The sequence below is a fragment of the Styela clava genome, chromosome 14 (genome assembly GCF_964204865.1).
Source record: "Styela clava chromosome 14, kaStyClav1.hap1.2, whole genome shotgun sequence".
Classification (NCBI taxonomy): Eukaryota; Metazoa; Chordata; class Ascidiacea; order Stolidobranchia; family Styelidae; genus Styela; species Styela clava.
The window spans coordinates 9,435,832-9,500,004 of record NC_135263.1 but is presented as its reverse complement, the minus strand read 5'-3'; the positions used below and the strand labels follow the sequence as shown (position 1 = coordinate 9,500,004).

General features: G+C 35.0%; 7 protein-coding genes across 9 annotated transcripts in view; 2 read left to right on the top strand and 5 right to left on the bottom strand.

Moving 5' to 3' along the window:
- Positions 1 to 6,333: 6,333 nt before the first annotated feature.
- Positions 6,334 to 17,087, top strand: LOC120340952 (calpain-B-like). Its single transcript, XM_039409354.2, has 21 exons — positions 6,334 to 6,552; positions 6,657 to 6,843; positions 7,277 to 7,346; positions 7,849 to 7,979; positions 8,229 to 8,353; positions 8,633 to 8,801; positions 9,328 to 9,417; positions 9,721 to 9,800; positions 9,898 to 9,975; positions 10,400 to 10,557; positions 11,309 to 11,469; positions 12,047 to 12,237; positions 12,629 to 12,683; positions 13,168 to 13,227; positions 13,413 to 13,470; positions 13,556 to 13,608; positions 13,891 to 13,959; positions 15,458 to 15,536; positions 15,735 to 15,854; positions 16,144 to 16,217; positions 16,654 to 17,087. Exons 1-21 carry the CDS (start codon positions 6,539 to 6,541, stop codon positions 16,678 to 16,680), a joined length of 2,049 nt encoding a protein of 682 aa, XP_039265288.2. The 5' UTR covers positions 6,334 to 6,538; the 3' UTR covers positions 16,681 to 17,087.
- Positions 17,088 to 17,117: 30 nt separating this feature from the next.
- Positions 17,118 to 20,371, bottom strand: LOC120340953 (transmembrane protein 135-like). The gene has a single exon (XM_039409355.2). The coding sequence runs from the start codon at positions 19,900 to 19,902 to the stop codon at positions 18,286 to 18,288; it is 1,617 nt and encodes a 538-aa protein (XP_039265289.2). The 5' UTR covers positions 19,903 to 20,371; the 3' UTR covers positions 17,118 to 18,285.
- Positions 20,372 to 21,414: 1,043 nt separating this feature from the next.
- LOC120341493 (growth hormone secretagogue receptor type 1-like) lies at positions 21,415 to 31,012 on the bottom strand. 2 transcript variants are annotated; one of them, XM_039410008.2, is made up of 10 exons: positions 30,756 to 31,012; positions 28,799 to 28,931; positions 28,165 to 28,287; positions 26,447 to 26,576; positions 25,588 to 25,716; positions 25,016 to 25,143; positions 23,926 to 24,056; positions 23,754 to 23,846; positions 23,311 to 23,452; positions 21,415 to 22,783 (listed from the first exon to the last, which is right to left on the bottom strand). In XM_039410008.2, exons 2-10 carry the CDS (start codon positions 28,900 to 28,902, stop codon positions 22,639 to 22,641), a joined length of 1,125 nt encoding a protein of 374 aa, XP_039265942.1. In that variant the 5' UTR covers positions 28,903 to 28,931; positions 30,756 to 31,012; the 3' UTR covers positions 21,415 to 22,638. The 2 variants fall into 2 exon arrangements, with proteins under 2 accessions (XP_039265942.1, XP_077976407.1); XM_078120281.1 differs by lacking the exon at positions 30,756 to 31,012 and having other exon boundaries at positions 28,799 to 29,599.
- Positions 31,013 to 35,449: 4,437 nt separating this feature from the next.
- On the bottom strand, positions 35,450 to 37,371 carry LOC120341634 (uncharacterized). Its single transcript, XM_039410176.2, has 4 exons — positions 37,095 to 37,371; positions 36,749 to 36,838; positions 36,148 to 36,374; positions 35,450 to 35,816 (listed from the first exon to the last, which is right to left on the bottom strand). Exons 1-4 carry the CDS (start codon positions 37,366 to 37,368, stop codon positions 35,628 to 35,630), a joined length of 780 nt encoding a protein of 259 aa, XP_039266110.2. The 5' UTR covers positions 37,369 to 37,371; the 3' UTR covers positions 35,450 to 35,627.
- A 4,026-nt stretch (positions 37,372 to 41,397) lies between these two features.
- On the top strand, positions 41,398 to 45,504 carry LOC120340923 (stearoyl-CoA desaturase 5-like). Of its 2 annotated transcripts, none has more exons than XM_039409324.2 (6): positions 41,398 to 41,864; positions 42,787 to 42,915; positions 43,353 to 43,483; positions 44,022 to 44,101; positions 44,690 to 44,919; positions 45,187 to 45,504. In XM_039409324.2, exons 1-6 carry the CDS (start codon positions 41,807 to 41,809, stop codon positions 45,369 to 45,371), a joined length of 813 nt encoding a protein of 270 aa, XP_039265258.2. In that variant the 5' UTR covers positions 41,398 to 41,806; the 3' UTR covers positions 45,372 to 45,504. The 2 variants fall into 2 exon arrangements, with proteins under 2 accessions (XP_039265258.2, XP_039265257.2); XM_039409323.2 differs by having other exon boundaries at positions 41,400 to 41,864; positions 44,022 to 44,227.
- A 1,305-nt stretch (positions 45,505 to 46,809) lies between these two features.
- Positions 46,810 to 48,614, bottom strand: LOC120340924 (uncharacterized). The gene is made up of 4 exons (XM_039409325.2): positions 48,012 to 48,614; positions 47,825 to 47,914; positions 47,486 to 47,712; positions 46,810 to 47,226 (listed from the first exon to the last, which is right to left on the bottom strand). Exons 1-4 carry the CDS (start codon positions 48,301 to 48,303, stop codon positions 47,038 to 47,040), a joined length of 798 nt encoding a protein of 265 aa, XP_039265259.2. The 5' UTR covers positions 48,304 to 48,614; the 3' UTR covers positions 46,810 to 47,037.
- Positions 48,615 to 61,732: 13,118 nt separating this feature from the next.
- The window catches only part of LOC120340922 (uncharacterized), a 3,455-nt gene continuing 1,014 nt past the window's right edge, over positions 61,733 to 64,173 (bottom strand). Inside the window, exons 1-3 of the mRNA XM_039409322.2 lie at positions 64,032 to 64,173; positions 63,812 to 63,919; positions 61,733 to 63,434 (exon numbers count right to left, since the gene is read on the bottom strand). The exon at positions 64,032 to 64,173 is cut by the window's right edge and continues 1,014 nt beyond it. Coding sequence (XP_039265256.2) covers positions 62,812 to 63,434; positions 63,812 to 63,919; positions 64,032 to 64,173 — 873 coding nt within the window. The 3' untranslated portion in view covers positions 61,733 to 62,811. The remainder of the gene's footprint in view (positions 63,435 to 63,811; positions 63,920 to 64,031) is intronic.

Below are 64,173 nucleotides of genomic sequence, written 5' to 3'. Positions count from 1 at the left end.
TATCTGTAATGTATTAATGACGATTCGACTTACCCCAGCACTTGCAATCTTCTTGCACCCCAGCACTTGCAATCTTCTTGCACCCCAGCACTTGCAATCTTATTCGAACTCTTGGCAAACATTTATAACTATGATTACGCCGTGTTATCGGCATAATATCCCTACCGGGATATATTTAAAATCTGTTTAAATAACTATCAATTCCATAACGCTGCGATATCGGTTCGGTATCCTGTCATCGCACTGTACTGCATTCCTGCTGCCGTTCCCATAGTTACTCGCACATATGTGCTTCGTCGTTTTTGGTTTTGCTTTTCTGTGTCTCGAGCGTCTCTTGGATTCAGGTCGTCTCGATTTTTCACTTCTTTATATTCTTTTTTTCATTGTTTTATGCTTCATTTATTAGACTTTAGCTCAGGTGTCGCCGCTCGATAACCAATTTTGGTTTTCGCGACTCCTTTCACCTCGAATTATCCGTTTTTGCTTCCTTTTACATTCCGTATGCATTCAGTGTATTTCATGTGTGGTGAAAAAATAAACTACTGATTACTGATTACTGCAAGTGTATTATAATATTAATATAATGTATTACGTTTCTGCAAATGTCATACGTGGCAGAGTATCGTGGCTTGTTAGACAATTAAGTCTCACTATTTTTTATATTTATATGACTTCAAATTCGCACTTGCATGTTGATTCAAGAAAATACGCACTATAAATTTTAAATGAGGTACATGCTTTACTTGAAATGTGAACCTGTTTGCCTGAATGACTGGGGCTTTTGTGGTGTGCTATGAATATGCTTTTGTGCCAAACTTCGCTAGTTATATAATATATATATATATATATATATATCTATTTGCTGCATTGAGGTTACATACTATTTTTTGCTGCATTTGGGCCACTCGTTTTCTGTGGCATATAGTGAGCTACTCACAGCGTTAATTTTGGTGGTTTTCAGTGGGAAATGTTTTGACAAAATTTCACGCAAGTAATACAGTTTGTTTAAAATATAGTCGAGTTGGTGCACAATCGTCGTCGCCCAATTCCGAGGGACTGCTTTTTTTAGCCTATTTGCGGAAATGAAGAACATTATTGGATATGGTCGACACCGCATGGAATAGATATAATCATTGTCCTTCATTAAAAACGTTCACAGCTACGGCTAAATGCTTTGCTTGCAAGGTAAATTAAACACCAGTTACAATCGTACCATGAAATAGCCAAAAACAGTGGTTTTGGATGTTTTAAGGTGTGCCTGAGGCTTGTCGCCTCGCCCTATTTACAGCGTGATATGTTGTTATTTTGGCGTCACGGTTGATCGCTCGCTGAACGATATTGTTGCGATTTGCCCACTCGTTCTGACTGCCTGTGTCTTCAATTCTCCATGCCCTCACACGAAAGTATAAAGAGTAATTGTGTATATACTGTATACTGTATATATATATATTGTGTATCTACGTAGGCCAAAGTGTAACCTGAAAATAGATTCAATGGCGATATTTGAAAGTTGTTCATAGTGGATTCTAGATAGCAGATGACAAAACTTCCATAATTTCATAAATTGGATTGTCTGAGATGTGACATATTGCTGAAATTTACGAAATCACGAGTTAAAATTCGAACACATATAAATCAGCGAATTTTAGGTCAAATTTGAAAAAATTTTCACTAGTCTATGCGGAAGTTTTGTTTTTATCTTTTCAGGGAGTGGTTTAAATTAATTATTTGTCATTTAACCCCAAACTTGAAAATTTGTTCTATTGTAGTTGTATTGAAAATTTTAATATATTTGGATAGATTTCAATAAAACAAAACTAAAAATAGTTTTATTATTAAAATTCATTTAATAGTTTTCGAGAAAATTGGGTTCAAAAAATTTTTTTTTTATTGTTTTTTTGGTTATAACTTTTGATATAATTAATAAAAAACAAAAATGTTAATACCGTTCAGTTGGTATTTTAGAGACGCATTCGGCGATATATTGTTCAATGATATTGGATGGCTAGAAAAATAATTCAAAATTATGAAATTTCCAAATAAATGCAGTTCGGAAACATATGATATCGTCATTACATATCGTCGTTACTAGGGTTTCATCGATTATTTTAATATTTCGCCTTCGATGTCGTTTTTTTTGTTTTATTCAAATATATTTGAATATAATAAGTGCATTGCATGTGCTTTTCATCAACTTTAGGCAAAAATATCGAAAATATCGCTCCTTTATGGCGATGTTGTCAAAAACGCAATTTTCGCCGTAATTGTCAAGTTTTCTGGCGATAATATGTTGTATTAACAATCAAAAGCATTTATATAAGCAAGTTTTAACTGTACCTAGTATTATGGTACTTCACATCATTAAATTAAACCATCACCTGAATAATTAACCATTTTTTAAATAAATATAGTCACCATTTCGGAAACGAGAAGAAGAATCGGCGATGTATGAAAACTCAAATTCCCGCAGAATTAAATCTAATTGCCCGGTCTAGTAAAGCAAAGAACGTTTCCCATTTAATTCAATGTTTTGTGTTGTGATGACCGTGCTTAATCATATAATTAAAACTGGAGAACAAAGGGAATGAAAGTGGAAAACGAAATAACCCGCCATCGGCATGAACGACCTAGACTTCCGATATAGAAAGTTTTTCTAATTCCTACATTTCCGCTAATCTAAGTAACAATTTGTATCCCATTTGTTAATTAGGAATACGGTTGCTAAAAGGATCACAGATGTTTCAAATATGCCACTGTTCGTTAAAAAAGATTTTAGGGCTAATTAGCTCTTTGTAATCTGAATTTCAACTGCGCAGTGTTCGATTTCCGATTTTCAGATAATGTATTTTTCCGAGTGAGATGCGTCCAAAATAGCCAACAATGTACAAGAGGTTACCATAACTCATTTGCTTATTTGATAGTCGGAAATTAGTGACACCAGTTAATGTAATTAGTATTATGTATTTCCGACAATGTGGAAAATTATAGTGACGTCATACGTTTTTTTTGAGTGAAATTAATTTTGGCGTCATAGCAGAGATGTTCATGTGATATGATGTCATAAATTAATATAAAAAATTTCGCAAAATACGAAAATTGCCGTTGTACGGAAGATCCGTATGTTATTCACGCAAGTATACTGGATAATAAGTTGAATATAAAAAAAAAAACTAAAAAACCGCGTCACCAGTAAACTTGAAGTCATAGTAGCTATTTCTATTTGTGCCAAGGGTGCAGGGACTTACCCAAATCTTACCCTCTTTGTAATTTTATGAAATCGCTCATCTGGGACTTCAAAGAGAGGGGCGTAGGAGTAATATTAAAACGTATCTGCGCATTTCTTGATATGTTCAATAAAGGTGATATGGCAATATTGTTAGCAACGCAATGCTGATCGTTGCTTTATATAGAAGTAAAATCGCCCAGCTTTACACGACCAATCCAGCTTTTCAACTGTTATAACGTCTCATTACCACCCCCCACCCCAAGATCAGTCTTTCAAAATCGGTAACAGCAAAATGACCTACGCTGACCATGCAGTTTATAGTGACTGTTTTGTACCATTGACCGACAAACAATTCAACTCAGCGTTGTATTTTAACATCTCCGGCTAAAATAAGCACGGTGATATACACCTGGTCACACATGATTGTTTCCAAAAAATTGTGTTCGAACAAAGTACATTTGCATGCGAAAAGTACATAGTAATCAAGAATATATATTACAATAACCGCTATATATCATGCATCAAACTTTTCTAATATTCCGTTGTCATCCATTCAATATCCAGAAACGTTATGGAGGTATTTAGAAGAATTTTTATAAAATAACCTATTTTTTTGCCAAAATAGGCATGGGTTTCAAAATCCGGTCAGTCCTATTTTAAGACATGAGAAACCCAATACACAGATTACAAAATTCGATTGGTGCGTGCGTCTCCAGCCGAAATTTTAATGAACTTATATTTATATTCATGGATTGTAATAGATAACCTTTTCTAGTGCACAATAGTTCTGGCTTATAAACAAATTTCTAGAGATGCAACCAATTTGTCTTTTTCCCCATATTTACTGTGTCTACCTTTTTCCAGATTGACCTTATACGCTTTTCTGACAATATTCACTTGTCTTATCCTCATTGAACCTTTTGTTCTTCAAATAACAGTTTTCCTTCCACATGTTTTTAAATGACTCAAAATTATCTTATATATATATACTATAAACTTTCTATTTTAATGTTCTCGAGTTTGCTTGGAAAGTTTTCCTTTTCCTGATCTTTGACAGACTTCCGTACACGTTCAATGATCTTCTGTCAGCTTCTTTTTTTTTCCCAAATCTGTGACTAGGAAAACAAAACATAAATTTATTTTACAAAATAATATAAAGTTTTCTCTTTTTAAAAAAAATATTGGACTAGACTACATTAACTGCGAAATCCTATTCTGTCGCACCATAATTAGTCATAATTATGTCTTCCATAATTAGGTAGCGAGGTGATAACATCATCTCAAACAATTTCTTTGCATACAATATCTCAGAGCCTTTGTTTTACATGATAACATGTCCCGCATCCTTATGTACAAACTGAATTGCCTTTGATTCAAAACGATAACTAAAACCAACTTCTCTCATCGCTCCTGACAGAGCAGACGCGGACCATATATGACGTCATATGTCTCGTCTGCAATTTGCACATTTTGTCAGAGTGAAATATACCATAGCAGTGTCGCAAGTCCCAGATAAGTTTCCGGTGAAGTATCGGAATACCATACGATAGCGAAACATTTTTCTTGTTAATCCTCCAATTCTGGCCAAAAGATAACCGGGTTAGAAACGAGAAAATCATGATTTATTTTTGTAGCCACAATTTAGCAAAAATAGCAAAACGGGATATAGCTAGGCCTAGAAACTGTCGGCAAAAACCAGAGTTTTTTTGCTTGAATTTCAAATCCAACATTATGTGGTGATAGTTGAGGGTAATGTTGAAAATGACGAGAAGTTTCAGACTTTTTGCTTGAGGAATTTATGTAGAAAATAAAGCCCAAACTATTTGGGCGACAACAAAATGTGGCCCGAAAATTCCCGTCGCCCAAATACAGCGAAAATAACTCCGGGTTGTCGACCAAATCGATAAAATAGAAATATATATATATGTATATATATTTGATTCAATGGAGCATATAAATGTACACATAGTTTCAGTCGCATACCTGGTTTTTGTCATATTTTTCATAGATTCGAACTATTCCAACGAAATGGCTTTAATCAAACTTCAAATATATTTAATATTTGTATCGAACAAAATATACTCAATTTGGCTTGGTATTCGATGGTTCTTTGACATGACTAACTCGTATCCAACACTAAAATAGTGCTGGGCTTTAAAACATATATATATATTGCAACTCAATTAGCTGCAAGGTATATATCCAAAATAAATACTAAGCAAAGGAAAGAAGAGAAAAGTTTCATGGTATTCGGCACAAGGCGTGTGATAATTTCATTTCCAAAAATGAATCAAAGTATTCATATCATGAATGAAAATAATAAGGAAACGATCCACATTTCGTGTCCAATAATCGTGTCTATGAATAGTCCAGGATATAAACAGGAAATAATGTCATCAAAGACGTATTTTAAATAAATACCTATATAAAAATCAGTGGTTTAATCGCAAGAGGTCTGTAATTTGCACGAACAAAAATGTTAAATATACCATAATATCATATAGCAGAGTTGCCTCTTCCTGTATGGCTTACACGATGAGTGTAATTTCAATTAAATCTCATTAAATCTATTTTAAAACATTTAGCTGCGTTATATGTAAAGACGCGCACATAAATGCACAGTACAAGCAAAAGAATTGCCGTTTGGTTGTGATCAGAAAAATTCGAGTTTGTGCGTTAGCCGGAAAATTTTGCAGTTAAGGTGTACTCTACAATTGTAATAACATTTCTGCAAATGCGATAACTTTATGTCGGCCCTGTACAATTTATTCGTATTTGAAATTACTACCGTACAATAAAAGTTACTAAATACAAAAGCAATTTCATTCATTTTCTAGATTTCATCAATTAAGTATAATTGCAAATTGCGTGCTGCAATTCTTACAAAACTTGATTAATTATCTTTTTTCATATAAAAATGTTAACTTTTAATTCATTCACTTATCCGTGCTAGTACAACGATTAATAACTTATTAGGTGACAGAATTACAACGGAAATCGGCAATTGATCTCACGTTTTAAAATACCTGTATATTAATCAATTAATGTATGTATTTATAGCGATATTGAATTCAAATTAGGTATATATATTTAGTAGCATGGATTGGGAGATAAAGTGGTGTTTACCTCGTTGTAGCTGACAGTATTTCGTATTGCACGCGAATTGAAACATTAAGATTCCATTAACGTATTTCAAGTGAATTTGGTCCCAATATTATTGAGATAGGTGTTTTATATTTACGTAAAATTACCTTATCTAATCTAATTATATAATTATTAGTATAAAATTAAGTTTGAATAAAAGGCTGGAGGATGAACGTTGTAAGGTATGTAAATACTTTTTTTTATGAATAAACCAATCTTTTTCTTCGACCTGGAAGATGGTGAAAATTTGAATCATACAATGTTCCTTCCTTTTCACAACATGCAGGTTTGAATCACGAAAGATGCACGTGAGCTCATTTTCTGTAACTACTAAAGACAAAACCTTCCAACAAATTCGAAATGAATGCATTGAGAAGAAAGTGCTCTTTGAGGATGATGAGTTCCCCGCCACAGACAGTTCCTTGGCTTCTGAAAAACAGTTACCGGGTGCAGTAGAATGGAAACGCCCAAAGGTAATTTTTGTGTTAATAATTACTTACTGCCCAATAATCTTCGGTTCAAATAAATGTTTTCATATTTGCGGTGTTTGTTCATTTTCGATGACTCCTCTCTTCATTATGTGATTCTAATACTTCACTGTAGGGTAAACATTCATGGTGATGTTATTCACATAAACTATATATGATATGTCCTAAGTAATACAATACAAAACTTTGGACAAGCTCATACTTTTTGTTTTCCTTCACATATTGTGTTACTTTGCACCAGGGTTATGGAATTACTTGTAACAATGACATTAATCATCCCTCATAATGCATCTTTGAAAAATAAGTACACGAGAAAGGGTATGTGGTTCGCTTTGAGCTTAGGCTACCGAGCAGACTGTGCTACTGCAATTAGTGCTGGTTACTGTCGAAGTAATATAAGATGCCTAATATTTTCCAGGACCTTTGTGACAATCCGAAGCTTTTCATTGGCGGTACGAGTAGACTCGACGTTAAGCAAGGATTTTTGGGTCAGTACTTAAACAGATATGACAGAAAAAAGTGTATATATCAAATTTTTTCACCCCGAAAGTATTTTTCATGAACCCCATTGTAGAAACTTGGTTTTCGCACTTTCCGATATCGGAAATACAAATTTTTTCGAAATTTTTACAAATCAACGAATAATTTGGAAATTATAACGCGTGACTTGTGTGCCTATCTGGCCTGTTGTCTTGATTTTCGCTACAGTTTTTTCTTTTCTATCATACAAAGTGATAAAGCATGTGACGTATATGCAATGCAACGATAGTATGTAATAAGTCGTCTGCAAGCAATTCAAGAAATTACATGGAAATATTTGCATAAAATATATAATTTATTATTTCAAATATTGCGTTGGTTGTAGTAGTTTTGCTGAAGCTACTTTACTTGAAGTACTTTAACCTTTTCCCCTTATCGAATTTTAATCCTGAAATAACTATCTTTTCAGTTTTTCCTATGCAACACAAATACAAAAAATTATTTTTACAGGAGATACTTGGCTTTCAGCGGCCCTTACAAGTCTTGCGACCAATTACGCGCTATTCAGACGAGTGATGCCTGGGGATCAGTCTTTTGCACAAAAAGAATATGCTGGGATATTTCATTTCCAATTTTGGCAGGTAAAATACACAGGAGTCCGCATTTGTGGTAGGATGCGTCTTTGGAGATGGACGACAGATTAGACGTTGAATTTCTTTCAAATAGAAACTACCCAAACACTCGATCTATATATTTTAAAATCGTGTCACGTTACGTTAGTTCTGAAAAATATGAATTTTGAATAAGTTCTAGAATTCATCTGAGTAATTATTTATCTCTATATATATGTCTAAATGACAAATCAAACAAAATTTTATTTATATTTCAAGTTCGGTAAATGGGTTGAAGTGCTGATAGATGATCGTTTGCCTGTGTTTCGTGGCAGATTGCTATCCACACAATCAACTGAAAAGAATGAATTCTGGCCCGCACTGCTAGAGAAAGCCTATGCAAAGTAAGTAAGAAGTAAACGATAAATTTTCATGTTCGCTTTCGAGTTCTGTCTGAACCTTGTTTTATCTGTATTAAACCAAATCTGAGAAATTTTCGATTCAGATGTGGATGATACATAATCTGTTGCATCAACCATGCACAACAGATTGATTATTGTAGAACAGAAATACCAAAGTCTAAGGACTCTCTGATACATCATTTTTTTTGAAGACAACCAGTTTTTAAATGACACTGTTTATTAGTACAAGCCAACACTGTTAATCGTTTTAATATTGTTAAGACTGTTCATGACATATGGAGCTCTTGAAAAAGGTACTGCTTCAGAAGCAATGGAAGATTTTACCGGTGGAATCACTCAAAAGATTGATTTAAGGAAATCCACTGATAATGTCATCAAGGATATGCAAATGAGTTTTCATAGGAACGCTTTGATGTGCTGTGCAGCAGAAGTATTGTTATATTTATACATATTCAAATGTTTTTTAGCTAGTGAAATACTTACAATAGTAATGCCCACACTTATACCAACAGACGTTCACTGAGCCATCCATTAATGTTATTGTGAATGATTTAATCGTACTACTTGATCAAGGTATATTTGAAACATAAAATGATATCAAACACTTGGTTTTTACTTCACTAGACACCAAAAAAAAAAATATCAATTTGAATCTCAATTTTTTGGTATTTTACTAAAAGCGGGCAACTAATAATTTGAAACAACATCAAACTTTTTAGACTCTATTAGTCACATTTTTTTCACTGTAATAAAATCTGGCAGAAGTCTAAAATAAATTTTGGTTATCGTCTCATTGTGGAAGGATTTTGAGCAACAACAGCGTCGAATTTGTTTGACTCATTCAGCAAAACTCCAAACGCTCATGGGGTTTGCAATTCAACAAAAATTGGACAAATCTAAATTAAATTTGCGTATCGGCACGTATACTTTAAACGTTACATATCAATATTTTGAAGCACTTCGGAGAAAACCAATCTGATACTAGGAATGGATTAAAAAGAGGTCACTACTTTGCTGTAACTGGTGAATTTCAAGTAAAAACGGCTGTATGTAATTTTACTCTTTTTTCCATTTTGTTAAATTTATTATAATCATGAATTTTTACTTCAAGTATGACACATGAGCGAGAAATATCGCGAGAAATATATATATATATATATTCTATGGTTTTTGAATGCAAAAAAGAATCGCAATAAAAATGTGAAATGTAAATACTTCATAAATTCGAACGTCTTTCATGATAATACGTGATGATAGATACTATAAAAGTCAATTCTATATTTCGAGTGCTATTTTAATGCCTCTGTTCATTTTTTTGGATGTAATTATCTTCATTTACCCGCTTGCAGAGAAATGCAACAGTGCAGCTTGTCAGAGTTCGTAATCCTGGAGGTAAAGAGGATAAATGGACAGGAGAATGGGCAGACGAGTATGTATGAGCTGAAAGCGCGCTTTCTAATCTTTTTCAACTTCTTCGTCATAATTTGACGACTTACTCGTCTCCTTACAGTGTTCTTTTATTACAGAGCAGCTAATTGGAGGCTTTTATCTGACTCTGCTAAAAGGGAAATGAAACTAGCATTTGATAGCGACGGAGAATTTTGGTGAGTTAGGAACAAGACATATCACAAATTTGAGCTACTGTATTTATGCTCACCCAACTTTTCACAAGCTTTCATTGAAAACTCCAATTAAAATGTTAGATGCTTGAAATAATCAAAAACCAGAAAATTTGCTATTTTTGTGTTTTGCGGTTGTATGTATTATATGTGAATTTACAAAATGTATTTGCATTGGCCTTACTAAAAACCAATAGAAATTACGTCCTAAAAATAACGAATTTCATTAGCGTGACTGATGAGAAAATAACATCTTATAAAAAAAGAGATTACCTCTATAACTCATGAAACAGTTTCTTATTATCACTGTTCTCCTCAGTGATGAAATATATCCATTTTAGCAAATATTGAGATGCTTCGTAATCTCAACCTTTGACAAAATACTTTAAGAATTTGTATATTTCTTAAGGATGTCTTTTGAAGAGTTCACTTCTAATTTCACCGTTCTTGAGATTTGCCGACTGGAACCGATTACAAACGATAACCCGAAAGGATATTGGAAGACTGAAAAAAAAGATGGACAGTGGATCAAGGGATTCTCAGCCGGTGGAAACAGTAACTTTCCAGGTGATTATTTTTTCTAGAATTTTAATTTTCTGCACCTCATGCATGATGTAGACAAACTATTATTGGAGTAATGAGATTTGTGCTCGAACCAAGTGAAAAAAATTCGTTTGACAGGTAACAGGGGTGAGCAAAAGTAACCTGGTCTCCAAAAAAATTTTGCAAACATGTAGTTTTTAAAAAGAAAAATTTTCGTGAATATACGCTTACTCAGATTTTCTTTATGGTTCAAGCCGTGAAACGACTACTACACATATATATAACGTTTCATTATTTCCTCTTCTTGTTGGCTTTGTTACGACTCAGATGTGTTGCGAAGTTAATAAATGAATGTTATCAATTGTTTAAGATCTTCCAAAGGTATAAATGAATGCTACAATCGCAAAATATTGAATTTGTAATATTTTGTAACCTTAATTGTGTTGAAGAATATTATTATATCTTCCTTGCTGGGCCTAGTAATGAAAATGTTATTGAATGTTGGTTGATAAAAACGTTTATCAACTGATCCAAAACTGGTGTTTATCATTCTACAGCGAACTATTTTAGTCGTTTTGGTTGATGACCGGCTTTTAGAAACCGATAAAAAGATACGTGATGTAGCTATAACAGCTTTGCGGATATATCTACTATTCAATATCATTTTTGAGTTGTTTTGCAGAACTGTCGCAATCGTGAATTTTACTACTCTTTATAGTGTTATAAATTTTATTTTTATTTTACTAGAATTGTATATTCAATATTTATTATTCAGACACGTTCCACACAAATCCCCAATATTTCCTATCATTGGATGTACCAGAAGACAGTGAAAAAGATACATGTGCTGTTGTGATATCGCTCGTGCAGAAAGACAGAAGATGGCAAAAAATACGTGGACTGGATAATATCGTTATCGGATTTGAAATCTACAAGGTTAGTTCTACTCTCCATCGATTATTTTTTATATATTGATTTGTTATCCGAATCCTTTAAATAAAGTGATCAGCTTTTAATCACGTTGCAACAATAATATGTTCGCATATTCTGTATTTTCAGTTGTAATCTTATTTTGTTTCGATATAATTTAATTTATCATACAGTAGGTCTTAAAAAAGAAATAACCTTGTTGAAAAATTTGGTGGTTGGAAAAGAGGTAGGGAAATTGATGATTGTTGGTGAGCTGTATGTGCCCATTAATGCTAAAATAGCGCATGAGAATACTTTTCCCCAAATTTGGGAGCTCCAGAAGTATGTGCACCAAGATGGCGCACATCCTGAACATAGTATGTGTACCAGGTTAGGGTTCAGGTTGTGCGCCATCTTGGTGCACATACTTCTGGAGCGCCCAAATTTGTACTCTTTTCCAAGTACAACGTCAATCTTCTTTAAATTTTATATTGAATAAAAATTAAGCATTCTTTTAATGTTTTATTCACTTTCATCAGATGCTTGTTGTATTTGTTATTTGAGTAATACGCACTGTCGGAAGATTTAAGATATTTTTTCACAGGCTAATGAAAAACTGGACAAAGAATTTTTTCTGAAAAACAAATCGAACGAAAAATCAGACTTCTTGAGTAGCAGATCAGTTACCAAAGAATTTTCACTTCCTCCAGGAGAATATGTTATTGTTCCTTCGACTCTTGATCCGGATGTTGAGGGAAAATTTTTGCTTCGTATTTTTACAGAAACACAGGCTCGGTAATTCTCCATTTTAATATATATGCATTTATAGGATAAAAAAAATCTAGTTTTGATTGAATATTTGTATAAATTTGTGGTTATAATGCAAAGCACAGCAAACAGAAACTTGTAAATTTTAACAGTTTTAGCTCTTAATCAATTTTTTTTCTCTTTTCCCTATGCCAATAATTCTGCTCATTCTGTTTTTACAAATGCGTCTTATCTTCTACCAGACCTTTTGAAATAAGTGGTACACTCTATAAAAAATAAATTTCCCACTTCAATCAATTTAAATCTGACTTAGTGGTATAATCGTATCGAGTCCACATGCTCTCATTCTTCTTAGTACCGGTATAATTTATCTGGTATGGGATTCAAAATGATGAAAATTATGTTCCGTTCCTTATAGGGTATCAGCTGATACATCTGAAACAAAGCCTATTGGAGGAACCATGGTTACCGAGGTTGGTTTACATTCTCATTCGTAGTGAATATAAAAAATGAACTAAATAAAAAAAAATATTTCGAGTGAACTAGAATAAAATACATTTAAATTACCAACTGCTTTTCCTAAATCGCAGAACGTTTTTTTTAATCTGGTAAAATATTTTATTTCATATATTATAAATATCAATTGTAACTATACTGTAACACAGTTCTTGTTGGATACGAATTAGATTTCTGAATTGGTATTGAGACAAAAGTGCGATTTTCTTTCTTATACTAAAATTAAAAATTTTCGAGTTAAAAATCTGTATTAATCAACCATTTCTGATATAGGCTTTAATATTTCTAATACGGGCATCATTTAAATTTTTTAATTTCGAAAAACGTGGATTTTATAACTACCATGCGGTGTTTTGATCTCATCAATTATGAAAAAGAATGTCAACAATGTACGGTATTTTTATTGATTATTATTTTATATAACATTAATTTTGTATTAAGGAGGAAAATTCGAGAGTCGATGAAAAATTCAGAAAACGTTTCGAGAGCTTGGCCGGAGGGGTAATATGAATGTATACATTTGGAATTGATGTTTGTCAGTTAATAGTCATTTACTCATTTGAAGAATCTAATTCGAAATGTAATGGCAATCTGCAATAAAAAGATTTTGAGTACTACCCAATTCGATTGCCTCTAGCCAAGTGGAAAATGACGTATCCCATTTATTACCTTGTTTTTATGTTCAGAATGGAGTAATTGATGCGTTTGAGCTGAAAGAAATTCTTACTACTACTCTGAAAGCAGGTATTTATTTTGAAAAGGCAGTGTGCCTAATAGGTTGATTATCACCTAATATATAAGTCTCGATAATGCTGATTTCTTTTTTCAGAAAACGTTATCGTAGATATCGGAGTTGTGAGAGCTTTGGTGGCAACATTTGACGTATCCTTTTAAAGCAAATATTTGCAGCAAAAATGCTTTAACCGTTTAGGACTGCTTTAATACTCACAGCTAATACTGCTTTATAATATGCGCAAATACTTAATTAATGAAATCTATGGATTATATGCATTATTTGCTACCATGAACATTTTTGTCTTTATTTAATAATTTATTTTGAATTTTATTGAATATGCAAATTCCCCTCTAATTCTGTGTAAGCGAATGCGAGGAAGTGATAACTAAAGTCAATACATATTTATTCCTTGACCGCCCATCAAACAGAAAGACGAGGACGTCAATTTGGACTTTGAAGAGTTTAAAAAATTATGGACGAACATTAGAAAGTGGATTGTAAGTATAGCAATCCAAATGAGCATTGTCCGATTGTACTTAGCTATATATATTTGATTGAGGCCATCGTGTAGTGCGGTGAAAAGTAAATTCTCAGTCCATCATCAACTGTTGATGTTTAGTAAAGTAATCATATAAAATATCTTTAAGTGAGGCAGGTTTTTAAATTAAATTCAAATTACTTTTAAATATATAATTCAGGGGTGGCCAACACGTGATCGCGCCGACAGGTCAATCGCCATGTCTCGAGTGGTTGATCGCGTCTAATGTTGAGAAAATTTAATGACATACCCTAAAAATTGCCTTGAACCATTTACATGCAGAGCTTATTGTGTGTTTTAAAACAAGAAACAGTACTGTTCATGCGCAAAATACAGTATACTATTTGAGTCTGGGCCAATCCGATAAAGCATATTATTACGTAACAAATGCAAGTTCCGTCGCTGCCAAAGTTTAGGAATGAATGAGCCGTATAGTAAATAGCGCGTGTCTTGACCGGGGTCGCCTTTTTAATGCCAAATTTACCATTTTTGGCTTTTTTTCAAACACGTTGGGCGTGACTTTTAAACCATGCATCTCGCTGAAGTGGAAATCGGCATGATAGCAACCGAAAATACAACTTTCAAGAAATTTATTTGACTCACTCACTAAATGAACTGATGGCTCTAAATCAGCATATTGCAAGCTGTATAAATCCACTATTGTGCCAAGGGCTTCAACTTTGACAAATCATTGGGCTTTTGTACTTGGTAATATTGTTGACTTTTTCTGGCTTTTTCATGTCTTGATTTGACTTTTTTTAATCGCTGAAATCTGGCAAGCCTGGTCTTGACTGGCGAACGATCCTACAATAACTTCTGCTGTGTGCGAAAGTAATTGTCGAAAGTCACACATTTTTTTAAATTCCAAGCGAGCGAAGAATCGGACTTGGAGGAAACTGTAAATTAGATACTGAAGTTTGATCAGTCATGTTACATTTTTGAAAATAGTTATATGTCGCTGTTTAGATGATACATGGATACTTATCAAGTTTTTTTTAGTAAATTTTTAACACTTACGACTAAGAAGTAGGCAGACCTCATATCTGAATTGTATTATTTGAATAAATCTTGAATGGATGATGCTTTTTGTGGCGATTTCATTAAGAATGCACCCACAGACCCGAGCCTATTGGCAGCGAAGGAATTTTTGTACGTGTGTGTGTCGTTATCTGCATATTCAGTACCTATTCGTTTTCGTGTATGACCCTATTACCAATCAGTCGATCGCGAGCTATTTTGAAGATTTTAGTCGAAAGCAGGTTGGCCACCCTTGAATTATAATTCAATTAACTATTTTATCACTTCCAATCTTTTCACGAACTAGAATTTTCAATCTATTTGAAATGAAAAATAAAATGACCTATACACTCGGCTTGTATCAAGCAGGAGCCGACGAGTAATATATATATATTGTTTTTAATCCAACTGATTATTGTTTTTATTGTTTGAAATTTTAGTACTTTTGTGAAAAGCGTGATCCAGACAAGAGTAACGACTTGGATGTCTACGAACTGAGAGATTTCGTGCGGGATGCAGGTGAATGAGACTATTTCCGAAAATTTATACTTAACGCTGTCCTATGTTGATGTATATGTGTAAAATGACTGCAAAACGATTATCTGTGTACGTGTAGCTTTCCGTACATCTTTTGTCGAGCTGAAACTAGACTTTTAAATTTTATTTGAATAACAGTTTACTCATGTAACAAATATACTTTTTATTTTGTTGAAACAGCTGGCATTTCCTTGTCGAACGGAACTTTGTCTTCAATCTACTTGGGATTTAGAAACAACAAAAATAAAATCTCCTTCTCTAACGCTCTAATGATTGCAAGTAGACTGACCAAAACAATGGGTAATGTGCACAAGACACATATTTTTATTTAATTGTAATCATAACTAGTTTACCATTTAGTGAGATGTATGTCGCTGTATATGTCCATAATTTTGAGAACCGCGTGATTTTTTATTTTCTAATTTTAGGGAACTTCTATACTTAATACACATAGTTGAGCGTCTGTTTTATGATCATTCCTATTTTGAAAACTTTAAAATATATAAGTGTTTTACTGGATATCAAAATAATTTTAACATATTTATTTCGGTAGTTATATATTATATGCATATTTTATTATTGGATTCAGAAAAGTTCAAAGAGCACACCGACGTAAATGGTCCCAGTGCGACTTACGGAAAAGCAGTTTTCACCTTGGACGACGTAATATATTTTTATTTTTTATATTTTGATACAAAATGCAATGCAATGTATTTATTATATCTGACGTCAGTGGGAATGATTTTTTTAACGTTTTTCAATTTGACTTAAAGTTGCTATTTGCAAAATACGCACGAGTATCAATATAAATATTTGATTGAAGTTGGAAATCAAAATAGGTTTCCAATTAGTCAAATACATACCACTCTTCTGACCAATAGTGTGGTGTCTGTATATATATTATATAGTTTGAATCGAAAACGCTAACATCCCTATTTCCCCCTGCTTAATCCTGTAGGGTGCTTTCTCGATAGTATGGATATTCCATTTTCGTGAACTACACTCTAATGTTATTACTTGTATAATAATATGAAGACTGACTCACTTAACCATACAATTGAAGAGTTTAATAATCTAATAACGGTACAATTGTTTACAGTTCCTATCGATTGTGATGCGTCTGTGAAAACGGATTCCACGAATAACTTGAATGTACATAACTCTTCATGGATGTCAAACTGCGTTCATCTTGTATATATAGATTAGAAGTTTATTCCGGATTGAATTTGGTTACCAGAAATCGAAATATGATACGGAATCTGACTGAATGGTGATGGCCTTCCTGACAATGTGACTTTTCCTCAGCCCAGATGTTTCAAAAAGACATGATACTTTTGCAAGATGTTATATATATATATATTTCCACTATGCTACTCAGAGTAACCCTTAAATCCCAGGCTCTTACCTTTTTTCTATATGCAGCCGACATTCTCATAATCACTTTCACCATCCATCATAATACATATTGGTACTCGATCATACTCATGAAGTACAAGTACGTATATATATAATAAAGTATATATCTTATCACTATCAACTGCTCATTCCGAAAGAAGGGTTTACATGCATATGAAATAGACATTGGGGTAAATTACTACTAAAAGTCTAAAGTTTCCAAAAATTTTGCTGTCAGTCAGGTTTTACTGCCACGTAATGTACCACCATACTTCTGTGCGTTTTCAGTTTCTTGCTCAAAGGTGAATTCATTTACTTTGGGTAAGTCTGCCATGTTAAGAAACATATCAGCACTAGAATGTGGTTGTTTGTACAGCGCAGACTCAGCACCCAGTGCCGTCTACAACTTAGTAATTGCACAAAGATGTGGCCATGCATGAACATCTAATTAACAGCAAATAGTACGAAGTTGTACATATAGAAATCTCATTTTCAAATTGAATATTTCGACATTATCAAAAATGGGGAAGTAAAAATGCGAGAACGAAAAATGATGATACCAAAACGATCCATATGTACATTTCGTGTCCAATAGGAGTTTATTATATATATGGGCCAAAGATTTCGGTTGGTTTACGATTGTGATGCTCCGGTTTTTACATGTTTGTGTGAGGCTGTGATGTCAAAAAGGTTAAAATACACAGTCAGATGACAAACACAAACAGGCCAAATTCCGTAGGAATTGACTGCTTTCTGGACTGGTAAATAAACAGTACGCTTTTACTAGAACATTGGTAAATTAATTGTCAATACGCGAAGAATTGTGCTAACCAATGTACTATTTTAGTGAGCTTAGAGATTAACTTATGTAAAATTTTAGTAAGTTTGGAAATATATCGCTGGGCTGAGCCTATTGTATCTTTTTGTGATCATGACGAAATGCGGCAAGAGTCCCAACTGACTTTTCAAACCAGTGTTAATAGAAATTCATAGTTTAGTGAGGTATCAGAAACACAAACAGAATACACGGTTTGAATTTTCATTCGTAATTACAATGAAATAGGTGCAATGCCACAAGCTGATTTTCAACATCTATTGTAATAGTTCAGTACATTCAGTTAAATCACTACAAAAGACAAACGAGATTTATTATAATTATTAAACCCAAATGCATAGTATTTGTAATTCGTAAATATTAACAATGCAAAAATATCATATAATTAATTGATTACAATATCGGATTCATAATTTTGTGTCCATTACGGATTGGGAAAAAAACAGGACAAAGCAAACGTCATAAATCAGAATATAAGTCACAAAATACAACTGAATAATGTCATCGCCATTTGCCAAACTGCGCCAAAACTCGTTTGACTTCTTCTGTTTTCACATATTTTGGGTCTAAATCCGGAACAAAGTCTGGATACATTCTTGAAGCTTCAGTACCAAATTTATCTAATAATTTTCTGAACATTAATGGAAATTTATAACCGCTCAACGCTTTTAAAAAACTCCAATAAGAAGGACGAATGTTGTGAGGCTCGAATACAGCAGCATGGAATAGTATTCCTAAGCTAAAGCTGTACACCACTATATCAAAATTGGGGATACGTGGGAACCAGTTTGCAGAGACAGCTTTCATACATAATATATCAAGTAATTTGGTAAAAACATACATTGCTATGCCGGTACTGGGATAAAACACAGAGCTGAATCCGGATATAAGGCCTGCAATACTTCCGAAAAGTTTAGGATTATCACTGGATGTCATCCATCTAAGAGAACAATTAACTACTCTGAAAAGGGCCACATACGCACAAAAAAATTTAGCTAAAGAAAGATCAGAAAATGCTTTTTTTAATAGTGATGTGTTTCTGGTAAGTATTGATTGTAGTATTGTCCGGTACTTAAGAAGTACATGAAACGCACAGCCAAGAGAAAAATACTTTAATGTCCCTTTAATTACATACACGGAACAACTGCTGTTGTGTTTACAGCAGGGCGTATTAGGACCAAGCCTATTAAGGTTCTTCAAGACAAAATCGTGCAGCTTTTTGGCACGAAGGAAAGATTGTGAAAGCTTGGTATTGTCAACTAAAGTATCAGATGACAACCTCCTCTCTCCTGGTAAAATAGTCATGGTTTCTTCCTTGCCCATTATCTTTTCAACAACAGATTGAATGACAGGTGGTAAATTCGATGATCTGAATAGGCGCATGTATACAAGATTTGTGAACGCGAATAGATAAACTTCACCCCCATTAATACGAGAAACAAACCCTCTTGATACAGACATTTTAAACAAAGTTTCAAGGGCGAGATTCAACGAGTAAATTGAAAGCATTCCTCTCCTCGAGCTTCTTTCTAAAATTATGCTTAAAAATGATGCCACTGCTCCAACGATAAAACCGGCAATGCCGTGATACTTTCCAACGATCTTACCATAACAGCAGAATACAATTATGAAGTAGGTTCCATTCATTGCTAGAAAAAAACTTGATCTCAAAGTTGATAAAAGAGCATTTTTCATCAATTTTCTTTTGTCTGTTGTCTTTTTTCGAAATTTCCACAAAGCACTAAGCGCATAGAATGGTGCATAGAGCTTTAGAGAATATGCGAAGGCTTTATGAAACGTGTCAAGATAGGTTAACAGACAAGAACTATTCCATGTATGACCCACTTCGTAACATGTATAGTGAACAGAGTCCAGTGGTCCAAGTATTTTATCACTTCCAATTTTGCTGATGACGGACATTTGCAACCATATGAATTCAGATAGCTTCGAGTGTCTAAAAAAGTTTCGCCCGATAAATCCAGACGCTAAGCTCTCTAAAATATTTATGCTATTCACTAGACTAGCTTTTTCTGCACACAAAATAACGGCATATTGGTCACTAATACTGTAATTTAAAAAGTTGTTAACCCCGCGAATTTTTGCGCACGTGAATTTCATTTTCTACATTATTACAAAAGAGATATTTTGTAATAATACTCACTGACGGTCGTAATGCATTATACGCTGGTTCACACTCACAGCTCACCACGTAAAATGAAAACCGAGACAGTAGCTTTTTGAGCAATGAGATTATTGATATACATGCATTTGGTACTTGGAAGTTCGCAAATGTAGGCTATTTCATTCTAACTGCATGTAGCGCGGGTTCCCCTTTTATGATTTCAATCTGCATGATAATCGCTGCGGCAAACGAATTTCTCAAGTAAACATGCTAATGTGCGGAATATGTATATAACCTCCCTCTTTGCCCTACTCTAACTCTTTTTATATTGTCGAAATATTATGTATTTGCCGTATCCTCAGTAGGCTATATCTATACTGCGCGTGGGTACCATCTCAGCTAACAGCTTACTATGTAGGCTAGCTTTTACACACTCGTTTAGTTTGTCAACCGACACGCACGACTTGTTTAAATACTAAGCACGGGTGGACTTTGTCTCAAACGCTTGCTAAAGACAAACCGTAATCAGAAATATGCCGATAGACAGTAGTTTGTTTTAGCCTCGCTTGAACTGCCTTGACAAACAACGACAATAGATAGACCTGCCTGTAGCATGTCACGTACACGCTATATACTTGAAGTACGCAACCTAGCTAAAAGTTAATTACAAATTCCACATGTTGGACGAGGTAAATTAATATAATTTTCATAAAAATGATCCTTTCTTGGTTGTGCAAAAATACCTCCGTTACCTCGGCTTTACCTCATCAATGGTTTGTAAAGTTTATCATAAATTCCGGATACTGACTAATGCTATAATAATACAGTATTTTCAATATAATTAAAAGCCAAGCATCTCGCAATCGTAGCTTAGCTGAAATGCATTAATCATTTCTAGGTAAATATTTAAAAAAAGTCGAAACATCTGGTAAAAGAAACTCAAATTAGATTGAAAGGGGCTTTTCCTGATATTTTTAGGCTGGTTTTGGTAAAATTTGAATAGTCGACTATCCTTTCAGTCGCTCGCTTCCCAGATTTCTTGGTAAATGCATTTGGAATTATATCTAACTAAAATGTGACAACATTGTACACGACACTAATGTATTGCAATTAGGATCAATTATTTACTTTATGTATAATTTTGAAAGAATGATACTATCATCTCGTCTTCGATTTAATCCTATATTTTCTAATGTTTTGCAATTAGTAAACCGATTTGTACAAATGATCCCTTACCCTATTATCACCCAGTAGAAGGATGTAGTTATAATAGTTATCCCATTGCCATCAACGTAGCGTTCGCCTCATTAAACAAGGCGGGTTTAAATATAATGATTTATTATTGCATACTGCCGTCTTTATGCTAAAACGAAAATTTAAAAATTAGTTTTTGACGGAAATTATTGAGGGGAAAGCTTACATATAATACTATAACTTATCAAACATTAGGAAATTTGTTGATGCGTTTTCAACCATTACTCGGGTCTACCCTTAAACAAAAAAACAAGTACAGTATATATATATGTAATATCTTTGACAATTATATTTTAAAATAAGAATACAACAAAGGTACAACATCAAGATACCAAAACTTGAACTCGTTGAAATTTTCCAGTTAGATTCACGTTAGTAATTCGTTGTTAGCTTACAGCAAGAATCTCATAGGAAAGCACATAGATGCATGAAGATATCGGACTCCCATTCCATGAACAACAAGTAAAAAATAGTAAATATCAATTAAAAACAAAAAGAAAGTTATAAATAGAGCCGTAGATAGGATTTGAACTAACTGTAACAAATGGAATCAAAATTTATGGCACGGATTTCTAATAAAATGCGCGGGCTAAATGTTTTTAAACATGTTTTCAGTTATCGAAAAAAACGGTAGTTTTACGAGGAATCAGCCGAATCTTTGTAATGCAATTAAGACTATTCAATAAATCAGTGACCGACGTTGGCAAAGTTACTGATGATTTAGCACGGCTTCTGAAATAGCACTGCTTCTTTTCACGAAGTGTGACCACAACAGAAAAAAAAATGTTCACAATAAAAGAGAACGTTTACGAAGTCTGACCACAACAGAGAAATAAATTGTGCAAAATAGGACACTGTACAATTGTCTAACTCCAAATGGACAAAATGAGCAGTCTAATTGACTATTGTCCAGCGTAATAAAACTTTTTTAAATAGTAATTCGAACCTACAAAAAAGAATTCACGACAAAAGTCGCGTGTAAGTTAATGATTGTATATTATACTCTTGTCACATTAAAAAATCCGAGCTAATGTACCGATCTAAAACATTCCATGCCAGAATTTATGTGCTCTGTAGATCAGTAAGTGACTACAGTACAGATAGTACGAGTTTGAAACTAATATTGGTGCTATTGATGACATTTTGTGCTCGTTTTCCAACTTTGGTCACAAATTATAATTACGGCAGTTATTTTAGTAATTATGCAACTCATAGTGTAGTTGAAATTATATAAAAATTATGCAAATAGACAAAGTTTTTTTCGACAACAAAATGTGCAAATCACAATATTTACATGTAACTTATTAACCCTAGCTGACTAGAATGTTTTTGTAACAGCAGTTGACATGAAAGCAGTTGACAGTTGAAAATATAAATAAAAACATTGTACGATTTCAAATTGCAGCAACAATTGTAAAACCATTCCAGTCCTTTCGACTAAATGAGAAAACGAAACTGAAAATTCCCTCATTCGTTCGTTATGTTGACGAAGAAATTCGTTTCGAAGTTGTTCCCGTGTCGCTTGATTGGTGTTTTTTGGTTGTGTCTAGCGGGCCAATTTTGGAGGAAGAAATTGTTTCAAACTTCTGAAGAATATACTTCTTCGTTGCACTCCGTAGCTCGCTGTAATAGTTGATATTCTTGCGTTAACGATTTTTATGGATAGGACTCTTTTGGTGCATATTTTTGGATACATTAGAAAAAGTTTATAGAAATAATCACTTCTAAGTTTTAGAACACTATCCATTTTTTTTGCTTTGTTGTCAAAAATTTTATTGTTGCGCCGTACTCGTCAAAATGGAGCAATGCTCAGATGTATTGACACGACGATCAAACGACTAACCGCAGTGGAAATCTTATACCTGATCATTTAAATATTTCAAGCGAGAATTACAACCCACTATCATAGCAAAGACGCAATATGCACAAAATAGCGAAATTCGTGGTGAATAACGAGCCCCATAGCACCCAGACAAGATCTTAACAAATTAAACTGATAGCCTTCTAGAGACTTCTTCCATCTTTAAGTGATGAAAATTTGATATCGATTGCTTCATTAGCACTTTTTTCACAGCAAAAATAAAACAATAGGTAGGTACAATTTGGCTCTAACAAAAAGGATCAAATTAATTTATATATATATATTATACCTGGATGAAAAATTGTAAAAAATCGGGTTTAGACATTCAGATAATCGCAACAGACAATGCGATATTAGGCTGTAAATCAATTCTGTTCGAGCTGAGATCGGCTTTCCTCTCTGAATTGATGATATTGCAGTCACGCGATAAGCTATATATTTTAATAAATTAAAAAAAAAGTATAACCCATGTGAAAGCTGATGAATATATAAAATTAAATTATATTGATTGAGTCAAGTTGACAATTAGAATGTATTTGTTCAGGTACTACTACTATTTGCCTAAAAATGACAGTTCCTATTTTTCCTACTCTGTTAATAATCTATGGTGTTTACAAATATTCATATGCAATATAAATGAAATGTCCCAGTTTTGAAAGCAATTCGATAAAAACTGTACAAAACTTTACATTACACATGTTACCTGCCACTTGCACATTACTAAAAACTTACATGCATCAGCTGAATACCCGATCAGAAACGAGATGACAATGAGTGCCAGTTGCAGTAATGCAAATCTTTCTTTTTTGCTTCCTACTCGTCCGCCTAGAAATACCATTCATTAAAGATGTGACAGAAATTAGTGGAAAAAGGAAACGAGAAAGAGAGAGAATCTTAGGCTTACCTATTTCTTTATCACGTCTTCTCTGCAGCAAAACAATTGCTACCGCTAAACATGTCAGCAAAATTAAGACCATTGGCGCGTAGATGAAAATTGGAAACGCGATCATGGCGTATTGGAACATGGTTGGTGCCCTGGAATAAAAAAATTGTGATTTTATTTGATACGTCAAAACTAAACCTAATAATTTCGAAGTGATGGGCGTCTAAATTTCGACCAGCGTATTTCCCGTCGACAATTTATTCTTGTGCAATAAGCAAAGCAATCTACTACTAATCCCCAATAATTGCTGCCTTATCGCCGGTAGGAAAATACAAATTTTCTTGAAATTTTCAAAATTACCAGATATCGCAGTTACGATCGTATATTCAAATGAGCTTTGATATGAAAATAAACCATTTATATGGTGCATCATCACCTGTCAGACATTTTAAATACATTCTTCTCGTGCTAAAGGTGGTCATAAATGGAAGAGGATGTCTTAAAATAATGAAATTTAATACTTTTTACCACACCTTTTAAAGTAAGAAACAGCCCAACCACTAATAAAATGTTTCGATAACATTCGAGATTTATTTACGAAGACTTTAATCGTAAGTTGGTTGCTTATATTGAAAAGCGTGAAATTTTTGAACTGATCGAAAGAATAGAACGGATGATAATGAATGTCATATGAAAAAGTGGAATGCAATGACCTGTCACGATAGCGTACAAGTAAGTATGCTTTGGTCGTTTTGGTTTTTCTGATAAAACGAGTGTTGATATTTGCCAAGAGTCAGACATAACATTCTTATATTCTTTTAAAAAATGGCTGGCTTCTAATAAAACATTGAGTCGCAAATATGTCAAATAATAGGGTGAATTTGGAAAAGAGCTGACCGAAAGGAATATGAAATTAGGCATGCTACTTTGATATGTGAGAGCAAACATATACTTTAGAATGGAATTGAAACTATTTGTCGCTGAATTTAAAAAAGAACATCCAACAGAATCTATGATAATACAAAAATTGCACTTTAGAGAGGGTATTCATTTTTCAAAAAGTGGTTTTATGCGATCAACTTGTATGTACATATAAGTTTAACGGGCTCACCAAGCTCGTGTCATTCCACATTTGAATCGCGGAGGAATAGTATCAGGAAGGTATTGAACATCGGGCCACAACATGTAGACCAGAAAGCCAACGAAAAATGTCTCGAACCAGATGATAACAATGCTAATCTGTGAAATTAATAAAAAATTGAGGAATCAAATAAGCAAATAAATAGTACCCAATGGAGGATAGCACAACAGCGAACCTCAAGCATTTTGATTAATTATTCTCTCTGTTTAGTCTGAATTCTACGATTGGCATAAATTAATACAAGTTATTAACTGATCTCGTATAAACCATACGAAAGAAGTTATTACTTATCGATTTTAATCGGTAAGTATGTTGATAGGTATTTGTCTGTCTGTTAGATGCACGCGAAATCTTCGGTCTCCGACCGATATTCTCGTTTTCGAATTATCCTGAATTCCACGGGACCAAATTTCCCCCCAAAGTTTTGATGTATTATTTTAATCCATGGAAACACTTTTTATGGAACATGGGAACCCAGTACCAGTGCGCAACTTCCGTGCCCATATATTTGCTATATTGCTATATCGTTTTGTATATCTCACCGTCGAACCATTTACAGTTATTCTGTTGAATTTATGAGGAAACTTGATGCAGTAAAGTCGAAGAAAACTGAAGATTAAAATATGTTGAATCGTTGAAATTGATGTCCAATAGTCAATGCTTAATCCAAGCTATAAAAGAGTCAAATTACTGTTAAATTGGAAAAAGTTTAGTTCGCTTCTGATAAAAGTATATTACACGAAAGTGTTAGCTCTATAACCACACTAATGATTATGGCAAAATATTATTTAAGGGATGAACCGGGGCTATATATATTTCATATATAACGAAAAAACGAAAATGGTAAATATGGACAATGCAGAAATTAAATTGGACAAAACACTCTACAAAGCTGAGTCAGAGTGTATACAGAGATGCTACATCAGGGAACGGCACGAAATAAACATTTCGAAGTAACATCTCTCGACTGAGGATAGCGAAGTATTTAATTTTTGGGGTTCAAAAATTGTCTTCAGTTCATAACATTTGCAACTTATAGTAAACATGTACATGGCTCGTTTCTCCATCCAAATAGCGATAAAGAATTTCGATAGTGTAACGACGTCATTGAAGTAAAATGTGATAAGCTAAAGTAAAATGAACTATAGTTTCTCACTTTCAAATGACGTCATAATTTGCACCTCATTATTATGTATAGCTATTTGTTATGTTCTAAATATTGTATCACCCAATTCAATACATCTGAAAAAATACCGCGTTAACTAATTGCATACCCGACATGGACTGGTGACCGGACGAGAGGCCGTGTAATGTCAGCCACATCATTAAGCCGTCTCATCGACTTTCTTCTCCCACGGGTTAAATAGGAAAATCCTATCATATCAACGAGATTAATCTTACCTTGCAAAAAAATACGGGGAGTCGATAATCGTCAAATGCTTTCAAAGCTCTGTAGACAATCAAGGGACTGTTGACTGCTGATAAAAAATCAGAAACGCACAAACTCATAATGAATACGTTAAAAGCCGTCCTGCAAACAAAAAAAATTGAAATAAAAAGCAAGTTTATATTACCTCAAATTCAATTTAGAATTCCATTGGAAGAAATTTACTTCCTTCCGCATTATTGAATACAACATTTTGTTTCAAATGATCATTTATTGAGCTGACAGATAAACGAAACGTCACTATGATTCGAAACGAGGTGATGATTATAAATATTTATGATTGTTTACGTCACAATATAAATGAAATCCGTGGCGACGTGGTTATATGTCTTTTAAATATTTATTTTGCATCCTGGCAGTTCGATCACTCGTCTCATTCACTGTGTCAATAAGTTACGTAAAGCGACGATTTTTGTTATGGATTGGAATACGCATGATGTGTGAGGCAATTTGGACTAATTTATTTTAATTGGCGATATGTTATTTAAGCTGAGTAATTGTAATTGGCTAGTTTGAAATTACTTGAATTAAAGTACTTTCTAATTATTATCGAAACTATTAAAATATTTTGATCGATCGACAATTATATCAACATACCAAAATAAAAGTAAACTGAAAATAATTTGGAACTGAATGCAAAACATAAATAATTTGTACTCAAGTTACAATTTTATTGTGCTGATTTAATTTTCCCTCGTACTGTTTACTATATATTATTTCTCCAAATCATCAGTCGACTATTGCCCCTAATTTTCAAGAATTTATATGCGCCAAGTGGCCCCAAATTGTGGTACAATTTCTTATGACGCTGGAATTTTGTTTCCCAATCCTTGACGTTGACGAATATAGGGGATTGCTTCAGTACTCTGTTAAATACAGCCCCATTCACGATCTATGCCTAGCTTTCAGTTTTGATTTATGAAAAAGGATCTATCGCTTGGTGCACGTAAATTATCGATTGTTACAAGTATGTCCTATGTAGGCAAAACTTAACATCAGGTAGGTGCCGTAAACTTAGTTACGTAAAGAACGGGATATATTTTCGGACCTCCTGAATTATGCGCACCAAGATGGTTAAGGTGATGGTTCAGGTTATGCGACATCTTTGTGCTCATATTCCAGGAGTACCATTTTTTCTTATGAGGTTCTGTCATGCCGGAAGTATCTTCAAAATGTAAATATCATTTCAGTCAAACGATAGTAAAATAAAGATTTTCATTTTGAATTGGTGTAAAACGGATATATTTCTTGGTAACATATTAAAAAATAATTCTATCACTGTAAAATTTTGTATAACCACAATATGTATATAAAAATGGGTTGGTGGATTTTACAAAAAAAAAAACTGATGCACCAACCACCGGTTTTATCATAAATCTTATTTTCAAAGTTCAATATAAAGATATGTCAAAAACTGTTATACATGTACTATCAGAACATATAATCTGATCCAATTTACGTACGAAGACTATATGTTTCAAGTCAACTCTTTGGGCAGATCCGTACAGATTACCACCTCCGTAGACACAGGTATGTGCTGATGGCCAAGTAAGTAAAATTATGGTTGTTTTTCGTTTCATTCAAATGTACTAACATTTGCAATAGTTTTACAAAATTCGAATACAAAGATTAGGTATTTTACCGGTAAAATCAGTATTTATTTTCCACTTACTTTTTACTGTTTGATATAACTATAAATGTAACAGCATTCGCAAGCATTCCAAATATCATAAAAACACCAAACAGTATTAAAATCGGAACGAGTTGCGCCATTGAAAAGACTTGATCCATCAATCTGAATATATATATAAATAAAAAGTTTACGATCATTTCCTGACAGGAAATATAGCAGAAATATGGAAGGAATTTCATTATTACCCAAAATAAAATTCCTCAATATTAACTAGTAGTTCCAAAACTTTTTTGTTAAGTTCCACCATTTTCTTATTTGAGAACTCTTTCTCCCCCCTCACTATTCAATAAAACTACTTTATTTAGTCAATCTGTAATAAATTCTACTTGGAGATAAAATATGTTTATTTAGTGTGCGAATCATGTTACTTTAATTAACAATTTAAACAAAAAAGCTTTAATCTTTATACGGCATCGCTATGACTATAATATCTGAACAAGATTTTGAAAACTCATAAAGCATGGAATCAAGAATAGTTAATGTTACACGAAATCTCTGTTGATCGTAAATAACAAAAATTTGATACCCAGCCCAGTTCGACGCAAATGAAATTGTTTGTAATGTATAAGTTGTTGTAACTAACTTCGAATCTATAAAATAAAAATGTACTTACGAAATGTAACGAGGTGAACTTGATGTCATCTCCATAGTAGTCATATTGATAAAATGAGTTGATTCGTTAATTAGAATTAACTCTTCGATTTCCATGCCCGACATAATGATAATTATTGTCTCTTTCCCTAGGTCTACGAAAACAATTTTCTTAGCTAATAGGTGGAATAATTATGAAATATGTTCAGCATAAATCACAACGCGAGACCTGTGACGTTCAATGTTGCCGCAAGGTGTGGTGTGATTCTCTGATAGACACGCTCCCAGATTTAAAACGCGAAATATCGTCAACTCTGCCAAACAGTTCTTTGTTCTTATCAATATTCTGCATCAACAGAATAAACAAACACACATGCGATAATTATTAAAAAACGATGTTACTCCGACAGGCAATACGATTTCTCGGTCGTCATTTATGAACTTCTAATTTGTTCGGCGATATATCGTCATTAAAATGTAGATCATAAAATAATTATATATTCAAAAATTGAAAATTACCGGTTATAAATAGTGTATTATCAAATTGAATATTATCTGATTGACCAAGTTTAAATCATTCATATATTGGCTAGATGAATTTAGGATTCATGCGTAGTAATGCAATTTAGGTTTGGCTACTGTGTGTGCTTGTACAACAGTATAACATGGAGGTGAATGCTAACGTTTTGAATCGCAAGTCTAAATATATTCAAATAGCGATGACAAAGAATTTGCTTGTTTGGCATAATATTACGAAGCATTTGAATTAACCGATATTTTGTTACCAGCATCTATCTTACGATACCAAATTGAGATTATATCTTCAAATCGTTGTTTCATTGTAATATAGCTCGAGCGCAATTTCTGCTTGTAATTTAAATTCAAAGAATTGAGCCTACAGATTTAAAGCGTGCAACTAACTAATTTAGATTGAGAACTTATGCGAAAAAACTGGTAGGAATTTCATCTAGGCTATTCTGAAATTATACTTTTGTATTGAATCATACTACTATTACGTTAGGACTATTTTGAAGAGATACTGTTTTATGCGTTTTTACCCTATTTGTTTGTTTTTGTAGTTTGAGTTTTTGCAAAAATCTATAGTTTCCGTCTACAAAATTATACAGTGGCGTCGAAAAATTAATTATTTTCTCATCAGTAGCACATTATTGAATTCGTTCCAGGCTATGATTACGTGCTACCTTTGAATTATATAACAACGAATTTAAGAAATCAATCATTTTTTTTAAAAACAGAGTTTCACTTGAACTTGAATAAATAAGAGAGAATTGACAGATAATTTGGAAAAGTTCAAAACCGATCAAATAAATCAACATGGATCCCACGTAGGCTATAGATAAATTTGGGTTTCTGCGACAGGAGTGTTGAAGACGTTGGCAATTTTGATAATTTGTTTTAGCCATGAAAGCCAAAATGTTAAAATCGGTGAATCTTTATTGTTAAATTGTGTATATTTGTTTACCATCTTTTTTATTCCACCTTCTTTGCATGTACCAATGTTTTTGTCTTGAATGTTTCTTACTTCTGTTCGAACAAAACTCAAAAGAGACAGAAACGTGGCATGCGGTTAATCTTTTCTATCTAATGTTTTATATATTTCTCTTATTGCTGTTGAAAACCTATTGTTTTGAAGCAAAGTTTTGGGCTCAAACTAAAAACTAATTTTTCGAACCGAACCCGCAAAAGAGTCATTTAAGAATCTGAGAAAGATTAAAAATCAAATCTATCAAAATTATAGCGACAATCTAATTGCTTTCAAGTGCAACTTTTTTTTTGCTGTAAACAAAAGCACATTTGCGTATTCTGAGTTCAACTTCGACTAGCATAAAATCCAGTACATAACCTAGTGTATATTAGAACGGCCCACATGTATAGTCTGTACAGATTTTTTCGTCTGATTGCACTTTTACTGAAATTATGGTAAACCACATCACAAAGATTTTCTAAGTTAAATTAACCTGAATTGCCAGGCTGCGCGAACGTTACAGCAATACCGGCTTATGACCAAAGGCTTCGCCAAAACACAACTTACGTCTGCATAACGGTATGAAATGTAGCATTCAGAAAATTTAGTCTTGGGTTCCGAAATCGGAGACACAAATGAAAATGCGGAGCAGCATTTTTAATTATATAGGGGACTCTATCTGGACCTGTTAATACGTGTTGTAATGCATAATTCCATGTAATCCACATCGACACGAGAATAATAATTATGGTGACTGTTATTTCATACCTTTAATAATGAGATTTTGAAAATAACTGGTATCGTTAACTCTGTTTGGAAAGAGTATATAAGTGATTCATGAAAAGTTTTGCTATGTAGACTCAAATGATATAGATTTTAATTTGTATAAAATTGTGAGATTCAACTATTTAATCAATTGTGATCAAATACCGCGATATTTATATGATTTTACCACATTATGTCTAAAACGTCATGTAACACGTCAACATGGACACAATAAGTTATCAAATTTCCATAAAATTGTACCGCGAAGCAAATTGGAAACATATGTAATCAGGATTATATTTAACAGACGATCGCTGTGAAATTGACGCTGGTGACATGATATCACAACGTTGTTAATAAATTACCCCGATTCTCCAGTTGATTTTTAACTTCACACTTGGTCAATAGGTGTAGACATGTTTAGCACATTATACTATAGGTTCCTTATTTAGGTAAAATTATACTGAGAACTGAAAATAAAATACAAATATTATACGACCTCAGATATTTTTGTGATAAAAGTATTTAAATGCCTGATAGCGAAGTATTTCATCAACAAAATTTAAGATACTTCAATACAGTGAAATAGCATTTGTATATGAGTATTAACGACGAAGATCTAATTGCTAAAAGCGTTTGGTGAAATCAGCTAGACTTTTTAAATGATTAATTTAATGTTCGCTAATATGTATTCATAGAATGGTCGTGGATGTTTTCTAGTCGTCAATAGCTCGCAAAGAACGTCTTTTCATGATGACGTCTAAGTAATGTATACTAATGTTGGAGGGAGGTAGAGCTTCTTTGAACTATTGTCATGTGTGTATTGCCTGGGGTTGTTGGTGGATTTTAGGTGCCATTTTATGAATGATGCCCTATTTCCATTAAATCGTATCACTTCTCCTGTCTGTCTCGTGCTATTTTTGATACTTATCCACTTAATTCGATACTACATGTGACAGAGAGCAACATAAATAATTTGACATAAATACTAGACGTCGATATAAATAATTAAATATTTCTCTCTATCAATTTCATACTACTCTACTTCAATAGTCCCGATTGACACGTACAGGGCTCGTTAAAATATTGAGAGTGCTTTGAGCTTTTTTATTATTTGGGGATATGAAACACGCTTACGAAATTGAATAGAATAAAGCAAATGGAGACGCTATACATGATATTCGTTCTACAGAAGTATAATATATTTTTTCATTATTCTATCACAAGAAAATGCTCAACTTAACTTTGGGACAGTCAGTAAAAAAAATTTACATTTCTAATAATAAAGAAAGCATTTCTGATACCGAAAGAAATAGATTCCATAGCGATTGAAAAGAAACTTGAAGCAATTCAACATTGCCATAGAAACACCTGCGTCATAGTTCTGGAATGCCAGAACAGTCTAAGAAAATAATCATAATAAAAATTCAAATGGTAATCTCTTCACATCCACTTGTTGTTCTATAATTCACAAAGTACGCCTGTTCGGGTTGATGTTGGTGGTATATTGTGCATTCCGACGGATGGATTAGTCGTTGGAGCTCTTTGAACAATTGTCATGTGCGTTGTATCGGAATCTCTAGAGGGATATCTTGGATACCATTTTATAAAAGGAGCTCTATTTCCATTGGAAAGTGTCACGATTACATTCTAAAATAAAAAAACATTATATATTACCAATATTGTAACAATGTGGGATTGGCCATTGACGCAAATCAGTTATGATTCAATTGAAAATCTTCTTCGTGTGTTATAGACTATATGGTGTTAAAACGCCCACAATGTACGAAATATTCGATAGGAAAGATTCTTTGACAACTATAAATGATATCTCTTTCGGCTACGTAAACAGGAAATCAAAAATAAATTTGGTAGTCAAAACGGCGCTCCCGTAGTATGTGAACCAAGACGGCGGACACCTGAACATAGTAAGTGAACCAGGTTAGGGTTAAGCCATAATTTTATTCCAATGTTCCTTATTTTAGTTCGATTGCGAGTTCGGGGACTGGCCAAGTGACTCCCGTATGACTTGTACCTGAAATTATGGCTAACCCTAACCTGGTACACACACTACGTTCCAGTGTACGCCATCTGGGTTCACATACTACGGGACTACGTCAAAACTTAGAAAACTAGCCAAGAGGAAATTCAGAGAGGAAATTTATAATTACGGCATTTAAAAACCATTGAAATATCTAATAACACTTAAATATTATGACATTTCTTATAGGTAAGTATAATTACGGTTGGGTTTGTTCTCATTCCTATCCATAAATAAACTACACCAAGCTTTGCCAATATTTTTGATCGAAGTTATCTCAAAATGATATTGTAATGTTCTTCAGAATATATATTTGCTGGTGATCCATTCCGCTCAGCACACATGTCTACTCCTTTATCATAACCAATAGAGGAGTCCAAAGTCACCGCCCAGAAGCATTTTCCGTTGTACTTTACCTCACATGCGCCTGGTTAAGAGTGAGAAATAGTAGGATAGATTTCCATTTTTTGAGTCGTTTGCTGCTCAGACAAGTATGAAGAAAAGTTGAAAAAAGCTATTGTGAAAATTGTTGAATAGATTACACAGTTTAGTATAATATTGTGTCATTGTATAGTTTTATAGGCATATTTTACTAATGAATATTCAATCAGATAGACTGCGCTGACATTACAGTGAAACTTATGTTGTTCGCTTTCATAGCAATCGACGTTTGGTAGCTGACATATCATGGCCCAATAAATTGGGCGGACTATTGTTCATTTCAAAATCCACATCTCCGTTTTTATACTTGTCTGCTTTATCAGAAAATCTTTTTGAGCGATATTTAATGCTCCATTCCAAATAAAAATAACACTAAAATAGTATCATTAATCGTTTTTATTACATGTAGATTACCTTCTCTACTTTCCAAAATTTTGATTCGTTCTTCCAGCTTCTCCAATTTTGAGGCAAAATTTCGTTCTCTTACGTTTGCAAGATCGCGAACTGTAAAAAATACATAAAATGACAGGATAATTCAAGATCATACATGACTACTTTTGATTTGTTTTATATCCTTAGCTATATACTAAAAATACCTAAAGAAGAGTTTAAAAATCATATCAAAATGCATTATAAAAAGGGGAATGATTGAAATCTACTTGAGGTTTGTGTTTCATGGTCAATTTCCTGAGGTTTTATTCACATAAGATAAATTTTTATCTTCTTTCCAATTAAAAAACCCTCACAGCAAATGATAAATTTATTCTCGAGGTATATACTATTAAAAAGTTACACGCAAGTATTTCCAACCTACTTTGAAAAATAAAAATCATCGTCAAACCTGCTGTGATTTGTATCTCTATTTCTGTTTCAATTCGATTGTAGTCCACAGCAGCTGGAGGCCCGATAGGCCCTGGTCTCCCAATTTCACCTTTCGGTCCAACGGGCCCTCTTTTTCCCGGGGGACCTTGTTCAATTTCTGTCTGCCTACAAAGTGTTTGCTATAGATGCTTAGCATGCACACAATCTGGACCGGAATCGGAGCATGCTGTCGGCGCGCTACAAATCACCACGATGCTGAGCAATTTAAACGTTATCATGATGAAGAACTATAATATAGAGATTTATATATAAAATATATAAACTGAGTAAATTCTTCGCTGCCTGATGAACAGAAGCATGTACTACACAAGATGCGCCTGCATTAATGCAAGGATTGATACACTATGATTAAATATGGTTGCAGAAGAAGAGTTTAATATAGCAGGAAACTCAATATGACCCTAGTTCGTGATATAGACCTCGTCGTAACATCTATATCGAAATTGAATAGCTCAAAAAATTCAACGAACATCACCATCGTCGGCTTGCTATATACCGCATGACTCTTATATACCAAATATTATCTTTCGAAACGCAATACGTTCAATTACATACATCGAGAATAACTTTTGTTTTTTAAAAGTGCTTTCTATTGAGTTTGTCCATTCATACTAAACAACAGTGCGGTCAAAGTTTCTACAGGATAGTCGCATAAAAATTTGTTTGGGCAGCACACAATCAATAGCATAATGATAAATTTGGATTTATAATTTCTGTTAGTACTACGAAAGAAATCCTTGTCACATGAACATGCCGCAGGCGTCATGTATTTGAACTAATTATGTGTTTACAATACCTATAGGTTGAAAATTGTAATAACGTTTTATTGTAAGTACTAAACAACTTTCATTTTTGATCATGACTGTTTGACAAATTTCAAAAAAAGATGAAAATTATTACTTTCAAATTATTTTTCGAGTTCAAGTTATTTTTTCAGTCTTGCTCATATATGTTTTACCTAGATTCTGTGCTTTTGCAATTACCACCTTTTAACTCAGAATAAGGCTCAATACAAGTTTGTTCTAATGAAGTTCAATTGGAAAGAATACTGACGGAAATGTAAACAAAAATTTATTCTTGCTACAGATATGTCAATTGATAGCGGTTGATATAGTACTTGAAAAATAGCAGGGTAAAAAGGATTTCTACCATGCAAAAATCATGAAAACATATTTTAAAGTCTAAATTTTATTCGACAATCGGTATACCCTACGAATGCAGTAAATCAGCATTGCTTCATAGTTCGCAAAGTACGCCTTCTCGGGTTGCTGTTGGTGGCCAGTTATGAATACCAACGGATGGATTAGACGATGGAACTCTTTGAACAATGGTCATGTGTGTTCTAGCAAGATCTTTTGAGGGACTTCCTGGATACCATTTCATAAATGGAGCTGGACTTCCATTGGAAAGTGTAACAGTTCCAGTCTGAAAAAAATATTATTACCTGTCACATAACGTAGCTTGACTAAACATATTTGGCCATATTTAACAATTAAAAGTAAAATCTTAGTCATGTGTAGACATTGTGTGTGCATTATTACTTACACTATCTACAGTTTTTTGTAGTCAATATCATTTAAAAATGATAAATCCCTTTTCAATTCAAATGGACACATCAAGTAGTCAAAACAGTGAAGATCTTATTACCATAAACTTCAAAAAGAAGATTCCAATTACTACCCAAATACTATTATGTAGACAGGTCCATATTTTTATCACTTAAACTTTCTAAAATTCATGAAAGAGAGATACATACGGCTGGATTTGTTCGCATTCCTATCCATAGGTGAATAGCACTCAGCTTTGCCAATGTCTTCGATCGAAGATATCTCATGATGATATTGTAATGTTCCTCAGAATAAATATTTGCTGGTGATCCATTACGCTCTGCACACATGGCGACCCCTTTATCATAACCAGGTACGAAGTGGTCCAGAGTCACTGTCCAGAAACATTTTCCATTGTACTTTATCTCACATGCGCCTGGTATTAAACGTGAGAAATATTGGGATTGCTTTAGGTTTTTTTGAGTTGTATTCTGCTCAAAAAAAAATGAAAAGGCTAATGTGATTTTTTTTGAATAAATCACACACTTTAGTGTAATCAACTGTCATCACATATTTGCGGGTGTGGCGCTCTAATAGCAGTTCTAGAGGCTTGATTGCGCTATATATATATCTTCTTTTGTTTCACTATTTAGTCTGGCAATCGACTTTCGGCCATTGACTTGCCAGGGTGTTGTAACCAATTGAGCGGACTTTACAAACTATTAGGGCAGTGTTTTCATTAAAAATACATTACTCCGTTTTATATTTGCCTGTTTCAATAAAGAATTTTTCAGGACTAAACTATGTTACCTTCTCTACTTTCCAAAATTTTGATTCGTTCTTCCAGTTTCTCAATTTTTAAGACAAAAGTTCGTTCGTTCGAGTTTGCAAGATTGCGAACTGAAAATACAAAGGGATAATTTTTTATTTGTTTTTAATATTCGGTATATCTTAATAATACCTAATCAATTTGAGATGTGGAGTATAAGCCGCTTTTTTTTTCTGAAAAACATCAATGCATCTCTTCGCTCCAAATACCAGAAAATGACAAAGTCTGATTCTAGGAGTATACACTACTTTCTTTGCATTTATTATTCAATGAGGTTGTCCACAGGGATGTTAAGCATATTTAGAATAATATAAATAATTGTCCTACCTGATGAAATTTGTTCCTCTATTTCTGTTTCAATGCGATTGTAGTCCACAGCAGCTGGAGGCCCGATAGGCCCTGGTCTCCCAATTTCACCTTTCGGTCCAACAGGCCCTCTTTTTCCCGGGGGACCTTGTTCGATTTCCGCATGTGTGTCATCTTGGGAACAAAGGGTTTGATATAACTGCTTGGCATGCACACAACCTGCACTAGGATTGGCGGATGCTGTCGACCAGCAAAAAAGCATTAAGAAGCTAAGCAATTTAAACTTTATCATCATGAAGAACTATGAGAAGTATAAGAAACATATAAAAATGAATAAACTATACCATATGCGTGCGTAACTATACTGCATATGATGTGGCTTGTATTGATAACGATAACTTTTCACACTATATGGCTAACAAGGATTGAAGAAGAGTATAGTAATATAGCAGCAAAACTCTGAAAAACTCAATACCGCCCGATTTAGTGATACAGACCTAGTTTCAACATCTGAATTAAATAGATTTCAATTCAGACTGAATGTAAGACACCTTCGCTTACACCTAAAATAACATTTAAAATGCTATATGTCCAATTATTGACATGGAAGATAACCTATGTTTCGTCGGTATACAAAACAGAAAGGTAAACTTTAACTATTGAAGTTGACTATTGAATTTTCCATTTAAATATACCCATTCAAGTGTATATTTACATACATAAAAGTGTGACCAGTGTATATACACATATGGTTGTTTAAAATGTCATTCAACGGTCGCTTGCAAACCATTAACATTTAGAAGCGTATTTGCTTTTCTACAAGAGGTCTCGAATCGAATTGAATTTGCTTTAAAGCATAGAAAGAAAAAATCAAAAATTGCCTCCTGAATACGCTTCCCCCGGTTGTTTATAAACTATATTTTCTCGCATTCAAGATCGTGATGCCTTTTCATGAAAATTTCAAAATACGTCGTCAACTTGCTATCCCACAACTAATCATGTTCAACGTGGAGTGTCAGTGATTTAACCAAACCTATTCGACTTCTCATTGAGACGTCCTCCTTTACTACAACACTTATTTAACTATGAAGTGTGTGATAGCTATCTTACGTATGGCGATGTGTATTACATCATTGTTTACCAGACATTGTTTTCTAACAACCTTATTAGTGCACGGTCCTCATAGCGTTCTTGGTAGCAATGCCGTAACTTTAGTTCATACTGATGTGACGTTCTTTTCTTTATTTTGACATGCTAGCACGAGTACACATTCTGTGAAGAGGTATCCCGAGGGAATAAAACAGGAATAAACAAGATTCCTAAGTGAGTCATTTGCATTCATAGTTTGATGTTTTATAAAGCACAAGAAAAACTATACTGGATTTTCCTTTGACAACACAAACAAAAATTCGTTTCTTCAGTCTTCATCATTTTGACATTTACGTTTGATTCATTGTGACGAGTGTTTTCGAATGCATTTGACCAGCTGACAAGCAAAAGCAAGTTTTAAGATTTAACGTGATATAGATCTATCTTATGTTTCTATTTTCTATGACCTATTAATACAAGACTAATAAAATATTTTTGTTGCAGGAGTCAATACTTTTAAAAACACAAAATCGCACTCAAACACGAATGCCCCAAAATAGAAATATACTATATATATACAACTTTAGTGAAACAAAGTAGAATTGTCGTGATTGTTCTAAGGTTGTTCAAAGTATAAAATATACTTTGATAAGATATTGTTTTTGCAGGTACTATTAGTAAAAGATTTTTATCAGGGGTCTTTTGAACCCTTTCTCCGACCCGGGCTCAGTCTGCTCTTTACCTTTTCGGAACCCATTCATTGATTCCCTTGCCTGGTTCGATTATGTCACTCTCTAGCGGCCTCTTTCCTAAACTCGGTTTTGTACGTCCCTCATCTCTCCCGACCATTAATTCGGTATGACTGTGCGACTCTCTATATGTTCTATCTTCTCTCTATATGTACTCCGGTTCTATATGTTTATTATCTCTCTCAATCATTCCTTTTTCTAGCCTGTCTGTACCAACCCCCCGATCGGTTGCTTTCCTAACCTCTTCTCTGACCCAAGGGGAAGCCCTACTCAATAACTAGCTATCAACCCAGTGGGATTCGAACCCAACCTTGCAACTGGTCTCATGTTTATCTTACCTGTTCGCCTTATTTGCGCCACCGGTTCTGATATGTGCTGCGGTGTATAATTCTTAATTTTTACAGGTATTACGTCACACTTGGCTACATTGGTAGCAGCATGTTGTGTCGCTTTTAGAAAGGCGGTAGTATCGTGTTTGTTCAATTTTATATGGATAATTAGCTGAGGATATTTCCTCCCCTAGAACATCAAAATTCCACCTTCGGAGGGAATTCCTCCCCGGTTGGGGAACGTTGCTTTAGGAAAATCCCCAATATGTACAAAATATCAATTTTCTAACTCACCAATGTTTTTCATTGGCTTGGTTATTTAAATTCCTGAATTTTTATTCAGTTTCTTACTGAGGCCTGTTGTTTCAATATCATTGTCTTTTATTGTTGGGCCGCAATACAAACAATAGTAAAATGTATGAGCCATAACATCTACGATGTTGGATGTGGTCGCAGAAGATAATGGCCATAACTGGACGTAGGCTACATCAACTCGCACAAAATCACTGCGTTAATTAGAGAAACAAGCAGCATTCGTTTGTGACCGACTGGGTTAATCTTTAAGCATCGGATATCCCGTTTCCTCACATATGGCGCTGTGGGTCACAGCACATTTGCATCCACATACACACGAAACAACCAGTTTCCAAACTATATATCGAAAACTATACCATTAAGTTGTGTGTGGGGAGTATGTGGTGGTGTCAACACTGGTATCAAGTAATGTAACTGTGTAAAATTATGCGCCTAGGTCAGTCTTAAAAAAAGTAAGTGTCCATCGGCATGATAATATTTTGAAAGAAGTCCATGACTGAAAAAGATCGGGATTCACTGCGCTCGACCACTTGATATTCTTTGCTAAACGTACGAATACGGCGTCTCTTGGATAAGCCATGATTGCTTGAGAGTTTGACTTCCATTCTAATATAATCCATATATATGTTGTTACAATATAAATACCAATTAAAGTGCTCAAATCAGAAATCCGAAAAGTAGTTTCTAGATCACTCTGCGCGAGATGCCGCCGGTGCTGGCCGGGTCGTGTTATTCCGAAATTTGACAGTTTCACCAAAATTTCACTTTCGCACTTGTATAGACCAAGCAGAATATCTCACACTTAGAAAAACTTCATGTGGGGGTATATTTTCGTTAGATGGTACTTGAGGTTCATTAATGACTAGAATAAAAACTCAATGCAGTTAGTTACCAATTTTTCACCGCCGTGTATTTCTATATTTTTCAGATAGGAACTTTGCATAGTTTAATTCAAACAAAACAGCGAAATGGAGATACCGTACCTCTTGCCAAACTCACAAACTACGACAAATAAAAAATAACTTTATACACCTGGCTACAAGTTTATACAAGATTTTATATTATCAACCACTTAGTAAATTTCCTCAAATTATTAATCGAGTTCTAATTTATTCTAGTTTAACGAGCCTTTGACTCTATTTGTTTATTGGTAGATTATCTATACAAGGAGATGTTCACATTGCAACACATTTTATATAATCGTGCTTCAGGGTAATTTCAGTCGTAATTAAAAGACTACTCCTGTTATAAGTTGCCCTATGTATTGTTGCATTGGAAGTATAAGAATTGTAGACGAACAATGTCAAAAAATAGAAATCATTTATTGATAAAATCATAGCCTTCTATAACTAATAGAGACGATAAATATGGGACCATCAGTAAATTATTACGTTAAACTCTTTCTAATCGTATAAGACCTACTACTTTTCCCAATGTAGTTATTATTGTGCAATTATCAAAGTATCTTGCTTTCCAATCAACACTAGGAACTTATCCTTAAATCCAATCGTGCCGATGGCTATATAAATGGGTTTTAGAATGACACAATACAACTGAGAAGTAATACGAATACCTAATATTTTTTTGACTATCAGAATCATTGAAAGTGGTGTTTGACTGAGACCTATTATATTGAAGTATTAGCAAGCATTCTGATTCACGACATGAATAAAATGCATGCAATTTGTCAAAATATTCGTAACATCTTGAGCAGCGTCGTGTTTCCGGAGATAGCTCGGAAAATGCTGACATGATGCATATAAAGAACAGATGGCAATCTATCGCGGTATGAAAGAAATGTTGCCTAAATATTATTATATATTGAAAAGTAGATGATATCTTAAATGTTTGTGATATGATGGCATAGCCAAGGTTACTTCGGAGGCTAGAAATCACAGAAAAAAAAATCTGTTAGAACGGATGATATTTACATTTATGTGGTAAAAATAAAAACACAAAAGAATGCAGAATTATAAAGGAATAATACCTCTTGATAACTTGAGTTAGCTCATGAAGTGCGCATGCGTATGGTCTTCAAGCGCAATGTTCACAGACTATGCCCAACGAAATGAGATTCATCAGAGTAAGTTTTGATACTCGCATTGTTGAGTTGTCATCTCGTAGTAGGCGTTTTTTCAACAATTTGAATCCCTTTCAGAAAAAATTGTATTGACAAAGAATCTTTATGTATGTATCTTATTCAGAAGAGTTGGAATAATTTCTACTCTAAGGCCAATATTGAACTTAGAATATGTCTTCAGATGACTGCGTTCAGCGTTTATGTGAAATAAACTCCAAAGAAATCCAAGGTATCAATATTTATCGTTTTTTTTTTAATTTTCACCTAATAATATAGATTCAGTGTCAATATTTACCACTGTCAGTGGGCTTCATTAATATCAAAAAACAAAAATTAATAAAATAAAGTTTGCTGTTTTGGCCACCGGGTAGAGTATGATTGTGTCGTTTAGTTTAGACACTTTTATCTGCATAAGGATCGAAGTTGACCAGAGCTTCCAGTGGCGATTTCCATTTCACCACAAAAAAACTAAAACGCCCGAGTGCTTCCTAAACAAATAGACTAACAAGCTACATTTTGAAAACTAGTAAATTTATATTCATTTTGGGTAAGAACAGGGTGGGGAACAAAGGAGTGGGTGTATAATATTTATCCAATGCTTGAACACGGTTATTTTCTTCAGGCCGTATCCTATAGGCTTGATACAATTAAACGATTTGCAGTCGGGTCCAGATGATCGATATATTATGGTAACCGACTGCAGTATGTGACTCTAAAACTTACTTAGAGCAAATAGCCTCGATTTGGTATCGATCGAAAACAGAATAAACAAAAAAGCAAATTTGGTATTATTTTTCTGCTATTGTAACAGTTACGAAAAATTGATTGAATTTCGCCGTTGTTAGGACGTTTGATTGGTTACGGTTTCCATCGCCAACAACGGCTGTTGCATAAGCTAGGCTTAACTGATAGAATACTTGGATTGTTTTTTTGACTTACCTATTTTTATTCCATTACGGTGTAATAGCCATTTTAATTTCTAAATAAAGTTATCAGTGGCGTGCTTCCTGTGATTCATGCATGCGTTATTGCATGCATTATAACTTGACAAACGTTGAATTGCTAAATACCAATTTTATAAAGACGTTCATTGAAAATGAATTAATTTTTATTGTTCAATATTGACAAAAACTTTTTGTAATTCTTTTCAGAACCCAGCAAAAGAAATTATTGGAATGATCTGATATGGAAGAAAATAATAGTCCTCCTATATGTTCATATAATATTCATTTATACTTTGACAAGCGTGCACACGTTTAAGATGAACACAATTTTTTTAGGTATGTTCAAGTTTCACTTAGACTATTGAAACAGTAAACTAAAAGTAAAGGGACCTGTTGTCTTTTTTCAACTAAAACACACAATATATATATTTAGCACAGTTGACAATTTATTTATTCCAGTTTTCTTAGTTTTCGAGTAATTGTCAGATAAAAAAAATCAGCTAGGCTTGCAACATCGCATCTCTAACATCGCACTGATAACAGATCAACATTGCTGAAATAGATTAAGTTACTGGCATGTGAATATTGGATCTTCTGCTTAAGATGCATTTCTTCATAGTTATATAATTTATTTAAAAACGTATATTTGTCATAAATTTATCAACTAGTTATAAATATATATCATAAGTGGAAAAATGTTATGAAGCATAGCTATCCTTTTCAAACATTTTCCAATTTAGATTATAAATTAGAAAATATATAATAATTTTCAGCCTCAGTCATGTATATACTTTCTGGTCTGGGCGTAACTGCAGGAGCTCATAGGCTGTGGAGTCATAGATCCTATAAAGCAAAATTACCTCTCAGAATTTTTCTGGCAATTGTGAACTGTATGGCATGGCAGGTGGGTGATCGACTGGCTTTATTGGAAATAAAACAAATTTCCTATGTCTTATTTGGATATGTAATGAATACCACAAAGCTAAACCCGTCTATTGAGCATTCTCATGATACCAAATCAAGAAATAATATACCTGAAAAAACTTTCAACGTATATTGACTAGATTAAATATATAAATATTTATTGGACAATGATAAAATACATCGCGACTTGGGAGTAATAGACTCGTCTTTATTTTCCAGTGAGTATTTGACGTGTAACAACAGTGAGGCCATTGAAAATAACATTATGAAACTCGGAGATATCACTAGATATACTTACATAAATAAGTCGACTTTAAGCCTTGGTACTTTTTAAAACACATTACCCCACATACCTGGAAAACTCTCTCATTCACCCTAATGCCCAACTTTTCGCCAAGTCACAAAGCAAAATTTATAAGCAACTGTAATGTTCATTATTTCGCGGAGTGTTTTTGTATATATGGATATTCATATTCACAGGAGAATAATTCATATACACACTTTTATGTTTACGTCAGGTTCCTATTTATGATTGGTGTCGAGATCATCGAACGCATCACAAATGTTCAGAAACAGATGGCGATCCACACAATGCCAGGCGAGGCCTTTTCTTCAGTCATATTGGTTGCCATCTGGTTAAAAAACATCCAGATGTAATAAAAAATGGAAAAAAGCTTTCTCTTGATGACTTAAAAGAGGATCCTGTAGTAATGTGGCAGCGCAGGTGACCACGAATGACAAGTTGAAACACGTCTTAGCTCGACTATTGTCTGCGATAGGTTAAATGGTTGTATCGCACTTTCTCTCGCAGTTATTGTTAGATATTCCTATAAATGGTGACCGTACATTTGAACCCACGTACATTTGAACCCATGTGTATATCCGCGGGTTCAATCTATATGCGGGTGCTAAAACCCATGAGTTAGGGTTAGTATGGGTTCAAATACTCGTAAAACAAAAAACAAAATTCCACAGGTGCAATAGTATGCAGATGCAATTGTTGTGGGTTCAAATGTACGTGGGTTCAAATGTAATGGAACCGTATAAATTGCCCGGAACCACCATTATAGGCTACCTAATACTAAATAGGCTCGGCTAGAAAGAGCAAAATTCAAACTTATTTCCAATAGACTTATTCACCTCAGCATACCACACCTTCAGTACTATTTACTTATATTTGCAACAGGTATTTTATTCCTATGGCCCTGATACTGTGTTTTGTCATACCGACTTTGATTCCGTACTACATGTGGGAAGAGACACTCTGGAATTCATATTGCGCATGCGTTGCAAGATATTGTGTATTGCTCAATGCGGCGTTCTCAGTGAATAGTTTTGCACATTTGTTGGGATCTCGACCATATGATGTCTCCATCAATCCCAGAGAAAATAAAATTGTTGCTTTTTTTGCTATGGGTAAGTCATTCACTCTAAAAGATGTTATGCGTCAGATTGCAGTCTACTAAAATTCTCTTCATATCTTGTCTGAGAATAGAAAATATTAGGATGAGCTCGAAACCAACATTTTTGAAGATTTGGAAATGCCGCCCTTCCTTGTCCTACTTTATTATCTCAAGACCAACGCGAAACAAACACGACTTTAAACAAAATTCAAGCTGATGATTGTGAATATCGTTTATTTACCATTTGATTTATATATTTATTATAACTTTTTGTCAACAGGTGAAGGTTTTCATAACTATCATCATGCATTTCCCCAAGACTACTCTACAAGTGAATTTGGAATCAGCAAATTGAACCCAACCACATTATTTATTGATATGATGGCATTCGTAGGACTTGCATACAGAAGGAATAAAATATCTCAACAAATGATTGGCGCCAGGAAAAGAAGAACTGGAGAATAAATGAGCAAAATAATAGATAGTTACCCTTAACTTCATAACTGAGTGACTTGCAGCAATCTTATATATAATCTGATAGATATTCCGAAAAACATCGTTAATATTCATTTATGCAATTAATGATAGATTCAATGCACTATTTCGCAATATACGCAATTGCGCAATAAGAATTAGAAAAGACGGCGGCACAAGTCGAACGCCGACAGGTTGCATCGTAATTCCAGTGTGGAAGTTTAGCGGTAGTTAGTTGGAATTAATGTCTTCAAATATACACGTAGAATGCCAGACGTATGATTTGGGATTTGTATTATCGCTAAGTTTGTCACTAGATGGCAAGTTTTTTTTACATTGTCACATGCAACCAGGGGCGTGCCAAACTATCCTGCTGCCCGGTGCGAGTTTCGGATAATTCGCATATATCTAAATTCAAAAAGATTTTGTGGAATGAACAATTAATAGATGTTGTTATGCATGAGAATAAATGTAAACGTTTGTTTTATTAAATAAATCATCAACCTAAAAACAAACTCATATTTACAAGATCGAACACATTTATTAGCAAAAACATGTTCATTCGCTACAAATGTCAGAACAACAAGCTCTTTCATCTCGTTAGTCAGGAATTCCTTTTCGATGCTGATCAAAGATAAACTTGACAGACCCTGATTTGACATCGAAGACATTAAATATGTTTTTATCTGTTTCAACTTTGAGAAAGATCTTCGCAACTAGCAATTGAATAGCCAATTATGAATATTTAGGAATAATGAACAGTGTATGGAAAACATTCCAGTCGAGCCCAATAAACAAAGCAATGAAATCTTCAACATTTTTTGGAAAATATCTGTTTCCATGTCGAAAAAGCGACGCACCAGTAAACATTTTAGTAGCCACACAGACAGATTTCCTCGCATGATTGTAAACATTACCTTTTCACTTTTTTGTGTGCTATATTTGTCAGTTTTTGGTTGAGTTTCGGAAATTTCAGTGCGGATCAAATAATTCAATGATTATTCTGTCTACTTCAATACTCTAATCAAAAACTGGACTGGAAATAGCTGTAAAAAAAACTAGGCTAAACTTTTTTACTGATACTTCCAAATATCAGGTTTACATATTTTGGATTAAAATAATCGTTTGAAACATATTTTAAGGTACTACAGGAACAACAGTTTAAGGCACTAACTCGCGAAACCACACTGAAAACGAGCATCAAAAATGTTGCAATCGTGGAGTATGGGAAGAGTTTTTCTGGGCTCAATAGTCGGGAAACATCCATTGTTGACTCACCATCACCACAGTTAGTCACAAAAGTCTGAACACCTTATGTCAGCTTCCAATTGAATAATAACACGTCGAGAAAAACACGTGTACACGCAAACTAAAGCTCCGTTCTGCTGCCCCTATACGTGCTGCCCGGGGCGACTGCCCCCTTCGCCCCCCTTTAGGCACGCCACTGCATGCAACCTCTACTTAGTCTCAAAAACATGACAGTTTATACAATTTCTGACATGCTATTTATTTTTGTTATTTATAAAAGTACATTCTTATGCTTTTACCACATACATATTTACAATAACGCTATTCTACAAAATTACTCGAATTATCCTCCAATGGTAATTATAAATTAAAAGTTTTATTGCTCCACTCATCAAATAACATTGATCCATTAAATTTCACAAAGAGCGCCCTCCCTTTGTAAAATCGGGTCGAAATTATGAAAACCGATGTTGGTAAGACTTGATGGAATTCTTTGCACGATTGTCATGTGTGTATATTTAACGTTTTTAGTAGGATAACCTGGGTACATCTGCTTAAACAATGCAGGTCTTCCGTCAGACAGCGTCAACAAATTGGTCTGAATAAATAAAAATATATTAAAATGCTCGTAAAACTGCACCTGGAAAAAGTTTTATGATCATTCTGAAGCTTCATAGCTTCACATATTTGGTGAATTTGTAGGTCGAGTTTAATATAACGAATTGTTATAACTCGCCTGCTAGTAATGTTGCAATAATGTTGTAGAAATATTCAGCTAGGATTTAATAACACACGCACATAGTTGATATTTCATTGAAGTCACTATTCTATTCGAGTTTGCTTTATACAAATCATACCCGAGGGTTGTATCGCATCCCAAGCCAAAGATGAATGTACTCTCTTCCGGCCATTATTTTTGTGCGCAAATAAGGCATAATTAAGTTGAAATGTTCTGCAGAATAAATATTTGCCGGAGCTCCGTTCTTTTTTGCACATAATGCGGCTGCTTCTTCATATCCAGAAAACCAATGATCGCGAACTTCGACCCAGAAACATTTTCCGTCGTATTTGATATCACATACACCTGAAAAGTAACAGCCGAAATATTCGCGATCAGATTGAATTTTAACATTATTAAATTATTAATTCACTCGTTAATATTGGTTTTCATTTTTGAGTTTATCACTCTATATTACCTTGTCTGAGTTCCAATGTTCTGATTCTTTCCTTCAAATTTTCAACTTGTGCAGTCAGCGTATTCAACTTTACGTTCGATTGTCTTTGAACTGTAAAACGTAAAAACGACTTTATTCGTCTTTTGGGAAGTTGCCAATGTGCAATAAAAAATTCTAAATTACAAAGCTAATGCAATGAAATAATTACCTAATGAAATTTTTCTCTCAATTTCTGATTCTATACGATAATAATCCACCATTGCAGCAGGACCCAATGCGCCTTCTTCACCAACTTCACCCTTTTGTCCTGGCGGACCTCTCTTGCCCGGACGTCCTTGATAAGAGGCAACATTAGTTGTTACTCCTGCTGGTGTGCCGTCACGAGAGCAAAGAGTTTGGTAAAAGTTTTCAATTTGTTGACATGCGGGGTTATTATCAAAAGCTGCGGTTGGTCCCTGAACTAAGCAGACTAATACCAAAGCAAAAATTTGGCGACACATTTTAAGACTTATTGATATGTTACTTCCACTGCCTACTACTTCCAAACGTTACACTAACGGTTAACTGAAGATAACTGTTTATGGCAGCTAAAAAGTAATAACTTTTTCAGTATTTGATGATCGAAATAAATACAGTTTATCATAAATGATTACGATTTTCACTGCCTCACTCAAAGTTTAGTAAATCACTCGTATTTATATAATAGAATGAACGGGTCTAGTAAACATTGTTGGATACTTATCTAGGATCTTGTTCACGTCGAACGAAACTCAATATTCATTTTGTATTCCTTTCACGGTGCCAACTGATGCTTGAACAATTCTATTATGATAAATCCTTTATTGGGGCACTATTTCAAATTACTTTGTTTAAAAGATAAATCTGTCCAAATAGTATCAATCCCGAACATACAATATTTTATTGCATTGATTCAGTACACGTTTTATGGGAGCATGATACATGTTGCTTTGCTATAGCTGTCGCTTTTCTATTATTCACAATAACGTTACAAATACGGCAGTCACAAACATTGCTGTAAACGTTTACTACTTTCTCTTTGACTACAATGGCCTAAAGCAGGGGTGTGCAAACTGCGGCCCTCGGGTCAAATGCGGCCGGCAAGAAGAAGTTATGCGGCCCGCGGAGAAATAACAATTTCGAATGGTGTACCCGCAAAACGAGTATTTATTCTTTTTCGTCGCAAAGCCCATACCAGTCATATTAGCAAAACAAGCTAGCAAAATTCTGTTGCAAAATACACGATTTATATTACAAAAACGTGTTTCTCACTGCATTCGTTTGAAGTCGGTGTGACAAAAAATTTAAATAGCAGTTTCTTCAGAAGTTTATGCGTTTTAAATCTACTATTTCTGCAAGAACCCCTAATAATGCCGTGAGATCAATAAATAATATAGGCAATTTTTGTGCTTGCACCTACCAGAAAGTCAAAATTAAATAAAGTTGCGGCCCGCGGCTTCACCCAGTTACTTGTATTTGGCCCGCCAATAAAAAAGGTTGCACACCCCTGGCCTAAAGAACCATTAACTATGATGTTTTTACAATTAAAATTTTATTTGTTTTGAATGAATGAAAGATACTAAGCAGAATTGCAGAATATACAATAAAAACAGGCTTTTCAGGAATTCAGAAATTCGGACTATTCGGAACTTTAAGACTTTTTGTATTAACACGTCACAACTTTTTTTTATATGAGTTGCAAAAGCTTTTATGTTCGTATAATGTTTCAGTAATGTTATCGTATAGGCCAGGAGTGGCCAACATGCTTCTTACCGCGATCGACTAAAATCTTCAAAAAAGATCGATCGACTGATCGGTAATAAGGTCCTACACAAAAAAGAAAGGGCACTCAATATGGCAATTTTTTCTCAAACTATGAATGTTACATGACTGATCAAACTTCAGTATCTAATTTACAATTTCCTCCAAACACGATTCTTCGATTGCTTAGAATTAGAACAACTTGGGCATTTTGATACCACTGCTACCATTGCGAATAAAATCCATCACACGTGGAGTGAGACAATAACTTTCGCATACTGCGGAAGGTATTGTAGCATCATTTGTCAGTCTATTCTAGACCAGGTTTGCTATATTCAAGTGATGAAAAAAAGCTAAATCAAGACGAAGAAAAGTCAAAAATTTTAACAAGTATATATAAAAAAAACTCATGATTTGAAACTCCTAGCACAATTGTCGATTTGCACAGTTCGCAATATGCTGATTCAGAACCATCAGTTGATTTTGTGAGCCACATCAAATGTTAAATCCTACTAAAATTTGTAGTTTAGGTTGCTATCATGATGGTTTCCACTTCAGCACGATTAAGGGTTTACAACTAAGAAGGATTATTGAATGGCAGAATTAGAATGTATATCCGACATAATACAGTTAAGCTGGCATCCACATAAAAAATTTAAAAACATCAAAAAGCCAAAAAAGGGAATATATATTAAGCGGACAGCACTATTTTTTGAATTCAGGTATATACAATACATCATGTATACCGCTTTAGGACGAATAAATGCACATGTTTCTCTTTAACTTGCGATATATATATATATACTTCAGAAAATTCTCCCGATATGCTACTATTGCAATTTATGATTGGTTTGAAGTGTTGGCGATTATAAACTGCTTCACATTTTTGAAGGCATCGTTTTTACTAAAATTATCTAACCACGTGCCGCTTGCACATTTAGTCTACTGATAGATGATTTTAGCCTAGATAATCACGTCGTTTGCGAGAATTTTGATTACCGCAACCAAACTAAAGCTTCTCGGAAGGCAAAATACAATTACTGAATTAAGGCATACAACTATTTTTTGGAAACATAACTAAAAACTGACAAATAACACTGTAACACGCAAAACTATGAAAACGAAGCCTGCTTGAACATCTGTCTGAGCGGCTGCAAAAACTGCAATTGTTATGTCATTCTAAGTGATTCAATAGTCTTGCTGCATACTAACACAAATATATTCCTATAACGTTTTGTAAAGTTGGAACGTGAATTCCAATCCACTCAACGTTGTTGTAGTGGAGTCCTATTTGCACCCGCACCCGCCTTGAAGAATTATGCGCAATCTCCCAGCTTCTAGTAACTGCACAACCAAAGTAAAGAGGCAACGAGATCCTTAGAAAACGAACTGTATTCATCAATCTCCACATATGAGTAAAATGTTGCTACAGCACAGAAACTTGAAGACCAACGATAAAACTAATTTATAACGACACGGATGCACTATAAACAACCAATGAAAGAATGACAAAATAACATTCACAATGACAAGCAATAATAACCAATAATAAATAGGACCTTACTGAGCTAAATTAATATAACAGATTTCACGAAACCCGCACTCCTAATGTAAACTATATCCAAGACAAATCTCAATACTAAACGACACTTTTGCAATCCCACAGTGCCGTATAGAACAAAGAGTCAGAAAGCGTTATCTCAAAACCCGGGGAAAAGTTTCACTCCCTATTTCTTCACTATGGCGCAATAATGAGTCACCGTCAACAGAAAATCAAGATAATAAAGATAGAAAATAATTCGTCTGGGATTGTTAATATAATAGAGAAATATAAATGGACAAAAGTGTGAGGCGTGCGAGGTCAAATCTAACATTCCGGCCCCAGATAATTTAGACTTATAATTATCTCAATAAAAGAGGTGATCGAAGTAGCCGAACACAAAGCATATAAGTAAACCAAATAGGAAAATGATGAATACGAAATTGTGTATGGAAAAATGTGAAATGTAATATACAGAAACAAAATGAATAATCATCAATTAGACATTTAATCAAGTTCAAGTGAACATATCTTCCTAACATCACGCATGAACGTAGATTTAGAGGTTCGTACCTTCACCCTACGCACAATGCCTAGTCTACCAGGATAAACCTCATCCACAACAGCCATTGGCCAACTACCACGGGGAAGTATGTCATCACACATAAGTACTAAGTTACCAGTCTTCAGGTTAGGGGAGGGATGAAACCACTTTGAGCGTTTCTGAAGCAGAGGTAAATATTCCCTAGTAAATCTCTGCCAAAACATATCCAACAACCGCTGGACATGTCTATAGCCCTGTCTATACTCATCAGCTCGCAGAAAAACAGCAGGGGGTAGATCAGGATCTAATTTACTTAGTAAAATAGAATTGGGTGACAGGGCATGGAGGTCTCTGGGATCATTACTTACTCGGGTAAGGGGTCTGTCATTTAAGATGGATTCCACTCCAGCCAGAAAAGACCAAAGTGAATAATCGGTTAATGGTTTATCATCAAGCATATTCCTCAGAATCTTCTTAACTTCTCTGATCAATCTTTCAACAACTCCATTCTGGTGACTTGCAAGAGGTGGTGAAAAATGCCATTGAATTCCCTTTTGTGCAAGAGCATTGTCAATTTGTTTCTTATTCCAATTGTAATTCCATCCTTGAGAGCTTTACTTCCAGCAATAAAATTCGTACCATTGTCAGAGTACATGTGAGCTGGTCTTGCACGTCGCGAGACAAAACGAAAAAAGGCTTGTAAAAATGCAGAGGTATCCAAACTCTCTGCAACCTCCAGATGAATTGCTCGAGTAGAAAGACAAGTGAATATAACTCCGTAACGCTTATGTTCGCTTCTGCCCAACTTGACCTTTATAGGACCAAAATAATCAACGAAGCTGTGAAAGAATGGTCTATTTCCTGTACAAAGCCTAACAGCAGGCATATCTGACATCCATTGTTTACCAGGTCTGGCAGATCGAATCTTGCATGGCATGCATTCTCTAAGAACTTTTGCCACCGCTGACTGAAGATGCAATATCCAATATTTTGTAACAAATAAGCCTGTACTTGATTGCTTCCACAATGTCCATGTTCACAGTGGTAATAATCGATCAGAAGTCTAGTGGCATGGTGATATGGGGGTAAAATTACAGGATTCCTTTGATCAGGTTGTAATTCAGATTGACGAAGCCTGCCTCCAACTCGAAGTATGCCATCAGCCACATATGGATTACACTGCAAAAGTTCTTTAGCAAATGGCGATTTAAGTCTCTTTCTGTCAGAAGGTGGAGGGCCCGAACTCATCATATCTTTAAAATAGCAAAGCTCAGCAGACAACGAATCTGCTTGTATAAGTTTCACAATATCTATAGTTGCATTTTCCCGTTCTGCAACAGTAAAACAACCAGTAACTGGAGAACCAGAACGATGTAGCAATTTCCCAATCATGTAAGTCTTGAATCTTTGAAGCCATATCACAGACGAAACAAGTCTTTCAAATTTAGAGTAACGTTTCAACAACAGCATAAGTCCAGGTTGTTGTATTGTAGAATTCTTGTCCTTGTAGGAAATCTCAATATAATTAACTTTCACTTCAGAACATATTTCAGAGTCCTCAATTGTTTCAGAAATATGTGAATTTCTCAATGGTTCCTTGCTTCTCAGAAAAGAAGGTCCTTTAAACCAGCAATCAGCTTTGTGGCACTTGTCAGGCATTAGTCCACGACTGGCAATATCTGCTGGATTAGACTTAGTGTCAACATGATGCCATTGTCTAGGTTGAGAAAGCAAGTGAATTGTATTCAATCGATTAGCAACAAAAGTTTTGAAACGTTCAGATCGACTGTTTATCATTCGAAGAACTTTCATTGAATCCGTATAGAAAAATACATCTGTTATCACTTCATTCAATTCCAATTTTATGCATCTCGCCAATTCTGTAGCAGCAACCGCTGCAGTCAGTTCAAGACGTGGTATCGTTACAACTTTCTTTGGAGCCACCCTTGACGAGCCTTTAACAAATGCAGTGTGAATGTTTCCTGTATCGTCAATTATTTTCAAATAAGCACAAGTTCCATATGCAAAAGAACTTGCATCACAAAATACATGTAACTGAAAAGTAGATGGAGTAAATCCTTTTGGTCTGTAGCATCTACAAAATGATATCCCATTCAATGAAGGTAATTTAGATGACCATTCTTCCCATTTGTCTCTAAGAGGGCCAGTAATTGTATCATCCCATTGAAATTCTTCATAACAAAGATCTTGCGCAGAATGATACGAGCTGCAAGTACAAATGGTTGAACATACCCAAGAGGGTCAAATATCTGCGACACCATTGATAATATGCCACGACGAGTAGGAGGACGTTCCTGAATTCTGACGATAACAACAAATTGATCAGTGGCTGCATTCCAATTCAATCCTAAAGTACGACTCACCGCATCATCGCCTAGTTCCAGAGCATGAGCAACGGGAGCCTTGTCTTCCTCAGAAACACATTGTAGAACTTCTGGTTCATTGCTTAAAAATTTAGTTAAGTGAAAACCTCCTGTTGCCAGTAAATCAATAGTTTGTCGAACTAGTGTAGAAGTCTCCTCTACAGTATCCTTTGAAAACAATCCGTCATCTACATAAAAATTAGAGCAAATGCATTGAACAGCGGTCGGATCAGCATTAGATAAATTATCTTCTGCAACCTTTCGTAGGGCAAAGGTTGCAATAGAAGGTGAGCAGGTAGTACCAAAGGCATGAGATAGCATTCTAAATTGAGAAACAGGTTTTGTAAGATCATGTGTAGGAAACCATAAAAAACGAAGAGATTGTGTATCTTCACGCTTTACCAATATTCTGTGAAACATCTGTCGAATGTCACACGACACAGCAATGGGGTTCAAACGGAAGCGTAGAAGAACTCCAACTAATGAGTTATTGAAATCAGGTCCTGATAGTAAATTCTTGTTCAGTGATTTTCCATCAAACTCTGCTGAACTGTCAAAGACAACACGAAACTTCGATTGTCTTGTTGCATGGTGTGGAATGAACCAGGTTCTCTCTGTAGGTGCCAATTCATCTTCTGGTATCTGTTCAGCATATCCATTCTTTATATATTCATCCAGTTTCTCAATGTACTTTGTAGCAAATTCAGCATCCTTCTCCATTCTTCGCTTGACAGACATGAGACGTTTGAGAGCCATGTTATAGTTGTACGGTAATTTAATATCATCATATTTCCATAATAAACCAATTTGCAATCGTCCGTCAACACGCTTCAAAGTATCATTCATAATTTGTGTAGCTCGTTCATCATCCAAAGGAGGTTGTGTTGTTAATGGATCTGCATTCATATCAGCAAAATCATTTCCACAAGTTTGACAGACAGCAATTTCACGGTTAACATCACTCTCATCCAGGATATCATCATGCAATGTGGAACAAATAAAGAAAAAATCACAACCATTCAATTTGCTGCTTTCCGTCCTCTGACAATCTGTCACTTCCGGCTTGGTAATGATTTTGCAATTATCACATGCAACTTCTTCCTCCTGCAAATTGTGATCTTCTTCTGGAAGACTTTGAGGTGACATGCAAGTATCGCATGAAGTGTCATTAAATGATAGCAATGGAAGAGTAGTAGAAATAAAATTCACAGCTACATCACTTTGTAAATTCTGTACATCAGATATCATAGGCACAGAAGTGTTAATATAATTTAGGGAATTATTATCAGATTTCATTGATGGATCTTTGCCAAAGAGACACCATCCAAGACATGTAAGCAAGGCTCCTGGAGTACCAGGAGGTCCGACTCGGGAATCAGTAAATGGACAATTACCCAAGGTATCTGCCCCAATTAATAGTTCAACATCGCCATCAATATCTGGGAACTTCAAACCATCCAAATGAGGATATTTGTCAATTATATCCGGCTTTGGCAATGAATCTCTGACGTCAGGAATTTTGTCAAAAGTTAAAGCATTGTGTACTTCAACAATGTTAGTATTATTCACGCCATTTAGGCGAAATGATACTCTTTCTCCAGTATGAACAGCAACACCATTTGTAGTGCGGATCATGCAATGCTCTGGTTTACCAGAAAGGCCAATAGATTTCGCTAGACGAGTAGAGCAAAATGATCTTTGAGATCCTAGATCCAAGAAAGCAATTGTTTTCTTCTTATCACTTGCGTCAGGTAAATGTATTTCAACAGCAACAGCCATGAGTCGAACAGGGCACAAAGTGTTGAGTACAGACATAGAATTCACAGAGGTTGTTTCAGTTTGAGGTGCATGTAATGGTTCCTTAGAACGCGACTGATGCAACGCAGGCTGCTTGGCTACCTGCTCCAAATGTAACAGAGTGTGGTGAAGTCCACCACACCCTTCTTTTAGACACCTCTTCTCTGAAGGACAACTGCTAGAAAAATGTTTCTTGGATGACATGCAATTGAAGCAAATAGACTGGTCCTTTACAAATTGTCGTCTGTTAGAAATGCTCTTCTCTTGGAATTTGTTACAGCGCATCAGAATGTGATCGCCTTTACAAAGATAGCAAAACAAAGCAGATTTGCCATTCTTGCCAGAGTTATTAGTTTTGTTGTAATTTTGTTTGAAGTTAGGTTCCGGTTTTGGCGTACTTAAAGTGGTAAATGTAGAAAACTTCGATGGACGCTTGTTAATGTATCCTTTATGACCAGATGATTTTGTCACCAATTCTGCCAGAGTGCGACCATAAAATGTGTTGTACAAACGAGCTCTAGACTCAATAAATTTCAGCAAATGATTGAATGACGGGATTGTGAATGAAGTCCATGTGCCATTCATGACATAGTCAGTACGCATATTAGGAGGTAACCGTTCAAAGATAGCAACAAGATATGCTGGGGCATCGAGTAAATTCCCTGCATTCCAATTGTCAAACACAATAGAACAGTTACGCATCTGTGATGATAGTTTGCAAAGTCCTTTGACGTCATTTACACGAATTTTCGGTCCTTCAGTAAGTTGCTTCATAAATGTGCTGATGATCAGTGATCGATTGCCAAAATGAAATTCTAAAGTGTCCTTAGCTGCATGAAATGCTTGTGCTGGGTCATCAGCCATTCGCAAGTGCTTAATTACTTCATATGCCTCACCTTTGCAGTGAGCAAACAATTGTGCCAACAATGTAGAAGGATCAGATGTGAGACGTCCAATTGTGTTATAGAAAGATTTTATAAATGCATGATACTCTAATGGATCACCAGCAAATTCTACTTTATCCAATGCTGGCAAGCGGAATTCTTGTTGAATATTTCTTCCCAGAAGGTACAAATCATCTTTGCTGGCAGCTTGATGGTCAGGCAACATAGAGCACTAAAAGTGCGAATGCAAAGTTGAAGTCAGAATTCGTTGCACGAAAGTCATTGGTACGAAGTATCTTAGGTGAGAGCACTTGAATTACCATTTCCCAGAGAACTGGCGGGCCGATCCTGACGAAATTTGGCATGAAGCGGGGGGTAGTTACCAAACTGACACAGAAAATTTTTGGGAGCGATCGGGCCAAAGGAAGTGGGCCAAAACGGGATTTTAGTGGCCCGGAGCTGCTTATTGGTCAATCGGCTGTCAGTCAAGTCACGCAAGAGTGAGTTTGGGGTTTAGAGGCCGTTTGCCTCTGTTTCCGGGGCCAGAAAGTGTTTGCCCGAGTATTGGAAATTTTTCCAAGTATTTTTGGGGGTGGGGGCACCGCCACCGCCCCCTCAGTGGTGAGAAAACGTGTGGAAAGCCACGCCCACTTAGGTAATATGGTTTTTGGGCGATTAGGAGCACTTGGAATCGGTTTTCGGGCAAAGTGATGCCTAAATATCAAAGGGACTAATTAATAGAATATATTACCACCCGAACTTTGGGGATTCCCCTTCCCCGTAACGGCCCAGTGAGTTCGGAATGTTGCGCTTAAGATTTGAGATATTGAGAAAAAAAAATACATAGGTAGGTTGAGAAAATTTAGTTTAATACTTTTTTAAGAAAATTTTTTTGCTCCCATGCCTCCGTCACGGTCTAGTGATTTTGGCCTTTTGCCGGCTTCTGGAAGGTCTTATCAATAATCTAAAGGCATGGGCATGATCAGAAAAATTATTCCAATCGCGTATCAGCGGAATTTTTTTTCTAGTAGCCTTCAGTCACGGTCCAGTGATTTTCTGCCATATCTCGAGAACGGTAATAGTTGGGGGTCTCATATTTGGGGTGTACAAGGTAGTTGGAGTGAAGTTTATGCCTAAAAAATTTCGTCACGGTCGAGTGATCACGGACCTCAAAATTGATAAAAATCGACATTCATCAAGAGTGATCAGTTTATGACGTGTTATTTAAACTACTTAATGAACCAAAGTGGCTGGGGGCTACGCGCCGGACGAATTTCCGCCATTCGTCCGGCGCAACGACCCTGATGCATCCAACAAACTCATAATGAAACATATGCTCCTTTATACTCAAATCTCTTTCTTACATTTCCCCTCGCGGGTAGCGCAGCGACCGTCCCTGGATGATGGATAACGTTAGGGGAAGGTAAGGAAGGTTGTCTCATAACGGTAGGGTGAGGTAATTGTGAGCTTGACATATAAGGAGGTATGAAAGATGGAATTGTGGCAGTATTTGTGCACAAGGCATTTGAAATGGTAGGATGAGGTAAGTATGGTCCTACAGGTCTTGTTAAGGGAGGTAACACTGATGTTATCTGCCGAGATGAGTTTGTATAAACAGGGCCTGGAGGCAAACTACTAACAGTGGTAATAGTATTTGGCCCAGCCTGTGGAAAACTACTATAAAATGTTGAAAAATAAGCACTAGTATGGGCCTGCGATACAACAGGCATAGTTACATTAACATGAGAAAATATGTCTGGCCTATTGTAATCAAAAGACATAGTATCAGCTGGGGCAATGAGCCGCTGTGGGACAGAAATTATAGGTTGTGAATACACCGGCCCCGTAAACCTATCAGGGACAGTAATAACAGCTGTGCTAATCACAGGGGTAGGTATAATGGCAGAAAAATTATTGTCAACAAAATTAGGTGCACTGTATGGCAACTGTGAAATATTTGCATTAGAAAATTGGTTAGACTCTACAACACTGCATGGGGTTGAAGACTGAACTGCATTAACAGTAGATAAAGGATAATACGATGGTTGTAAAACATTAAAAGACGAATTCAAATAAGAACGTATACCTGCATTTTCCAAATTATTGTTAGACAAAAGTGGAACTGAACTAGGTCTCTGACTCACTTCAGTTGAGTGGCTAAATTTGACATCCTGTGCTGAAATGACGGTGTCAACATCCAAAATTGACTTGGAGGTAGAAGAGTCTCTGTCACTTGACAGTTCATCAAGCAGTTGAGCTTGTTGTTCTTTAAACTTTGCTTTCATCTCTGCTAATCTTTGCTTTTGCGCCGCTAGTTCTCTTTCTTGTAATGCTTCAAGTTTTAACATTCTTGATTTCTCCAGTCTTCTATAAGATGATGAAGAAGATTTAGATTTCGACAAATGAGATATTGACCGTTTGGAAATGTAACTAATGTCGGCTTCTTTAACACAGGAGTCCAAATATTGGCGATAAATCATGTCACATGATTTCAATTTATCCACAACCTGAGTCAGGTGTAATTTTGCCACATGTTGATCAAGTCCATTATTTAAAATATAGGGTGGTGTAGCCAGTCTGCGGACGATTTCATTCAAACCGCTATAAAACAAAAAACAATATTTCTAGCACGTTAATTTTTCCACCGTAGGTGCATTGGCATTTATTCTACACGCTGAACTTCGAATTAACTTTCTACGACCAGGGGTTAAAGCTATACAAACCACCAAAGTACGACACTCTGAAGACGTATTTGCGACCGAACGACCAGTGTGCGATCACGGATTTCAAGCCTTGAACATCGTTTCTGCTGCGTCGAGACTAGGGCATACGCAGCCATGCGTGAAAAAATGGGCTTCTAATTGCATTTCTGACCGTCATATATTTTAAGAACACGGTTATTTCAAACAAAATTCTTCAAATTATAAACAAAGCACCGCATCACAGCAATCAAACAGACAAAAACACGGTGGTCGCAAATTAGTTGACAAAGATTTTATTGACGTATTGGAAATGCGCACCCCCCTACTTCCCCCTCCTTTAAAGGTAGAAACGCGAAACTTTAAAGATGGTTAAAAGAAACACAACTCTACCCACCTGCCAAGTTTCATCTCTTTATCTCTTATAGTTGTATGAATTTTCAAGCTTCTTTGAGGGAACAATGGGTAGTTGGCGACATGGTAAAATGGTCCGTTTTTTTTCTTCGGTCAGGATTTCGGTCGTAACTTTTTTATTTGTGGCCGCATTTTAGTGTAATTTCGCAGAGCTCCGAGGGATAAGTGGACGATAACGCGTGTGAAATATCGTCGCGGTTCGTTAATTTTTTCGGCATTAATTTAATCGATGAAGTTGATGGTCGCAGATAGGTCATGGCCGCAAAGTGGGTAAGCCACCCTAATTCTCCAAATAAATTTTCCAACTGTTCAGATGATCGCATACTTTCTGATAATGTAAAGTAACACTTTGTTGATTTTGCTTATCCAGAATAAGTTGTGCAAAAATGTTATTCAAATCCGTAAAAGTTTGTCCATAATGGTCATTTGCTTGACGTAGATGATCATCCTTTGTTGTTTGACCCAATGAAAATTGTCGAGCTTGAACTGCAGGAATGGTGATGTCACCAGACGATTCATCAACAATATCTTTAGAAACATTTGAAGCCATTGTTGAGAATAGTAGTCAGATGTTCTTCAAAGTAGGTCAATCGAATATTAGTTTTATTTCAATGTAAAGTTGGAACGTGAATTCCAATCCACTCAACGTTGTTGTAGTGGAGTCCTATTTGCACCCGCACCCGCCTTGAAGAATTATGCGCAATCTCCCAGCTTCTAGTAACTGCACAACCAAAGTAAAGAGGCAACGAGATCCTTAGAAAACGAACTGTATTCATCAATCTCCACATATGAGTAAAATGTTGCTACAGCACAGAAACTTGAAGACCAACGATAAAACTAATTTATAACGACACGGATGCACTATAAACAACCAATGAAAGAATGACAAAATAACATTCACAATGACAAGCAATAATAACCAATAATAAATAGGACCTTACTGAGCTAAATTAATATAACAGATTTCACGAAACCCGCACTCCTAATGTAAACTATATCCAAGACAAATCTCAATACTAAACGACACTTTTGCAATCCCACAGTGCCGTATAGAACAAAGAGTCAGAAAGCGTTACCGGTATCTCAAAACCCGGGGAAAGTTTCACTCCCTATTTCTTCACTATGGCGCAATAATGAGTCACCGTCAACAGAAAATCAAGATAATAAAGATAGAAAATAATTCGTCTGGGATAGTTAATATAATAGAGAAATATAAATGGACAAAAGTGTGAGGCGTGCGAGGTCAAATCTAACACGTTTCGTCTGACCAAGGTCAGACTTCCTCATAGTCCAACCTAATCGATAGCACATGTCATTGTTGGCTTCATTTTGATTGATTGTGGTGAGGAGAAAATCTAAATGTTGAGTAGCTGAGTTTGCTATTGCTGCACAACAAATACCGGTATTGTATTTTAAATAATTTTAATAATAGACAGTAGAATGAACATCAAAAAAGCCAAGAATAAGCCAAACAGAAATTCCGACGCCAAATGTGTTTCAGAAAAAGCCGAAATTCTGAAATTTGGCGTTAAAAAGCCAATATAACCCTGGTCTAGACACGCGATATTCGGCACTTCATTTTTAAAACTTGGCAGCGGAAGAACTTGCATTTATTGCGTGATAATATGCTTTATCGGGCTTGCCCAAACTCAAATACGGTATGTGTATATTGTATTTTGCATGTAAAGTACTGTATGCTCCCAGTTGCAAAACACACAACTATATGGAGGCAATTTTTGGGGGTATTTTAATAAAATTCACACCAGACGCGATCGACTGCTCGAGAGGTGGCGATCGATCGCGATCGACGTGTTGGTCACCCCTGATACTATATAGGCTATGATTATCTTATGTCAGTTTTTTAATAGGAGTCGGAGCTTAAATAAAATTGAATACTATAAGCCAGCGTGGTCCAAACCGCGGACACATTTCGTGAGGCCCGCAGAACAATTTTAGCGTGCATCAATGTTTAAACCATTAGTAGAAATTATTTTTAAACTATTCTAACCGGGAATAGCCTTTTTCCTAATCCCCATGTCGGGACTGATGTTTGTTAAAATCATGAGATTTCAACGTTGTATCTATAAACGGCAAGACGGTGCCAATATGGGAAAGACGTCCAGTGATCGGTATACAAGGAGAATGAATTGTCTTGTACAGACAGGACCAAGCCGATGAGACGAGTAGCGCTTTTTATCTGAACTTCGTACCTTAAGCTCGCATCAAGTAACTCCTCATTTGGAGAGACGTTTAGTGTCTTCAATTTAGTAAAAACACTCCTCTATTTTCAAGCGTTGGCCATATGACAGCAGTGACGATCCACAGAGCTGACCTGGCGCCGTACTAACCAATTTTTTAGGCTGGTTCCGGAGTCCCAACTTAGACGGACTTGGTCGTTCTTTGACAATAGCACCTGGCCATTTCAAGTCATAAAATTAGTCAAATATAACAATTTATCATACAATGAGTGTAAAAAAGGTGATCGAGGTAAACTGGGAGGAAACGTATTCCCTTGCCCACAACAACGTAAACCACATTGTCTGGTGTGTTTTCATGTATTATCTGTCACATAAGAATTTAATTTTAAGACATTACAAAACCAAAGATGAGAAAAGATATCGAAAATACCACGGAATTTCTCGGGAAGCAATTTTAAAATAACAAAAGGCGTTATTTATCTTCCTTAAAAATCTGATTAGAACGATAAACTCTCATTTTCAAATATATTCAAAGTAAGCAAACTCCCGATGTTTCGATCACTTTAGGGTTTTCTCCGACTGCGGCCCGCGAGGCATCCTCAAAAGTTTTTGCGGCCCGACAACCTCGCAATCTTGGACCACCCTGCATAAGCAATATATATATACAAAATCTTACAATAATGTTGTCAATTTTACAGTTGATTAGATATTTATTCATGTACATATATCATTTTTATGCATCATATATATATGCTTTATATAAATTGTTTTAGTACTTGCAGACTTTGATTTCAGATTGAACTTTGCCTTCGATTAGAAATTTGCCATCAATAGCATTTGTGTCCTTTTTGTAGCATGGACACTTGTTTTCATATAAATCTTTTATTTGATTGGAATCTAGCTGTTTGTACCACATCATGAAACTTTCAATAGTGCCAGCAAACGATTGTGATGCTGCAAAATCTCCACCAACAGAATCTTGCTCTTGTCCAATTATCAAAGAACCTCCTCCAACTACAGGATTTCTTTTCTCTGTAGATTTCAGTCTGAGTAACAGTTTTCCGTTGATGTATACATCAGCAAAGCCGGCGACTGGTACAGCAGATACACAAAAATGAGTTTTAGTTTCCAAGCGCACAGATATCGTCTTGTGGTTAGCTTCGCCGTTGAGAAAGACCTGCAGTTCGTTTTTTTCGTTAAAATAAACTAAAAATGCATTCGAACTTGCTGATGTTGCATAACTTATCAAGCTGCCTTTGACGACGCTTCCTTTTGGAGGTTTCAGCCATGCACAAACGGTTATAGATGTTATGGTTGGCACGACTGTTTTCACGCGAATAAAATCCTTTATTTGATCACCGCTGGTGAAATGGTAAGCATTCTGTAGACATCCTAAAGATTTGGTATATAGAAGTAACCTCATCACGTTATTGGACCAATATGATTTTCAAGAAATTGACTTGATTAATCGTATTATTTTCCAATGGTAATTATAAATTAAAAGTTTTATTGCTTCACTCATCAAATAACATTGATCCATAATACGATTGACTCTTGTCCATTTGAAACGGAATCGGAAAAGCTGCTTTGGCACTATTTAAAATTTCAAAAAAATCAATTACAAAAAATGAGAGGCAAATCATTATATCGCCATACAGCACATCGTAATCGTAACAGGATAAAAATAACCATTTTAATTTATGGTCAACGTAAACGTGACGATACTTCATAAAAATTGTTTAACAGAGTAACAAATAAGTTTTCTTTACTTTCTTGAGTTGCAGTAGTCATTTCCTTATTTATAGTTTCCATAATGCTTTCCATTCTATTGATTCTTTCTTTCAATTCCCTTGTTTCCTTATTGTGTCTTTCTTCGACTGAAATTCAAATGGTCAACATTTACCGATAATGTGTGTAGAAGTCAATCTATAAGAGTCTTCCGGTAATTAGATTAGTATTACAAGCGCAGCCCTTTTATTAAATCAATACCTGACTGAAGTTTTCGATCAAATTTCTTTTGAATTTCCTCATAATCCCAATTTCCTGGCGGACCTGGTGGGCCAGTTTTTCCTGTGTCACCTTTCTGGCCCGGTGGGCCTCTTTTCCCTGGTCTTCCCTGAGCGATTTCTAT

Bases quoted from the DNA above. Each gene is read 5' to 3' on its own strand.
- LOC120341634 (XM_039410176.2), bottom strand. From the start codon at position 37,368: ATGATGATAAAGTTTAAATTGCTTAGCTTCTTAATGCTTTTTTGCTGG. The intron at 36,839-37,094 runs GTAGGACAATTA...TTGTATTTTCAG, and splicing joins AGAGGAACAAATTTCATCAG to TTCGCAATCTTGCAAACTCG. The intron at 36,375-36,748 runs GTAACATAGTTT...GTTTAATACCAG, and splicing joins AATTTTGGAAAGTAGAGAAG to GCGCATGTGAGATAAAGTAC.
- LOC120340923 (XM_039409323.2), top strand. From the start codon at position 41,807: ATGTCTTCAGATGACTGCGTTCAGCGTTTATGTGAAATAAACTCCAAA. The intron at 44,228-44,689 runs GTGACCACGAAT...TATTTGCAACAG, and splicing joins GTAGTAATGTGGCAGCGCAG to GTATTTTATTCCTATGGCCC. The intron at 44,920-45,186 runs GTAAGTCATTCA...TTTTGTCAACAG, and splicing joins TGTTGCTTTTTTTGCTATGG to GTGAAGGTTTTCATAACTAT.
- LOC120341493 (XM_039410008.2), bottom strand. From the start codon at position 28,902: ATGTCGGGCATGGAAATCGAAGAGTTAATTCTAATTAACGAATCAACT. The intron at 23,453-23,753 runs GTAAGTTTTTAG...TAAAATATATAG, and splicing joins CGGGTATTCAGCTGATGCAT to CTTATCGCGTGACTGCAATA. The intron at 22,784-23,310 runs GTATAATATATA...CAACTATTACAG, and splicing joins TTTTACAATTTTTCATCCAG to CGAGCTACGGAGTGCAACGA.
- LOC120340924 (XM_039409325.2), bottom strand. From the start codon at position 48,303: ATGTGTCGCCAAATTTTTGCTTTGGTATTAGTCTGCTTAGTTCAGGGA. The intron at 47,915-48,011 runs GTAATTATTTCA...TACGTTTTACAG, and splicing joins TGAGAGAAAAATTTCATTAG to TTCAAAGACAATCGAACGTA. The intron at 47,227-47,485 runs GTATGATTTGTA...TTATTTATTCAG, and splicing joins GGATGCGATACAACCCTCGG to ACCAATTTGTTGACGCTGTC.
- LOC120340952 (XM_039409354.2), top strand. The intron at 8,802-9,327 runs GTATTGTTATAT...AATATTTTGAAG, and splicing joins TGATGTGCTGTGCAGCAGAA to CACTTCGGAGAAAACCAATC. The intron at 15,855-16,143 runs GTAATGTGCACA...TATTGGATTCAG, and splicing joins TAGACTGACCAAAACAATGG to AAAAGTTCAAAGAGCACACC.
- LOC120340953 (XM_039409355.2), bottom strand. From the start codon at position 19,902: ATGAAATTCACGTGCGCAAAAATTCGCGGGGTTAACAACTTTTTAAAT.